General features: G+C 45.4%; 3 protein-coding genes across 5 annotated transcripts; 1 reads left to right on the plus strand and 2 right to left on the minus strand.

Moving 5' to 3' along the window:
- Positions 1-2,287: 2,287 nt before the first annotated feature.
- On the minus strand, positions 2,288-5,595 carry SOX12 (SRY-box transcription factor 12). Its single transcript, XM_090286183.1, has one exon. The coding sequence runs from the start codon at positions 5,107-5,109 to the stop codon at positions 4,168-4,170; it is 942 nt and encodes a 313-aa protein (XP_090142309.1). The 5' UTR covers positions 5,110-5,595; the 3' UTR covers positions 2,288-4,167.
- Positions 5,596-5,746: 151 nt separating this feature from the next.
- CUNH20orf96 (chromosome unknown C20orf96 homolog) lies at positions 5,747-49,833 on the plus strand. 3 transcript variants are annotated; one of them, XM_090286184.1, is made up of 11 exons: positions 5,747-5,871; positions 10,892-11,056; positions 27,895-28,673; positions 37,503-37,606; positions 44,133-44,291; positions 46,496-46,595; positions 47,466-47,623; positions 47,712-47,813; positions 47,993-48,079; positions 48,780-48,898; positions 49,533-49,833. In XM_090286184.1, exons 3-11 carry the CDS (start codon positions 28,646-28,648, stop codon positions 49,591-49,593), a joined length of 918 nt encoding a protein of 305 aa, XP_090142310.1. In that variant the 5' UTR covers positions 5,747-5,871; positions 10,892-11,056; positions 27,895-28,645; the 3' UTR covers positions 49,594-49,833. The 3 variants fall into 3 exon arrangements, with proteins under 3 accessions (XP_090142310.1, XP_090142311.1, XP_090142312.1); XM_090286185.1 differs by lacking the exons at positions 5,747-5,871; positions 10,892-11,056 and adding an exon at positions 27,109-27,692; XM_090286186.1 differs by lacking the exons at positions 5,747-5,871; positions 10,892-11,056; positions 37,503-37,606 and having other exon boundaries at positions 28,608-28,673.
- ZCCHC3 (zinc finger CCHC-type containing 3) lies at positions 21,883-23,696 on the minus strand. The gene has a single exon (XM_090285253.1). The coding sequence runs from the start codon at positions 23,604-23,606 to the stop codon at positions 22,389-22,391; it is 1,218 nt and encodes a 405-aa protein (XP_090141379.1). The 5' UTR covers positions 23,607-23,696; the 3' UTR covers positions 21,883-22,388.
- Positions 49,834-71,261: the final 21,428 nt, after the last annotated feature.

Consider the following 71,261-nt stretch of genomic DNA (forward strand, 5'->3'; position numbering starts at 1 on the left):
TTCAACCACTAGGTGTCCCCAGAGTCCACATAAGCAGATCTCCCTGCAGATACAGTATTACCCACCTTTTTCAGGTCAGAATCCATTTCCTTCTGAAATGGAAGGAATCAAAGAGTAAATGGTGTCTCCTTTATTACTATTCCACCTTCTCCACTTCACATATACGGAAACTAAGGTCTGCAAAGGAGAAAAGACTGGCCCAAGATCCCCCAGCGCTCTTGCACTGTCAACAGCCAGACATTTTACCTTCCCCCTCCCTGGCCTGTCCCCACCCTGGGGATTCTGAAGGGCAAACACAGACTGATGACCTCCCTGAAGCTTTGACCAGGGAAGGGCTGCTAATGAGGATATCAGCAGAGGGCTCCGGAGCACCTTGTGGGATGAAGCTGTAGTGTCTACGTGATGCTGATTGGAAAGGGGTGAGTGTTGGTGGTGAATGGAAGAGAGTCCTCCTGACACCAACTCCTGGTGGGGGCTGGGCATCAGAGGTGCCCCACTATAGTGGCTGAGCCAGTGAGCCATGCCCTTTGTCCAGCCCCTTGCACCCTCCACTACATACTGGGTTCTCCTGAAGCAGACACAGAGACTGAATTTGGGATGCCAAATATTTATTAGGGAAAAACACCTGTGGAAAAAAAAAGGGAGAAGGAAGCAGGATTGGGTACAGGAAGTCAAACTGTGATGCAGGCCTGGCAAAGCCTCCCCCACTCTGGAGGGGCACTGGGTGAGTATTGGGGGAGGGTAGTGCAAGTGCTGCCTGCCAGTGTCTGTCCCACACTGAAGGGAAATGGCCAGGCGGTCACACCCACTCTCACTGGCACCAGACACAGGCTGCTCTGGGTGAGGGGCTCTCTGTGGCTGGAGCAGACAGACCGTCGGAGCTAGAGATCTCCACTGACCATACCTCCCTCAGGTGGAGAAGTCCTTCCTCAAAGGGGGTGACATATGTCTTCCACACCTCAACTCTTTCTTATAAGATTTTGCGGGGGGGCGATGGTCATCTTGCTTCCAATCAGCAGAGACTGAGAAGCCGCACTGTAATTTCTACACTGCCCCAGGTCACCTTTCTGTACTAACCAACCCTCCCAAACCTGCTATAGTCCCCCTTTGAGACATCTGTGGGTACTCCAGTCCCCAAATACCCTCTCTGAATGAGGTCTGCACACTCAACCTTGGTTCTTACTGGCAAAACTGGCTTCGCCCAACCTTAGAAATCCACAGGATCTGGTAGAGGAAAAATTAGGGTGGGGGGCCCCAAGGGGACAAAAGAATTTTGAAAAGCCTTGGTCTTGGTTTCCAAAACACACTGGTGAGAATCTCAAGGGCAGGGATCATTGTGGCTTTTCTTTACTCATTCAATAAATCTATACTTTGGGCCAATTATGTGCCAGGCACTGGGACCAACCCCACCACTCCAGGCTCTGAGCCAAGTCTTACACCATCTACAGTTTCAAGTAGAGAGAGGTAGCACCCTTAATACAGAGACAGCACCAAGATTTGGAGCCCTGCCTCTGACCATGGCTGCTTGCAGGCCCTCTTGCAAGTTGCTTCACCTCTCTGACCCTGTTTCCTCCTCTCAACCAAGCAGTACGTAATACAATTTATGGAGCACCACGTTAAATGCTTCTCACCTCAAACTTCATCTCACCCTAAGCAGCAGGCACTACTTATCAATTCCCATATTACACATGTGGAAGGAGTCAGGGTGAAATGAACTTGCTCAAGGTCACGCAGGCAGGTAATGGTGGAGTTAGGCTTTGAGCCAGACAGTGTGGCCCAACCCTGCTTTTTAATACTCATTAAAATAAGGGTGAAATTGGCCCTCCTGGATCAGGTATGCCTCATACATTTTATTTGGTCCACAAAGATTCAAAAATGAGTCAGCTTTCATTTTGAAATTGAGATGTTCAGAAATACCCAAATTCCATTTTCTCTTGAAAAATTTAGCCACCTGGCCACTGTGGGCTGTAATCCCACAGCGTCACAACTGGTAGGAGGTGAGCAGTTGCCCCCACCTTGAAGTGGGTCATGAAGCCAGTGTCCACCCAGACTCGCATTCATTTATGTCACCTGCCTGGCCCCTGCAAGAATGATCTTGCCATCCTTAATGAAAACCAGGGAGTCCTGAGATAGGAGAGAGAGGCCTGGAGGAGCCAAGTGGCTTGCCCTGGAACCCGCCCCCCACCCCAGCTCTTTCTGTACAGTGCTAAATCAAAAGACTTGAATCTGAAGAACTGTTTGGGAAGGGTTGAGGAAAGGCACAGACATGTAGAACCACAAGGGCGAGGTAGGGGCAAATACACTTTATTCAGTCCTGGCATCAGACTGGCGGAAGTCCTGCACTGGGTGCCAGTGCCCCAGATGGGAGGGATCCCTCCTCCCTTCAGCTACTAGACTAGTTCTCCAAGACCACAGACAATGACATCTTTTCACTCACATGACGTTTTCTGGGTTTTTTCATTGTCTTTTTGTTGTTGTTTTACTTAAAAAAGAGAGAAAGAGAGAGAGAGAAAAAAAGAGAGAGCGCAAGAAAGGCCCAGAGCCGGAGCACCAAGCGTAAAGGAGGCAGCTGGTGGCTTTGTCAGCGACGGGAACGCGTGGGGCAGAGACCAGCAGAGACCCTGGGCAGGGGTCCCGGAGGACTCTGGGACCGTTTGTTCCTGAGATTTGTGTGTGTGAATGAGTGTGTGTGCACACCCGGAGGGTGAACACACGCCGGTGAGATACAGGTAGTGAGGGCAAGGGGGGTGAGGGGAGGCCGGAGGGGCGGGGCCTGAGCGGGGAATTGGGAGTAAGAGGGCTAACATCAGGGGCAGGGTCCCTAAGGCACCCCGAACTAGACAGCTTCCTCCTACAGCATCGCTATCCCTATTTTTCACATGGAAAAACAGGCGCACAGGGCACACCTCCACTGCTCTGACTGCCCATCAGTCTCACTGGTCCAGTCGATGTCTCAAGTGAGCTGCTTAAAAACAAGGCTATTCTTAAAAATGAGGCTCTTCTTACCACTCCATCTGCTATCATGCCTCAGTCTTAAGCCCCTAGGAGCAACGTGCCTCAGTTTCTCCAACTGAATACTATCACTGTGGGCACAGAGGGGCTTGAGTGATAGGAAGAGGCTGTGGGCTACAGGAGATGCCCAGGCTTGGGAGTGTGACAGGGCACTTCCAGGGGAGGGGGAAGCAGCAGGGACCCTGTCCCCAAACAGACGGTTAAGTGTCTTGGTTCTGAGTTTTCTTGGGCAGCCCCTTCCTCTTGTGGTAGATTTCCAGAGAAAGACTCTACCCCCAATTCCCAGGTGGGGAATGAAAGAGGTTTTCTGGGGACCAAGATAGGCTGTAGAGGCATTCAAGTAGGAGGTGCGTGTGTATGTGTGGGGGGGTGCACGTGGGTTTGGGCGACCCCATAAGCGAAAGGGGGTTATGCCACTTGGGACATTTCCAAGCTCCAAACAACCCTTCCAGGCCAGCTAGTCCCTTTCTCCCCCTTCTGAGTGCTCCTCCCATTAAGGCAGCGACGCCCCGTCGGGGTGAAAGGAAGCCGCAGCTCCCGGATCAAAATATATCTCAGGATAGTTCTTTACCCACCCCGCTTCTCTTGGGTGCTGGCCAGAGGGACCAGCCCCCTCCTCCCAAGGAGCATTAAGCATGCGCGAGAAGGGGGCGGGTCCCAGCGCTCCCAGAGTAAAAGAAGCGCGCCCCTCCCCCCGTTTTGGAGGGGAGGGGCTTGGGAGGAGCGCGCGGGGCCTCTGGGCCCCAGCGCCCCCTTAGACAGGAGGCGGCTAGGAGAAGGCGGAGGGATTCCGGAGCAAGGGCAGGGGCGTGTCCTCCGGCCTCGAGGAGGGGCAAGTGCGTAGTGGGGGAGGGGCACAGGTCTGTAGGAAAGGATGGGAGGTGTACCGGAGCGGGGCTGGCTGCTGGTGGCTGTGCAGGAGGGGGCAGGACGGGGAGGAGCTTGGATGTCAGGGAAAGGGTGGGGGTTGGGATGCCTTGGGGTGTGTCCGCGGGGGAGGGGTATGTATGGATTCAAGGGGGGATGGGCACGTCTAGGAGGGGGGAGGCTGCGTGAGAGATGGGGTGCCAGCCTCGGCCTCCGAGGGGCCCCAATACCTGATTCCTGTATGTAAACAGCTGGTTTGGGGGCTTGCGCGCCCCGCTGACGGTGGGCTCAGTAGGTGAAAACCAGGTCGGCGATGCTAGACGGGCGCCAGTCCCCCGCGATCATCTCGGTAACCTCGGGGGTGCAGTAGTCCGGGAACTCGAAGTGCGACGTGCCTGAGGGAGGCTGCAGGTCAGGGTCGCGGTCCAGGGCGCTGCAGTCCAAGCCGGCTGGGCCCGGGGGCACTCTGGACAGGAAGCCCAGAGGCTCATCTCCCGACGCCACCGTCTCCTCTTCGCCTTCCTCCACCGCCGCCGCCTCCTCTTCTTCCTCAGGCTCCTCGTCCTCCGACGGAGTCGGGGAGGCGGCGGTGACAGCCGCTCCCTCGCCCGACGGCCCCTGGGCGCGCTCCGCTGGTCCTCGGGCAGCCCGCCCAGCCGGGACCATCTTCCACAGCTCCCGCCCGGGGGTCTCGACCAAGCGCACTTCCAGCAGCTCCTCGTCGTCCTCATCGTCGTCCTCGGGCGCCGCCGCGCCGCCCCCCAAAGGCCCTCCTGCCGCTCGGCGGCCCCCGCGACCAGGCAGTTGCGGCCCGGGCTTGAGCCGGCTGCTACCACCGCCGCCACCGCCGGGGGGGCGGGGCCGCGCCTTGGCTGGCGCCCCCTTGCTCTTTTTGCGCGGCCGGTACTTGTAGTCCGGGTAATCCGCCATGTGCTTGAGGCGCAGCCGCTCCGCCTCCCGCACGAACGGGATCTTCTCCGAGTCCTGCAGCAGCTGCCAGCGGCGGCCCAGGCGCTTGGAGATCTCCGCGTTGTGCATGTCGGGCCACTGGTCCATGATCTTCCTCCGTTCGTGCTGTGACCACACCATGAACGCATTCATCGGTCTCTTAATGTGGCCGCTCGGGGTCTTGCACCAGCCGGGCTCACGCGCCCCCTCCTCGGCCGGCCCCGGCCCCGGGGGCGGTGGCCCGCCGTCCCGCTTGGCCCGCGTGCCCCGCTGCTGCACCATCGCGCCTGGGCCCGGGGCCGCTAGACGCCGCCGGGGGCCGTCCGCATCCTCCGCGGCTGAGGGTGGGGGAGGAGGCAGCAGCGACGGAGGGGCGGCTCCGCCCCGCAGCTCGGCCCGGCCCCCGAGATCTGGGGCGCAAGGAGCTGGGCGCTCGGGCCCAACGGACGGCGGGGGGAGGTCAGCGGCTCGGTCTCAGGCGGGCTCGGCGCGTCCCCGCCGCCTCCCGCAAGTTGCGTCCCGCTGCGAGCTACACATTGTTTTGCGGGGGCGGAGGAATCGCACCGCCCGGCCCCCGCGGGCTCTCCTAGCAGCCTCCTGCTCAGCCGCGGCCCGCGCGCGCTGCTCCCCGCCCCGTTGCCTTCCAGTGTCTTTCTCCCCACGCGGCCCCGCCGGCGCGCGCACCACCCCTCCCCCTCACCGTCTGCGGGCTGCTGCGGCGCGCGCGGGGCCGCCCCGTGTAAACACCGAGGTGCCCGCTTGGGCTGCGGCCCGGCCACGCCTCGCGCTCGAGTGGCGCGTCACCCGTTGCTGGGCAGAGAACCCAGTATTTGCATCTCCCAATCGCTGGCTGCCAGGCCGGGGCGGGGCTGCGCGGTCTCGCGACTAGGATTGGGGGTGTTGGATGAGATCTGTTTCTTTTCTTAGGTTGGGGACTGGAGAGGGGTGGGGGTGCCGATCGTGCCTCCCATCTGGTGCCGAAAGCTTGTTCCCGCCCCACGCTGTCTTTGAAATTTTAGATTATTCGGTGACAGCTGCCATCAGGTAAGACCTCTGTCCCCTCCGCTTTTGGGGCGTCTTTTTGGACCGTCCCGGAACAGAATGTGGGGGACCCAGGCTCAGGAAAGCTCCTTAAGGGGACAGACTCATTCGTGTCATTGATGTAGTTCCTACCTACTACAGACGGGGTCCAGCCACATAGGGGATCAACAGTGCTTTTGGACCCAATGAACCTTTTCATATTTATCTCGGTCAAGGCGCCAGTAGAATCCTGAGAAAGGACACTGCGCTCACACCCAATGTATGAAACACCGAGGACTTGTCGACTAGGGCTTGAATCATAGGCTTGAAGTCCCAGCTCTCTCATCCCTGTTCAGCGCACAGGGGGCTGGGGCACCTTGTCTACCAAATCCTGAGCAAGGCAGACTTTCCGCTTTTCACAGTCCTCAGGCGAGAATGTGTGAATGCCCCAAACCAGGTCCCATCACACACTGCAGCTGGTCTGCTGCGGGACTAGGGCGCGACGCCCGGCAGCGGTAGCGAGAAGCTGCGTGGGCATGGGGGCGGAGCCGGATCAAGAGGCGTGTCGGCGACGCATGCTCAAGGCGCGTGGCGGGGAGGGGCTGCGCGCTCCCTGCTCACCACGTGTCACCCTGCACGGGCACTGCGGGGCGTGTGCTAACCCCGGGAGAAGTCACCTTCACGGCGACCGAGACCTTGGCGATGAGAGGGGGCCTTGAGGCTTAGCCCCTCTTACTTGCTGGAAGGGGTCGGAATGAGGGGCTCCAAAGTGGCATTCTGCTGGGGAGTAGTGGGTGGGCACCGTCCGAGGCGGAGGGAACTTGTCTCTGGCGGTAAACCTCACCATCCACTTGGCGGGTGGGAGCTGAGATCCCAATCGGAGGGTGTGGGGAGTGGGGGAGGGGTTGAGGTGAGGCTCCGCAGAAGCGGGGGCGGTGGGGGTGGGGTGATGCTCCGGTGCCCTGGAGGGAAATTGGAGCATCTTGGGCGGGAGGGGATGACTCTTAAAGGCACAGGACACCCTGAAGAAGGGCCTGCTCACTATCAAATGCTTCCTCCGCCGACTTACTAGACGCTATCCCCGAGTTTGAACATTAACGACGACAGCCTGGTCGTCTTAGTGCTCGATGGAGTCAGAATTACTGTAGTCATATCCCTGTACCTCCTTTGCTTATCTTAAAATGGGGGAAATCAGTTTCTGTCTCATACAGTTGTTTTACAAATTAAATGGGATAATGGATGTAAACACATCCCTGACACCTAGTAAAGATATCAAAGAGTTATCCTGGGGAAAATAAAAGCTTAAAAAACTTTTTTAACACTCTTCCAGTTTTACATTTCATACTTGTTTTACTTGAAATCCCAAGGACGCTGCCATCTTTTAAATGTTCAGGGCCTCTCACCCTTACTCTAGCCCTGTAACTGCTGCTGCTGCTATTATTACTGTTTTTTACATATTGTCCTCCTGGAAGTTCCTCAAAGATAGAAGACTTGGCCCACCTCATGGCCTTTGCACACACTGTCCCCTCTGCCTGGGAAGCTCTTCACCCCCATCTCCACAGGGCTGGCCCGTCTCATTCTAGCCTCGGCTCAGATGGGACTGTCCAGAGAGGCCTGCCCTGACCACTGCTGTTGCTTACCTGTGGCTGTATTATTCAGGTGCACAGAATTACTTGTCTGTGACATTTTTATCATTGTCCTTGACTGGCTCACTTTATGTTTGTATGTTTTTATTTATGAGTAATATAAGAAAAGCCAGTGAAATCAACCCTAACACAAGAACTAGGAAATTGATAACCTACCTTCCCTATGAACTTTCCCATCCCATCCCCTGCCTTCCTACACCTGATGTAATGTGTATCCTAAATCTTACCTTAAATTTAAAAAGTACAGCAGCTTTATTGAGATATAATTCACATGCCATACTATTCACCCATTTAAAGAGTACAAATCAATGGTATATTCAGAGCTGTGCAGCCATCACTGCAATCACTTTTAGAATATTTTCATTATTCCCCAAAGAAACTGTACTCATCTTTGTTCTAACCTTCATCCCTAAGTAATCATTAGTCTGTCTTGATGGATTTTCTGCACCATTTTACATTCCTACCAGCAGTGTATGAGGTTTCCAATTTCTCCTTTCTCTTCGTTTTAAAATTTCTCTTAAAAATATATTCTCTTTAGGTTTATCAAAGTATGATGCTGTATGCAATATTGTATTTACTTTCTCACTCAATATTATAGTGCAAAAAATTCATTAAATTATTGCACCTGTGTGAGGTACTACCATTCATTTTCTACTGTGGGTCTACTGTGGAAGATAAACAATTTTCTTTCCCGTCTGTTCTCTTGTCCTTGGAAATTTGGATTATTGCCGGGATTTTGCTCTTATGGAGAGTGTTACTGTTAACAATTGTAGATGTGTCCCTGGTGCTCAAGGGCAGGAAGGCCTCCCATGTATCTCATGGCAAGTGCGATTGCACATCTGAGGACATGTGGCTGCTAACTTTTATAAGGTAATGGCAAACTTTCAAGTTGTACCAATTTACTTTTCCACCACCAACATACCAGTGATCCTGTTTATTCACATTCTGTCCCAAGTTTGGTATTATTAGATGTCTTTTTTAAAAAATTATTTATTTCCTTTTAAAGAGAGGGGAAGGGGGGGAGAAAGAAAAGGAGAGAAATATCAATGTGAGAGAGAAACTTGGACCAGTTGCCTCTCGAATACCCCACTGGGGCCCTTACCTGTAACCCAGGCACGTGCCCCAACTGGGAATAGAACTAGCTACCTTTTGGTTCACAGGCTGGCATTCAATCCACTGAGCCACGCCAGCCAGGGCAGATGTCTTCATTTTGGTTGCATTATTTTCTTTCATCACCTTTCCTATCTTCTTCATAGCACCTACCACATCTGCAGTTATTTTATTTGTTCACTTGTTTTTCGATGTCTCATCTATACTAGAATGTCAGGTCCAAGAGGCAGATATGTTTGTCTTTGTTTATTTACTGCTTTATCCCTAGGAGATTGCCTGGCTTACACAGTAGGTGCTCAGTAAATATTTATTGAATGAGTCAGAGTCAGTGTTTTATGATGAGTGCATTCAAATTCCTATGGAAGCCCAGAGAAGAAAGTAAATTTTGGAAAACAAAACCCCTAACTCCAGTCTGCCGCTGAGATGTGGTAGTTATTATACACATAGACTACCCTAAGTCCTTTCAAATGGGAGCCCCAGAATCTAAACCTTACAAGCCATAGAAGTTCAAGGCTCAGCTCACCATAGAGCTGTTCTGTCCAGACTGCAGTAGGTAGGCAGTGAGGTTCTTGGAGAGAAGCTGACTACCAGTACATCAGTCCAGGCCACCATCATCTCTCATCTGGGTACCTGCCCAGCCTGCTTTCTGGTCCCTGCACCTACTAGGTCCCCTTCCAGTCCACTCTTCTCCTTGAAGACAGAGTGATGGGATTTCCCAGTCATAGATCTGATTGTGTCTCTTCCCTTCTCAACACTCTTCAGTGGTTTCCCTATTACTCTCAACATAAACAACAGACTCACCTGGCTCACCAGGCTAAGCTTGATGTGACCCCTACTCACCCAGCTGACTTCCTCTCCCGCTTTCTCTGTTTTGATCCAGTTTCCAGTCAATCAGGCCCGCTGAGTCCTTTCTCTCACTCTTCCTAGCACTTTTCACCTGCCTGCCTCCTTAGAGACCTCCTAACTCCACGTTTCTTTTCTTCAGTGCACCAGCGGCCTACCTAGCTCGTCTGTCACTTGGAACAGATAATTTTTAAATACCCACCTCCTCTAAATGACATTATTTTCAATAATAGTCATGAAATATAATGAATAATACTAATGATAATGGTAAGAAAAGAAATGCAGACAGTGAAAATATTCTTCTATTGAACTCTGTAGGTGTAATCAGTAAAAATAGTACAATACAAAAAAGGAAAAGAGTATTGAATCAATTTTCAATTACATTAATATATTCCTTTGAAAAAACATACCTATATAGCAGTCTGTTGCAATAATTACGTTACATTAATTACATTACAGTTTAAAAACAAAAACACTTTAAAAATAATGATCTGTAAAACAACTTTACTAAGTAATAATAGTTTTATTAAATAATAAATTTTGCAGTTGCCACACTTTACAGTTTGTTCTTTGTTTTACTGTTTTAAAATTTCAGTGCAAAAGCTCTAAGTGGTCACATGAAATGAGAGAATTGAAGCAACTCAAGTTCTGGTTCTTCAGCTTCATAATACTGTGCTATCATTGTTTATTTTGAATCTATTGTTTAAACACAGACATATGTTATGCCAAAGGGGCTGGAGACACAAGTGCTCAGGAAACAAGCTTGAACAATTCCAGACTGTTATGGACTTATTCTCAAAATGAATGTGTGTAGCTATGTCTGGCTTGGCATGCATTACGGGCTGACTGTATAACTGGGGGTGCTCTTAATTAACTTCCTTGTGGAATATGTATAATGTTTATTAGTGTAAAAGTAATAAAAATATGCTGATTTGAGGCTTACAAATATATTATTTAGACTCAAGTTGGACCAACAACTTGATCTTCAGGGATGGAAATTTTATTGGCGACATGGTTTAGAATTATGGGCACATGGTGATAATAAAATGTAGAATGACTCTCAGTTTTATTATTGTTTTAAGTTATCTGTGGACACAGCCCCACTTTGTACATCATGGTAGGCACAAGCTCCGTGAAATCAGAAGACCCACCTAATTTCCACTCTCACCTTTGTATCCCCAACACCCTGCAGTTTGGCACAAGGTAGACAGTATCTATTTGAGGAAGGGAAGAAGAATCCACTCAGGTGGGCGTGGCTGTCCCAGGCACTATCAAGCAACTCCACCCACTCCAACTGTCTAGCTCCAAAACTGCAGTCTGCAAACTGGCATGGTCTTTAAAGACATTTCATAATGAACAGCAAAAACAATAACAGCAAGGTAAGTCATTAAAAAAAAAAAAAAAAAAAAAGCCCTCACCCGAGGATATGTTTTTATTAATTTTAGAGAGAAAGGAAGAGAGAAAAACATGAATTGGCTGCCTCCTCTCTGCACCCTAACCAGGGATCAGACCCGCAACCTAGTTATGTGCCCTGACCAGGAATCCAACCCATGACCTTCTGGTGCATAGGACAATGCACCAATTGGCTAAGCCACACAGTCAAGGCAAGGGTGAGTCCTTTTTTGATTCATCTAAATCTCTTTAAAAACTCAGAGATTATGATCGTGTGTGTGTGTTTATGATTGTGCGCGTGTGTGTGTATTTCCGGGCTCTTTCTTTTACTGAATAATAGTATAGAACTGTACATGTGGCCCTTAAGCACTTAAATATGGCTAATGCAAACTGAAATGTGCAAAATTCTCACCACTTTCAAAGACAGCATAAAAATGTAAAATAATCACGTTAATGTTTTTTTCTATTGATTACACGTTGAGATTATACTGTTTGGACCTATTGGGTTAAATAAAATATATTAAAGCTAATTTCACTTGTTTTCTTTCTTTTTTACCTTTTTAAATGTGGCTTCTGGAAAATTCAAAATTTCACATATGGTTTGCGTTATATTTCCTTTTTTTAAAATTTTTAATTGTATTATTTTCCAGCTTGCTTTATATCCAATATTTCTAATAGACAGTGCTAATATAGAAGTGGAGGTTTTTCTGGTCTTTACCTGGCAAAATAAAAAAGTTGGTGATCTTTTTGCCCATTCCCAAACTTTAAAAATTGTTGGGGTTTTTTGGTTGGGGTGGGGGGATTATTGTTTTAACTTCTCTGTGAAATCCCCAAGTCTTAAAAACCCTGATGGAATACTCAGTTGTCAGTCCATGAGATGTAGTCTGAAACTCAGAGAAGCACAAGACAGAGAGGAGAGCGCAGACTGGGGACACGTTCACAGTGAGAGGAGGACAGTGTCAGAGTCATTTTAGCAGCAGCACAGTTGGTGGAATTGGGGAATAATCAGGTTGGGAGAAGGAATGGGAAGGTGAGTAGATGGGAGAGAGGATTTTATCTGGATAGTGGGTCCCATCTGGTGATTCTGAAAATCACACGCCATTGGTCCATCTCTACATCTCCTGGAGTAAAATGCTTATTCTAGCTGACTCTGAAATTCAGTAGAATTTTCTCTTTGGCAGTGACTATATAATGTCTCATAAAAGGGGACACTATTGATGATTATGCTGGACCAACAAAAATAAACTGAGACTGCCTGGGTAAACTGAGATGTAAGTCGTCCTCATCTTACTGGCTAAACGATAGTGGATTCCCATTATTCTCAGAAGTCAAAACACGGAAATACTGGGGCTTTAACCAATCACAGCACCCAAGATATTAAGTCAAACTTTGTTCAATGTTGACTCTTTAGTGAGTTATTTTATCTCATTTGCCTCAGTTTCATCATTTTCAAAATTGGAAGTGTGTAATACTTCAGGACATGGAACATGGTAAAGATTCAATGAGTGGTAGCTATAACAAGAGCAATAACAAAAATACTCTGTGGTGTGTCTTCTCTTTTTTAAAAAGAAGGGGCAAAAAGGCAAAACTGTAGAAACAGTATAAAGATCTGTGGTTGCCAGGGTTTGGTGAGGAGAGGGCTGAACAGGTGCACTAAAGAGCAGTGAAACTTTTCTGTATGCTACTGTCATAGTGGACACAGGACATTCATTATACATAAGTCAAAACCCATAGAACTGTACAACACAAAGAACTTTAATGCGTGAAAAATTTTAAAAACTCATTTAGGACATCTGGAGAATCCTAAGATATAATGTAGCATGTGACAAAACTATGAGCTGCATTACAAATGTATGAAACAACCTTGCTGAAGGGGATGGGGGAAAGGGTGCTGACTTAAGTAACTTGAGAAATGAGTGGAGTCTGTAAAACTAAAAGCATGAGAAAGTGTACCGAAGTACTACACTCTAGTTGATAAAGTTTCCTCCGTGTATGGGTTAGCCATGCTGAAACTGCAATACATGTATACTGGAACTGAATGATTAATTACGGATGGTGGGTAGTGGGAGCTGGGTTTCTCACTGTTGGACTAAGAATTTACAGATAAGCAAGAGCAGGAGGGTAGAACGATTCATGTAATAAAGGATGAGAGCTGGAAATATAAATATGAACTCATGGTTAGCTTAATATAGATACAGAAATATGTACAGGTATGTGATAAATGCAAGTTATTATATACACATATATTTCTTTGTTCTGTGAGTTGAGAAGGCTTCAAAGAAAGAATACCTGGGCAGTGAGCACACTTAGTGCCCAGATCTTGGTTTCTAATATCATTCTCCAATAGGAGGAATCAGGGCTGAATTCCATTGAGAAATGGCTGATTCTAGGACTGGGACAGGAAGCATAGAAGATGGCATCATACAGTGTCAGAAAGTAAGGGAGTGCTCAAGAACAACAATGAGAAGACAAGACATACAAAGATGGGGGCATGTCAGAGGGACACAGGAGCCAAGTAAAAGAGTCACAAAGGCCAGAGCTGGAACAATTTGAGTAACAAAATTAAATACTATTAGATTATAACCTAAAGTATGAAATAAATATCTATGAGTCCATAGTGATATAAATAAATGACTGAATAAAAAAACAGGTAAAGAGACAAATCTTCAGTGCAGAAAAATTCCAAATAATTTATGTAGAAACTCCACCCCCGAGGGGGTGGGGCATAACTCCCCACTTCTTAAGTGTGGGCTAAGCATAGTCAGTCACTTCCAAAGAGAACAGCACGGAAAGGGGTAAGAGAAAAGTAACTTCACAGTGGAAAAACCTGACAAACACTATTTCAGCCAACTGATCAAGGTCAGCGCCAACAGGGATAAGTCTTGTTGGTGTCTGAGAAACTGCCATAGCCAGAAGGGACCTAAGGAGACACAATGTGGAATCTGGGTGGCATCCTGGGATAGAAAAAGGACATTAAGTAAAAACTAAGGAAATCTCACTAAACTATTAACTTTTGTTAATAACAATTTATCAATTTTGATTTACTGACTGTACAGGTGTGCCATAGAAATATAAGATGTTAATAATGGAGGAAATTGGATAGATGGGAGATTAAAAACTGCATTTTCAATGTTTCTGTAAGTCAAAAATATTATAAAAATATTTATTTAAAAAAATGGCACTGGGTTTTAAAAAGTCATTTAGTTTATGTAGACTCTAGAGAATCAAAGCTGCCTTAACAATGGAACTTCTTCAATGGATTAAGAGAAATATTTATTTATCCTACAGTTTTAATATGCTTTGAATCCAGGAGTTAAATTGTCTAATAGAACTCAGCTACCAATTACTTAGGTCAATATTTCATGAACTATAAAAACTCAGCGTCTTTAATTTGTATGTATTATATTTTAAATATAAACAAGGAAAGATGACTGGTTCCTTGATCACTTTAAATTAAATGAAAATACCTGTAATGAAAGAAATCCACATAGAGGTGATATCAACCCCATTGCCTAAATTTTCATTGCCTGAAATTTATTAGAGAATGACATATATTGTGTAATGAAAGTTTGTTCTCCTTAAATAAAATACCAGCCAAAGATTACTCAAGGTACAACTGACAGAGGCCTTATTGTTAATTCCTTCTAATTTGGAGAATTCCTTTTTTTTTTTTAAATCGAGTCTGTTGCTACTTTGAAGCTAGAGGGAAAGCAGAGTCGAAGTTCATTGGTAGGGTCCCTGGGCCGGGGGCGGGCTCTAAGCTAAGGGACCTGTCCATTGGTGGGCTGCCGGGCCGCTGAAGGGCGGGGGTGCCTGGGATGGAGCTCGGAGTCCAGGATGCAGCTCGGAGCCCATTGGCTGTATCGCTGGAGGATGGTGTAATGGACCGCCAAAGCCTGTGCAGTCCGTTTCTACGGCAACAAAGGCTTAAAAGAACCACTCAGATTTCGGCGTTCGCCCCCAACTCCCCCTTCCGGAGGGGGCAGGGCGGCCTGGATTTGAGGGCCAGTGAAGGAGGCGTGGGGGCTGGGAGTTAAGGAGACAGAGCCTTCTTCCGACCATCCTAGTCAAGCAACATTTGAACTGGGTTCAAAGGACCTGGCCTGCCTGGTCACTGGGAAAAAAAAAAAAAATCAGCCAACTAGAAGGGCATAAAGAAGAAAGAGGAAAATGACATATAATTCCATCCTCCACTGACTTACGCACTGCTAACATTTTGCATGTGAACGAACACAAAGCCTGACAGAGTAGAGACTCCGTACTCAATGGGAGGAAGAAAGGGAGAGGGGGAGAGAGGGAGGGAGGATCGAGGACGTGGGCAACGTGGCGTGAGACAAAAGTGCCCGCCCTCTTGGGCGGAAGGTCCATAGACCCCTAGAGCTGACGGAGCGTGACAGTTTTGGCTGTGGGAGCTTGAAGGATAGAGGGGTCGCCAGCGCACTGCAAGAAGGGAGGCAACGGCCAAAATAATCCTGACTCTGCAGTAAGACACCCTGAGTTCACATTCCCGCTGGCTCTGCCACTTACCAGCTGCCAGTGCTTCCGCTCTTCAGATCCCAGTAACTGTGTTTGGGGAGAAATAAACAGTACCTACTTCATTGAGTTGGTGTCAGAACTGAACTGACATGTCAAGTTCTCAATATGATGCCTGAAACAGTAAACTGCCCTCACCAGTAGCTATTATCATAATTGAAGAAGGGGTAGAATTTGACTAGGTGGAGAGAATAGGGAGGTTATCATTACTGGTGTGGGTAAGGAGGGAGGAACAGTGTGGAAATCCTACAAAAGAGACCAGTTTGGATGTGTATAGAAAAACATGGAAGATGGTAGCCAGAGGGCAAAAAGGAAAAAATAGCAATGATAATTACTGTTTACTGAGGGCCTGGCCCTCTGCCAAACCCTCCACATAAATTGTTTCATTTTTTTCACCAGCCCAGATGAGGCAGTTGCCATTAAACCCGTTTTTCTGGTAAGGAAACAGACCTGGAAAGGTTATGTAGTTAAGAAATGATACAACCAAATAGGCATTTGTAGAGCCCAGGACAAGTTATACATCAATCTACAGTAATGTGTTAAATGAAGTATATTCTATTCTCCTCCTTGACAAATATACCTTCATAACAACCTGGAAGGCCAGGTTCAAATTAGAATTCCAAGAGCCTTGGAGTTCTGGGCCAGAATGTGTTGACCCAAAGAGAGTTACCCTCTGGATCCTGCATGGAGCCTTTGTACAGCTACCTCCCATCCTATCAGTGAGGGACACCACATCCAAGCTGTCTTGCAAAGAGCTACTTGAGACCTTAGCCTCAAGTCTATAAAGTGTGCATTAGATGTTGCAACCTGCCCTCAGCTGAGATGGACCCAGGGATGAGGCCCAGGAAGGCCCTGTAAACAAGCTTAGGGATATTTTGGAAGAGAATTCTGGGAGCTCAGAGAATGTTCTAGAAAGGGAGGGCAGTGCCATAAACGGGAAGTTTGCGATTCCATTCCCAGTTAGGGCACATACCTAGGTTGCAGGTTTGGTTCATGGTTGGGGTGGGTATGGAAGGCAACTGATCGATGTTTTTTTCTCTCTCTGTCTTTTTCTCTCTCTCTCTCCCCTCTCCCTTCCTCTCCCTCTCTAAAAGCAATGAAAATATGTCCTCAGGTGAGGATTAAAATAAAAAATAAAAAAGGGAGGGCAAAGACTGTGGGCAGACAGTTCCTCTTGTGGCCACACAATCCTCGCCCTGTCCCCTGAGGAAAGGTAGTGGGGGCTTAGGGCAGGGGCTGCTCTTGCTAGGGGTAAGGGAGTGTTGAAGCCAGGCATTGGGATCCAGGAGCCTAGTGGTCTCCTCTGTGCCTCTTAGTGCCAGGCGACTTGCAGGCTTAAGTTTCAGTGAGATTGCCTCAGGGAAATAGGGAGGATGGGCCTGGCCTCTCAGGTCAAGGAAAGCCTCACCACATGTGAGAAGACCGAAGGAGTGAATTAACTTTTTAAAGATGAAGGGATATGCTTAAGGGTATCATTAAATAAGGACAAGTAGACACATGTCCTGATCTTTAACCTCAGCCAAGTAATTTCTAGATCATTCATACCATAAGTATTTACTGGGCTTTTACTATGTTCCAGGCACAGTGCTAAATGCTGGAGCTGCAGACAACAGTAAAAGAGCCATGGTCACTGTCCCGTCGGAGCTCAAAATTGAGAGACAGAGGCAGATAGCAATCAAACCATGGCATAAACAAACATGTCCACTGTACTGCAGTAACTGTTGGAAGGAGAGGAGAATGGAAGAGAGGGTGTCTGGTCTAGAAGGTTAGGGAAGGTTGCAATTAGGAAGGGGCATCAGAGCTGAGTGCTGGGGAAGGTAAGGGTTAACCTTGTCCGGGGAGGGTGAATTCCTGGAATGACTAGCAGGAGCCCCAGCCAGGGTTAAGGGTTGAGGCCCAGAGGAGGCAGGGCTGTGGGCCCCAGGGAGAACACAAAGTCTTTGAAGGTCTTTAAGCTGCAGAGTAACCTGATCAAATTTCATTTTGAGGACTTTTTTGGATTGCAGGAGACCAAGCTTGGAAGCAGGGAGGCCAGAGCTGGTTGCTGTAGCATGTCAAACTCTCCCATTAAAGCTTCTTATTTTTAAACATAGAGGAAATGGGCTCCTGTCTTTGCAGTCTACAGGAATTTCTTTGAAGTCTTCTCTTTTGCACTGATTTTTATTATTAGTTTTTGGCCAGAGATAATACATGAAACAGTTAAAACAAAAACAAAATAAAAAAACAAAAGCACAGGGAAAAGTTAGTTTTCCTTCTATCCCAAACCTAATATCTAGTTCTTCTCAGAAACTACAAGTTACCAATTTCATTAATATCCTTTCAGTTATTCTGTACATAGATAAGCATATATATTTAATCCATTATTTAAAAATTGTAATACATATATAAATCACATTGAACACTTCACATCTTACGATTTTGTCACTTATACCTCAATAGAGCTGAAAAAATTAAAATGTAAACAGTAGCATACCATATCTTGCTTTGTTCACTTTAAAATGTTTTTTAGAGATTGTTCCACAGTAATATATATAGAACTGTTCCTTTTAACAGCTGCATAGTGTTCTGTTATTTGGATGTGCCACAGACTATCTAACTAGTTCCCTATTGACAGACAATCAGTTTGTTTTCAGTCCTTGGTACCCCAAGTAATGCTTTAATGAACATTCTGGTACATTCATATTTGTGATCATCTCCAAGTTTAGTTATAGATTCATTTCCTATAAATGATTGCTGTGTTAAAGGGTATGTGAATTTTAAATATTAATAGACAGTGCCAAACAAATTGCTTCCAAGGATGTTAGTCTGTGTTTTATTTTAAAACTATGCAAAGTTTCCATTCTTTCCTACAATATATCTGTATTTTTATGAAACCTGTCCTCTCCAAATATTCTTAGTCACATTGACAAGCCAGCAAGTGGTGCTCTATGTATCCATTGGTTTTGCACGTGTCTGGTACACTCTCAGGGAACTCCACTTTCAACTTAGTCTGACCTCTGCTCACCTTTACAGTAGTTTCCTCTTGTACCACTCCGCACTCCACCATACTGAGCTCCTCGTCGGCACCATACCTAAGTTGACCAGAAGAGAAGGAATGGGCATCCTGGCTCAGTGTGAAGTCCCAAAGGAGCCCAGGAGCCTCCTGGGAAAGGAGTTGGGTTGGCATTTTAAGATTATTTTTTCTTAGTCTGACTCCTGCCCCCATTAGTCTACTCTAAAAGCTCCCCCCCATAACCTCCACATTACTCAATCCAGTAAGTACTCTTCAGTCCCTTACTTGACATTTCTTCAAGTCAATTTTACTTGATTTTTTGCAGCACTCAATAACAATTGGTAATCTCTGTCACTTGCAACTCTCCTCCCCTAGTTTATATGTCTCTACACTCTTGTTTTCCTACTCTCTTTCTGGCTGTCCCTTATTAATTTGTCATGATTCACTTTTCCATCAGGGAAAACTCTCACAGAGTTGCTCAAGGTATGATCCAAGTTCTTGTAGTCTTTCTCCCCTCTGCTTTCTTTCATGACTCATTAGGAGATTGTAAAATCAATTTAATGGGTCATATAAACATTTATAAAACAATGAAGCAATAGAATAAAAAAATATAAGGGCACCACCCACAGGGTTAATATTACCTGTATATTTCATCTATTTGTTTTTTATATATAAATACACATGTGCATACATGTCTGATGGCTGCAATGTAAAATGTACATCTTATGTGGGGTGTGGATAGTGTGAAAGCTATTGCTATAGGACTCGTATGTTTATTTCTCAAGCCCAGAACTCCCCTTAGAATTTAAGGCTGTACATATTGAATCCCCTATTCCACACCTTCTCTTCCACATCCTTTATGGAGAGAAAAAGAGGAGAGGAACATTGACATGAGAGAGAAACACTGATCGGTTGCCTCTTGCACACTCCCCGACTGGGGACCAAACCTGCAACCCAGGCATGTGCCCTGCCTGCAATGGAACCCGCAATGCTATTGAAGCTGCGGTGCTTTGCAGGACCGCGCCCAGCCAACTGAGCCACACTGTCCAGGGCTGCACAGGCTGTTTCTGCTGTGCTTGGATATCTCTTCCCTCTTCACCTGGCGTTTATTCATCCTGCTGGTTTCAGACGAGACATTATCTCTTCTAGGAAACCTGTACTTCAGACAATTCTGAACTCTTTGTATTTTTTTCAGAGTATTTAAAAATACTTATTAAAAATTGCATGCTTCTTATCTGTATCTCCCTCTGCAAGCGCACTGTCTTGTTCATGGGAGTACGCAGAGAGCCTGGCAGCTAGTCTGCGAGCCTCGGTCTGGGGATCTCTGCACACTCCCCTGGAGCCCATGAACAGTGAGGGATTGTAATTTGGGGGCTGCTAGATTGGGAGAGGAAGCTGGGGGAGGTTTGTTCCACTCCAACCCGTGGCTCAGTCCCCAGATCACCAGGCAGGAGGCCCTGGAGCGGATTCTGTGGGGGATGGGCAAGGAAAGTTTCTTCCTCTGCTCCCTCCAGGAGTTGCAGGGGAGGGGCGGAGAGAGGGAAGCTCCTTCCTAGGAGGCTTCTTGGCCCTAAGCCGGCTAGGAAGAAGGGGGAGGGGAGTGTAATGAATGCAAGCTTTCTCCTGGCCGCTGGTCCCCAAGCCCTGCGCGGGAGGAAAACCGAGGCAGAAAAGGAAGAGATGACTGTGAGGGAGAGGACAGGAGGGAGGAATCGAGGAGGGAAAGGTCTGTTTGCTTTGGGAGATGGGGTGGAGAGGGGCTGAGCTAGCTGTGAAAGGCAGGGTTCCCAAGAGCGAACCAGGCCCCAATTACACCAGATCACCTCTGGAAATATCCTGAAATCACTGACTCAGAGAATCAATACACTGGGAATTTCCTTAGGACCAGATCAACTTAACATCTCAGAGCTGTAAAGTTCTTCAGAGGGGTAGGTCTTGGGGGGAGGGGAGGGAAATCTCCATAAATAGTTTGGAGGAGTCAGCTCTCCAGGAGAGTCCTGGGTTCTTTTTCTCGGCCTCTCTTATATAGCTCAAGAGACGGCATTTCTAAAGAGCCCATGAATACTTTTGCACCCAATTCCTGGCACTTACAGTTACTAAGAATGATGGAATTGACATCTTCCTTCTGTCCTTTGCACCGGTTTGTAATTTCCCAAGGGCAGAGTCCCTCTCACCATCTTAGTACTATCTCAGTACTATTCAGAACAGTGGTCTCAAACGGGGCAGCCCATCAGAATTGCCTGGGGAAGCTTGCTAACAAATGTTGTTCTTTGCTCCAGTGATTTCCATTCCTTGGAGCTGAGTTAGGGACTCGAAACTTGAGTTTTAACAGTGTGCTAAGTGATTAGCACACTGGGTGTGGGGGTGGGGAGCAACTCTAAAGGGCCTGGCACAACAAAGTAGGTGCTAAGTGTTGCCTGAAGGGGCTGGAACTTGCAGGGTAAACAAATGGTGTGTAGAAGTATGGATAGAAGTAGGGTCTCTGTATCCATGCTTCTTAACATTTTGAAAGGAAATAACACAGCAATGTTAGCAATACAAAAGATAAATATTTATTCAGAACAAAATTTTAACAATGGATTTTACATTCTAAGCCACAAGGAAAGAGCAAAACATAATGCAAAGGGAAGACAAAAACTAAAAGTAGTGTATTGTCTTTTCTCCTTTAACTTGATAACAGTTAACGCAACACCCTCTCTCTTGACCTATCCTATCCGCAACTACATTTTGGAGTTAACAACTCACTTATAATTCCTGTTTAAAACAGTCTTTCTCCTGGGAGTCGAGGTTGCAGATGAACTCCATTAGCTGCTTCTCTGGGGTTTCTAACTATTGAAGCTGAGGTGCAAATGTAAACCTTTGGTAGGTTTCCTTCCACAGGAGCACCCCCATTTCTTACTGGTGGCAATGAATGGGGAAGGGGAAGGCCCCAAAAGATCAGGCACACTTCAATCCAGATGTGGTATCCCAGGGAGCAACGAGTGCACCCTGGATTATGTTCTTTTGTCCCTTCCCTATCTACAGGTATTCAAAAGAAGCCCCTGCTAAATCTCGTTTTTCTGCTTCCTCCCCCAGATGATTTCTTAGCATTCCTCTGGGCAAACTATTCTGCAGAGATCAGACTTTCTGGGCCCTCAAGTGTTGAGGAAAATGTTGTGAAGTGTGAGAGGTAGTGGAATGAGCACCGGGTTTGGGGTCAGGGGACTACTCTAGGCTAGCTTGGGCACCAGACAGCTATGTGATTTTGACCCAGTTATTTAACCTCTAGGGGCCTGTTTCACTGTTAGAAAACCATGGAACTGGCGTAAACCAATTTCTAGGTCCTTTCCCACAGGAAAATTCTAGATTCCATGATTCTGTGAAAAATGGCTTCTAAGCCACCTAAAGAGCTGTCACAAAGTCCATGCATTTTAATGCCATAAGAGAGGCCCTTGGCCACCATTCAGAGCTTATTGAATCAGATGACACATACACGTCTTACAACACTGGTTTCACAAATTCTCAGACCACACAGATTAGAAGCAGCAACTTAAAAGGGAGGGAAAGAGCTGCAAAAGCTAGACACCCTGACAGAAGCCACAGTCAACAATGTTTTCAAGTCAACAAACACTGAGTGCCTACCATGTGCTGGGCTCTGTAGCTAGTGCTAGGGCATAAAGGTGAGGCAGGCAGCCCACAGGGTAGAAATCTGGGGAGAAGACAGGGCATAGGGAGTAACAAGTACAACGCCCCCCCTCCAAAAAAAACAAAAAATCCAAATACAAAAACGTAAACAACAACAACAAAAAAGCGGAACTGACACATATCTGCACACTACAGTTCTCGGTACTCAGTACTGGTGACAAGATCACCAATTCAGAAAAGGCTGCAATGGAGTAAACTCGATTTAAGAAGGCAGAAAGAGATGTCTTTTGTAGGTTTAAAAAGATCTCCTTCAAACACGATAAAAAATGGTCTGAAAAAAAGTTTTGGCACTTCAGAGGGGTAAGCTGGCTCTGTATTCACCGTGGCAAGCAGGTGCGCGTTCAGTGCCCCGCCACGCCGGTCAGCTGAGCTGCCACGGAGTTGTGAACAGCTTTGGGACACTGGGCAAAGGCGTGTCCTCGCTTGCCACAGAGGTTGCACACGATGCCCTTCCGGCAGTAAGGGCTCAGGTGCCCCTCCTCTCCACACCTGAAGCACCTGTCCTGCGTGCAGCTGCCGCTCAAGTGGGTCCGGGAACCACATTTAAAGCACGTCTTGGGCTGCCCCTTGTACCAGCTGTAGCCCCGCTCGGCCCCAAGGAAGAAGGCCCCCGGAAGGTGCCGGACTCCACCCTCCCCCTGGCGCAGCTCGATCTCGCACTTGTACTCCCCAGTCCAGATCCCAAACCTGTCAGTCACTTTCACGGGCACGGCCAGCACTTCGCAGTGGCGCTTGAGCCAGGTCACGATGTCCTCCACGTCCACGGTCTCGTTCCGGAAGAGGATGAAGAGCGTTTTCAGGCTCGACTTGCTCCGCCCCAGCACCACAAAGTTCTCCCAGCAGTCCTCCTGTTCGCGCTTCTCCTCGTAGACGCGTAAGAACAGAGCCAGCTTCTCCGCTGAGCGGAAGCTCACGTCGAACTCGCGGCTGCCCGGGATCTGGATGACCGCGTAGATGTCGCTGGGGTCCATGCCGATGGAGCGCAGGATGAGCGCGCCCACCACGAAGTCCCGGGTTGGGCAGGCGCCCTCGTCTCCCTGGAAACAGATGCGCACAAGGAAGCGGCCCTTGCTCGGGCCTGCCGCAGGGCTCGTCGCTGCTGTCCCCGGCTCATCCTGGGGGGGCCTCTCGGCCGTATCCTCGGCCGCGCCGGGCCTGTTTGGGGTCGCCATGGCCGCCCCCTCGGCCTTCTTCCTCCGGCCTGCCTCGGCTGCGCCATTCTTCTTCCGGGGGTCCGCCGCCTCGCCGGCCGGGTCTCTCCGACGACCCTTCAGGTCCCCGCGGCCGGCCGGGGGGAAGTCGCCAAGACCCGGCGCTGCCAGGCCTGCGGGGGCGCCAAGCCCGCCGCCCACACCGCTGCTGCTTTCGTCCTCTCGCCGCGGTGGCCGCGACTCGCGGAACTCACCCTTCTTTTCAGCCAAATTCTTTACGACCTGGGCCCAGCCCATCTTCTCGCGGCCGCTCTCGTTCTCCTCGGCCCGGACTGCTGGGCGCGAGGGGGGCAGAAGCTGCGACCGCCCCCTCTTCCTCTCCTCGTCCAGGCCGCTGCCGGTGGCCATTTTACCTCCTTCCCAGCATCCTCCACTCGTTCCCGCAGCCAAAAGGCGCCCATCGCGCGCGGTGCTGTGGGGTTTTGGGTGCCTTTTTTTTTTTTTTTTGAAATTTGATGCTTCTTTTCCCCGCCCCGCCAAAAATACTTACATGCGGCGCGAGGCGGCCAGCGCCAGCCCGGAACCCCCTGGTAATGGCCGAGCTGCGTTTCCGCTGGGGCTCGCCAGCCCCACCTCCTGGGCATCGACGCGGAATGGGGATCTTGGAGCGCGTCCCTGTCCCTTGCGAGGGCTTGGCAGCCTTTGGCCTCGCTCTCGAGGATTTGGTATTTCGCAAGCGGTCCTCGATGATTTCATTCAAGCAGCATTACCAACGGCCCACAGCCCAAAGGCGGGACAGAGTTGAAGATCTCGCCCATTTTTTTTTTTTTGTATACCTTTTCTATTAAGACAAAACAAAACTTAGCTCTCCCTCTTTCCAAAGCTGACCACAGAGCGATTTTTTAAAATGTTGGGTTATGAACATTTTCAAACTTAAAGTTGAAAGACTTTTACAGTGAACATTTTACCTTTAACTTTTTACTATTTTAATTTTACTATACTTGTATCGCACTACACCTCTATCCATCAGTCCTTGTTTTTGACACATTTTCAAGTAAATTATATTCTATTTTTAAAAAGATATCCAGCATACTCATGGTAACAATTATAATACATTGAATGCTTAAGAGCCCAGTACTGTTCCAAGCACATTGCAAGCCTTATCACATGGAGTCTTCCAAAACAATGCTGTAAATTACCCATTTTACAGGACTTGGGGCTTGCAGATAGGGTTAAATCATTTGGCCAAATGGCAGAGTTAATAGAGGGCCTCTACTTATAAATCAATGGCTTATATTTATTTATTAAACCTCTTTGCTTCTTCAGGGTGCTTCAGTGATTTTCCAACCTCAGTGAAAGAAAAGATGGATTGCGGAGTCAGGGAGACCCTAGTTTGAATCTGAGTGCTTCAATTCTCAGCCTGTCCCATGGGGCCAATGACTTCATTTTCATAACTCCAATTTTCTCATCCATTACAAAGGGATATTAATATCTACTGTCAGCGGATGAATGTGGGGGTTCAAGGAGATAACCTGTGTTAAAGACTTTGGTGCACAGTAGGTTTTCTAGATAGATAACAAGATTGGTTAATCTAATGGCTTGAAAATGCTATCAAGGAACAGGTACCCCCACTTTGCTTTCTTCCATTCCGTTTGGTTAACTCCCCTCACAGTTCCACAGTTCTGGGAATGCCACACAAATATGACAGTATCCAGAAGCAGATGAGGGAATGCTTTTTCTTTTTTTCTTAAGTGTGATGAAAAATTTTCCCAAAAGTCTCCGAGTAGACTTCTCACTCTACTCTTTGGCCAGACGTTTTATCACGTGCCTTAGACTAAGCCTATAACTGGCAAGGAAAATGGGCCCACCAAGCCTAGCTTAGATCAATCATGACTACTGGAGGACTAGGGAGCTGGGACTCGGGCTGGGGCGTACTTACTTTATAGACAGTGCATATCTGAATATGACCGGGGCTGTTAGCTGAGGTGGATGGGAAGAAATGGGTGTTGGGTAGGCAACCACTTGGGTTTGCCACATATTGCTACCTCCTACTTTTAAACTGTTTCACGGTACAGTGGGCTCTGCAAATGGGGATGCCTGACATAGTGATTTCTTTAGCTCTAGGGGCAAGCCAAGAGGGTACTGGATGGCCAGAGCACCCAGCTGATCACTTACCACGGCAGTCTCTTCTGTTTATCATAGTATGCAATACAATTTAAAATATTTTCCTATGATTTTAAAGAGGAGGGTAAGGTTGGGCACTCTGGCCTAGCATACTCCTTCAAAAAAAAAAAAAAGATTTTATGTACTTATTTTTAGAGAGCAGGGAAGGGAGGGAGAAAGAAAGGGAGAGAAACATTAACATGAGAGAAACATTGATCCGCTGCATCCAGCATATGTCCCAACCAGGGACTGAACCTGCAACCTAGGCGTGTATCCTGACCTGGAATCCTTTCAGTAACCTTTCGCTTTATGGGACAACCCACTGAGCCACACCAGTTAGGGCTGGCTTGGGATTCTTTAGTAACATTCCCTGAATCGAGTTTAGATGAGTTCAAATTACTGTGGTACCTCGATACTCATTGGCTTCAGAACTCATCAAACCTAGTACTTGTCACATTTTGACGAGAAAAAATGTTTCAGCATTTAGGCACTTGCTTTCCACTCGTAGCACTTGGATGAGTCACGACGCCACCCCACAGGAGAAAATGTGTCATCCATAGTCGCTTGCTCACCACTTGTCTGAATGAATTAATGACAAGTACCGAGGTACCACTATATTTGTTCCCCCAAATTATTTTTTAAACGGGAATGCAAGTTTAAATTTATGCTCTATCTAGCAAATCTGGGGTGTGGAGAGAGAATTGGAGTACGGCAAGAGTGGGAGCTGATACTATAGTCCAGGCATGAGAGGAAAGCAGAGTATTTTTGGGTGGTGGCAGTAAGTGGTTTGATTCCAGATAAGCTTTGAAGGTATTGCTGACAGATTTGGATGACTCCTGGAAGAGAGTTGTCATTTTGAGTTGGGTGAACATGTTTCTGGGGGAAAATCGCATGTTAGTTGCCTATTGGGTGTCCAAATGGAGATACAGAGTAGACAATTGGATGTATGTGGCTGGAATTCAGGAGAGAGGCTGAAGATGTGAGTCTGGGAAGCATATGGGTAGAGGTGACATCTGAAGTCATAAGACTGGAAGGGAGCACATGGAGTAAAAGCAGATAGAGAAAAAGAGAGAACTAGATATGAGTCCTGGGGGAATCAGATAATAAATGGAGACGAAGAGGACCAGCAAAAGAGAAGAAAAGGAGGTAGGAAGCCACTCAAGAGAGTGGTTTCCTGGATGCCAAGTTTAGAAAGTGTGTCAAGGAGGGAGTGACCCATTGTGCCAAATGGTGCAGAGAGGCCAAGTAAGATGAGAACTGAGATGTGACTGTGAGGTTTAGCAAAGTGGAGGTCACTGGTGGCAATGACAAGGGCAATTTCAGTGGAGAGGTGGAGAGTGGAAGCCTGACTGAAGAAGGAGAAAGGAATGGGAAGCAGAGTAGGCAAACCTCTGTAATAGTTTTGCTGTGAAGCAGAAATGGGGTGGAGCTGGATGGAAGTGGTCACTTTTATTGTTTATCGTCACCTGAGGACATTGTTTCATTGCTTTTAGAGAGAGAGAGAGAAAGGGAGAGAGGAATGGAGAGAGAGAAACATTGATTCAAGAGAGAAGCATCCATTGGTTGCCTCCTGCAGGTGCCCAGACTCTGGGACTGAAGTGCAACCTAGGTATGTGCCTAGACTGGGAATCGAAATTGCAACCTTTTGGTTACGGGATGATGCTCCAACCAGCTGAGCCACACCAGCCAGGGATCACTTTTTTCTTTAAACAGAAAGAATTAAAATGTGTTGGTATGCCAATGGGAATAATACAGAGGTGAGGGTAATGGGAGAAAACCAGGTGAACTGCTGGGGAAGTATCTTAGAGAGAGTGAGAACAGGATTCAGTGCATAATTGTAGGAATAGGTGTTAGTAAGCAATCTAAATAGTCAAAGGAGGGAGGCGAGTAGGTGGGTAAATGAAGTGACCCGAACTTTTTGAGTTTACTGATCCAACGACTTTCTTGGTGAAATAGGAAGCAACATCAAGAATAAGGATGGGGAAGGAAGCGATGTAGAAAAGATGAAAAGAGAAATATGACATAATTCTTTAGGATGTTGGGCGGGGTCAGCTGAGGGATATTTGAAACCAAGTTGAGAAGAGTGTGTAGAGAGCTACAATTTGCCCTGCGAGATTAGTCCCTCTAGGCACTCGGTAGTCTGCGTCCGTTTCCTTGGAGACGCAGACCGAGAGGAAGCGTCGGGTCTCCAAGGGAAGTTCGAGTGGCCTGAGTTACCACGCTGAGACAAGGAAGATGGAGAAGCTGAAAAGGTAGGCATCCCAAGAGATCAGTGCCTCACGGACTCACGACGCCTATTCCTTTTTCTCCAATGGCGCGTGTCTTTCCGAAGTAGGTAAAAGGAGCACCACGAGATGGTGAAATGCGCATGCGTGCCCTTCCGCCTGGCCCAGCCCGCGAAGCTCCCGCCGTCTGTAGCCGCGCCCCTCACTGCTGCTCTCCCGGTTCTGGCTTGGCTCGTGTCCCTGGAAAACTGAGGTTTTGGGTTTGAGACTCCACGCCTTTTTCACATTTGCTGCCTGCATCCCCATAGGTTGGGAATGATGGAAATACTTTCCCGCCCCAACTCTTTTCAGACCTGACTGCTCTGGGAGTCGCTCCACAATCCCGAAGATTCAGATTCTGGTGAGTATGGGATGGTCAGGGCCGGGGTGAGGGGCTCGCTGACCCTGAGTCTGCAGTCCTCCTGCCCGCCACCCCCCGACACCCCCGGAAGCGACTGTCCTAGGTGGTAGAATCCGGAGACCTGAATTCCAGGACCTGTTGTGTCACACATTGGCTGGGGAAGTATCTTAGAGAAAGTGAGAATAAGATTCGGTGCCTCTGAACCTCAGTTTTCTCACCACCTTATCAGAATGTAAGTGTATATTATGCTGCTCTCTTATTTAACTCTGATTGCTACTCCGGTTCCCTTCTGTTTCTCACAGTTCTTAGCCCTTCATGGTCTGGATATGCTTAGTAAATTCTGACTGGCTGATAAAAAAAAGTGGAACACTTACCATTCTTTATAAATACCTCTCAGAATTCTCGCACCAACCTATGGAGGTAGGTTTATAGTTAGATCCAGTTTAAAGATGAGAAAATTGAGGCCCAGAGAGGTAAAGTCACTTGCTCAAAGTCACAGATCTCTGTAAGGGGTGAAGCTGGAATTTGAACCCACCAGACTGTGTGACTGATTCTGTTATGTCTGGCAGGATTATGGTCCATGGCAGCAGTCTAAGCAGAAAATCAAGCCATCCACTGTGCTTCCAGTCCTACAGACCAGTGACCATAAGAAAAGCGAAATGAAGACTTGGATTACCATCCAGCCAGGTGGGCAGAGGCACTTGGAGGCTGATGTGTGAGTTGGGGATAGGATAGAGTGGGTGCTCTTTGCCCTTGGTGACACCATTTACGAGGGGGGACCCAAAAAACCTGGAATTATCTTCTAGAGGGCGGGCCACTTGTAGTATAGGCTTCCCCCATTAGGTGAATGAATGTTCTAGGAACCCATCTGTATCAGTGTACCAGCTGGCGTTGTTGTGAGAGGCTGCATTCAGCCTCAGTAAAATTTTTTTGAAGACTCTTTCAACGCATTTGCCCATTTCACGTTGGGTGGTTTAGGAGCGTACCTGCCCACACTGTGCTGAGTGTTCAGCAGTTTTTGACCAAAAACAGCATGAACCCTGTGCCCCACCCTCCCTATTCACCCAATCTCACCTCGAGAGACTTTTTTTTCTGTTTCTCTGGATGAAAAAAGTCCTCAAAGGGAAATGTTTTGCCCATGTGGAAGAGGTGAAACAAAAAATGGCAGAAGCACTATAGGCATAAAAATCGACAAGTTCAAAAACTGTTTTGAGCAGTGGGAAAAAATATCTTGATAGGTGTATTGCATCAAATGGAGAGTACTTTGAAGGTAACTCAAATTTAAACATGTAAGAATGAATACACAGTTTTTATAAATAAATTGTTTTTTAGGGGTGCTCCCTTGTATATTAGGATAGGCTAATTGCTTTAATCAATAATCCCCAGATTTTAAATATTAAGACAGAAGCTTATATCTCATATATACCAAAGCATGTTTGTGGTTCTGGGTAGGAGGAGGTAATCTTTTCTACATGATTATTCAGGGACCTACGCTTCTTTGACCTTGTGGCTATGACATTTTGTAAGGGCTTAAAGTCCTCTGCTGGATACTTTTGCATCCAGCTAGCAGAGAGAGAACACAGAGAGCGCAAGAATATGGATGATTTTGTGGGCAGTTGCGTTTCAGGGCCCAGATATGAAGTGGTACAGTATCACTCCCACTCATATTCCAGGGGCCACAGCCCAGTCATCTGACCACTCCTAACCACAAAGGAAGATGGGAAATGTAGCCCAGCTGTGTGCCTAGGAGGAAAAGAAAACAGGGCTTGGTGAATTCAGGATAACCTCTGCCACATCATTGTCATTTCTTCCAGGGGCGTTTTGAGCCCTTGGCTCAGGCAGACATGGCTTCATATCTTGGCCCTGACATTTAGTCTCTTGGGAAAGTCATCTATCTTTCTGAGCTTTGGTTGTCTCATTTGTAAAATGAGGCCACTAATACTTACTTGATAGGATTGTTTTGAGAGTTAAATGAGATCTCTTGAGAGCATCATTTCTCGACCTTACCAGATCCAACACTCCTTTTAATAACAAATATTTTGTGACATTCCTTTAGTATCCTGGAATAAACTTCATAGATAATGTAACCTACCTACATATATAATAAAAAATTAATATAATGCCCCTAAATGTAAAGTAAAAGGAAGGCTGTGTATAATTAAGTAACACATAATTCAGTATGTAAATGCTCAGGTTGGATTCCACTAGAAGATATGATAAAGTAGTCAGAAGCTTATTCATAGAAGGAGAGTCCTGGTAAATGTAACAGTTTCAGAGGCAGACTGACAAGTGGTGTGATACTGAGACTCCAGTACCAGGGGGATTTTTCATTGCTGCCACGATTTACAAAGCAGTACCCACATCATGGTAAAGTTTTAAATAAAATAAAAGTATAATCTTTCTCTTGATTGTAGCTGCTTTCTTGGAAAATTCATCATTACAGTAAAACTCTGCAAAATATTATTTGTGTTTATATGGGAAACACAGGGGGTTCTGGGATCAGATCATTATAAATAGAGTTTTCACTTACATTAATATCTGGTAGGACTTTGGAAATGCAGGCAGGACATAGTAGAATTTTGTGTTCTCTGGGTCCATTCTGTTCTGGGGGATGTCTAGCATCTCTGGTGCCCACTCACAGATGCCGGTTGGGCCCCCTGATATCTGTGAAAACCCTGCCAAGTTACCTAAAATAGCCCTGTTGAGAGTCATTGATGTGAAGTGATGAGCACAAAGCCTAATGTGTATTCAAAAGATAGATCAGTCATTTCTACCAAGATGAAGTAGCCAATTCCTCCCTAGTCCTCCCTTTTACAACTAAAAAGCATTGGATACAATACAACAAGCAGAAAGACTCTGAAAACTGGAAAGATGGTGGGCTGAGGGTGGTGAACATACACAGTCATCCGGCCTACCAATGAGTACGTGGAAACCAAAGTTTAAAACAACACATTTACAAGCACTCCAAAGAAAATCATTTTTAGGTATAAAATTAACAAAGTATGTTTAGGATCTATATGCTGAAAGTTACATAATGCTGGTGAAAGAAATCAAAGAAGACTTAAATTAATAGACATACCATGTTCATGGATCTAAAGAATCATTATAGTAAAGATGTCAATTTTCTCCAAGTAAAGAGTTCTTAAACTTCACAGCTTGATCCATAAAAGAAAAATGAATAAATGGATAAGTTGGACTTCATAAAAAAACAAACAAACTTTTCTCTGAAAGATTCTGCTAAGAGGATGAAAAGACAAGTTACAGACTTGGGGAAAATACTTGCAAACCCACATATCTGACAAAGGACTGCTATGTAGAATATATCAAGAATTCTCAAAACTCAACAGAAAAACAATTCAGTTAGAAAATGGGCAAAAGACATAACGAGACATTTCACCAAAGAGGACATACAGATGGTCAATAAGCACATGAAGAGATGTTCAACATCATTATCCATTAGGAATATGCAAATTAAACTACAGTGGGATGTCACTGCACACCTATCAGAACGGCTAAAATAAAAAATAGTGATAACACCAAATGCTGGCAAAGAGGAGAAACTGTATCATGCATTCATTGCTAGTGGGAATGTAAAATGGTGCAGCCATTCTGGAAAAGAATATGGCAGTTTTTAATGAAACTAAACATGCAATTCCCATAATGATCCAACAATTGCACTTTTGTGCATTTATACCAGAGAAATGAAAACTTACTGTTACACAAAAACCAGTGCATGAATATTTCATAGCAGCATTATTTCTAATACCCCCAAACTAGAAACAATCCAGATGTCTTTCAGTGGGTGAATGGTTAAACAATCTATGGTACATCCATACCATGGCATACTAGTCAGCAATAAAAAGGAAAGAGCTATTGATACACACAATGACTTGGAATGAATCTGCCGAGGATTTTGCTGAGTTAAAAAAAAAAAAGCCAGTTCCAGAAGTTAAGTACTGTATGATTCCATTTGTATGACATTCTGGGAATGACAAAATTATAGAAATGGAGAGCAGATTAGTGATCATTGGGGGTTAGAGACAGAGGTGGGGAGAAGAAGGTCAAGGGAGGGGGCTGGGTGTGGTTATAAAAGGCAACATAAGTGATCTTGTGGTTATGGAACTGTTCTGTATCTTGCCTGTGTTAATTCCAGTATCCTGGTTGTGATATTGTCATTAGTTTTGCAAGATACTACTATTGGGAGAAACTGAGTTAAGGGTACATAAGGTTTATTATTTCTTAAAGATTTTATTTATTTATTTTTAGAGAGAGGGGAAAGGAGGGAAAGAGGGAGAGAAACATCAATGTGTGGTTGGTTGCCTCTTGCATGCCTCCAACTGGGGATCTTGTCCACAACCCAGGCATATGCCCTGACTGGGAATTGAACCAGTGACCTTTTGGTTTGCAGGCTGGCACTTAATCTACTGAGCCGTACCAGCCAGGGCTGTGCTATTTCTTAAAACTGCATGTAACCTGCACTTATCTTAAAATAAAAAGTTTAATTAAAAAAGATGAGTGGGAAGATGGGCAGGCAGGGGAGAGCAATAGGGGAAAAATGGGACAATTGTATCAGAACAACAATAGATCAATTAAAAAAAAAGATAAATCAGAACTACTACCATTAATGAAAAGAAAAACTCATTTTTTAAAATGTTTTATTGATTATACTGTTACAGTTGTCCCAATTTCTTTTCCCTCTGCTCCCCTCCACCCAGTGACCCCCCCCAGTTGTCCCCTCCTTTTAGTCCATGTCCATTGGTTGTGCATATAGTTCTTCTCAACATCTTCCTGTCTACTCCACTCTCTCCTACTATGCTTCTTAATTCCTGCACCATCTCCTTCCTTTCCTCCTTCCCCCTCCCTGCTGACCTCCCCCCAATATGTTCCCCATACCTATAATTCTTTTTCCACTCTCCTTGCCTACTTAGTTTGTCTTTGTTTCGATTCCCTAGCTTCTGTTGTTGGTTGTTGTGATACAGTTTTCACTTTAATGTTCATAATTTTGATCGTCCTTCTAAACCAGTCCCTTTAACATCTCATATAACAGTGGTTTGGATCTAAAGAACTCCTTCAGTTTTACTTTGTCCTGGAAGCACTTTCTCTGCCCTTCTATTCTGAATGAAGTTTCGCTGGATAGAGTATTTGTGGCTGTAGGTTTTTGCTTTTCATTACTTTGAATATTTCTTGCCAGTCCCTTCTTGCCTGCAGGGTCTCCTTTGAGAAATCAGCTGATAGTCTAATTGGGACCCCTTTGTACATAATTCTTTTCTTCTCTCTTGCTGCTTTTAAGATTCTCTCTTTATCTTTAATTTTTGACAATTTGATTATAATGTGTCTTGGAGTGGTTCTCCCTGGGTCCAGTTTTTGTGGAACTCTGTGCTTCCTGGACCTGTAAGTCTATTTCCTTTCCCAAGTTTGGGAAGTTCTGCTTCATTATTTTTTCACATAATTTTTCAATTTCTAGTTCTTCTTTGCCCTCTGGCAATCCTATAATTTGAATGTTCGTTTGCTGATAGCTGTCCCAGAGGTTTCTGAGCCTCTCCTCGTATTCCTCACTTTTTGTTTCCTCTCTCTGCACTGGTTGACTGTTCCTCTCCTATGTTCCAATTTGTTGATTTGATCTCTGGTTTTCATTTCCTCACCACTTGTCTCGTATGTGTTTTCGTTCGTTTCAGTGTGACTAGCTTTCATTCCTTCCCCGTCTTGTTCCAAATCTTTTGTTAATTCTGTAAGCCACCTTATAACTATAGCTCTGAACTGAGCCTCTGAAAGGTTTTCTATTTGCTCATCCGTTAGGTCCCTCATCTGCTGCCTGGTGAGCTGCGTCACCGGGATTTCAATCATGGTCTCATGGTCTGCTTCATTCTGACAGTTTTTTGTTTGCCTTTGCTTCCTGTGAGGGCTGTAGGGGGCAGAGCCCCGTGCACTCGTCACTACCCAGCAACCCGCGACCTTTTTCACTGCTCTGTGGCGCTTTGTGCAGGGGCAGGGGTCCAAGATGGATTCCTGCCGTTACTCTCCGCTGAGAGACCAGGAGTCTTCTCCTCTGTCCCCTCGCCCTCTGGGCCTCACAGTTGGGTGCAATGGGAGTCAGCCTTCCCCAGCGTTGGAATCTGGAATCTGGAGCTGAGGGGTCTCGACTGCAGCCGGGATCGCTCCCCTGGCGTTTCTCGCAGTCCCGCGCCATCCCCGCTGCCAGCACAGAGGGCACCGCCCTACTTTCCCGCTCCGGTCGCCCCTCCTACCCGTCCTGACGAGCACCGCTGGCTTATAACTTCATATGTTGGGCTTCCATGGAGTTTTATTTTCTGGAATTTCTGGTTATTTTTGGTTTTGAGGTAGTTGTATTCCTACTCAGTTGTGGAGGGAGACAGAGCGTGTCAGTCTAAGCCTCCATCTTTGTCGGAAGTCTGAAATACTCCTTATTAAAGCTATATATTTTCCTAAGTACTTGAGTTCATTTTACAAATATTATTTTTATAAATATTTGTAAGGGAGGTTTTGGAACTTGGTTAATTAAATGCCCCCAAGTCTTTTTTTTTTTTTTTTTTTTTTTTTTTTGTCAAGGGGAAAGGAGAAAGGGGAAAGGGGTGAGGGGAAGGGGGGAGTGCGGAAGGGGGAAGTGGGAAAGGGGGAAAGGGAGAAAAGGGAGTGGAGACTCCCAGCAGCCCAGAAGGGCCCGTAGGAATTGCCTCCTTTCCAAATCTTTTAAGGCTCATTTAAAAATTAACATTTATTTTCATTTAAATAGTTCACTTATCTGATTAAGAAAAACTATTGGGTATTTAAATAACTCTTGTAAATATAATAAATGAATTACTAAATACAGGTAATCTTCTTTTTTAAGTATATTTTATTGATTTTGTTGTTATAGTAGTTACAGTTTTTTTCCCTTTGCTCCCCTCTGCCCAGTACTCCCCCTTCATTCTGGCATAAATACAGGTAATCTTATGTTCTTTTAAAGGTTTTGGGATTTAGCCCTAGCTGGTGTGGCTCAGTGGATGGAGCGCAGGCCTGAGGACAAAAGATTGTTGGTTCGATTGATTCCCAGTCAGGGCACATGTCTGGGTTGCAGGCCAGGTGCCTAGTTGGGGGCGTGCGAGAGGCAACCAATTGTTGTTTCTCTCCCTCTCTCCCTCCCCTCTCTCTAAAAATAAATACATAAAATTCTTTAAAAAATAAAAAAAACTACTACTATTAAAGTAGAACAATCAATGAGAGGCAGCTGTTGCCTGGAGAGGCCGCCACTGTTGCAACAAGCAGCCACTATAGGAAGAGGCAGCTGCCATCAGGACAGGCAGCTACACGACCGTTTCGTTTCTGTGATAGGTAATAATAATAAGAAGCGGAAAATACAGTACGGTGTCCTGACAGGTGGGCACCGGGCCTGCATGGGAGCTGCAGTGGGAATGGGAGCCTGCCACCCATCGGTGCTTCCCCTCACTGGCGCAGCCCACTCTGGGTGTAGACAGCCCTGCTACTAGAAGGATCTTTATTTTATTGAAACCAAAACGTCATTCCCTATAATTATGACCTTTGGCTTATGACTTGCTTTCACACATATATATTTAATCTTAAACATATATACTTAGCCAAAAATAAGCCCCTGAGAGACCTGAAAACTAGATTAGTTGACTTGCCTGATAAACACATAGAACGACTGCTATGAAGAAAGAAAAAAAATTAGAACAATCATAACAATATACTATATTAAAAGTTACGTGAACGTGGCCCCCTCTCTCAAAGTCTGTTGTACTGTGCTGACCCTTCTCGTGGTGATGTGAGATGATACAATACCTATGTGATGGGGGGCAGTGAGGTAAATGAAGTAGTTACTGTGACAGCATTAGGCTACTACTGTATGGCAGAAGGGGGGTCATTGAGCCATGATGATGTCATGCTTTCCACCCACAACTTAATGCCTTTTCCTTCTTGACTAAGCAATTACCATGCACTGTGGCTGTAACTTGTGCATTTGTGGTGTGACATCAAAAACTAGCACACATTTAGTTTTTCTTCTTCACAATTTCATGGATAGAAGATTTGTTCTTACTGTAGACCTTAGCAAGCTCGGCATGTGAGTTTTATTCTTGTTGACAACTTTCACCTTTTCACTTAAAGGATATGCTTTAGGGCTTCTCTTTGGCACATCTGAACCGCCAGTGGCACCACTCTAGTGCTTTTGGGCCATTGTTAAGTAAAGTAAGGATGCCTTGTGCACAGGCACCGTGATACCTCCACAGTGGATCTGATAACCCAGGTGGCTGCTGAGTGACTAACAGGCAGGGAACACATACAGCGTGGAGATGCTGGACAAAGGGGTGATTCACGCCCTGGGTGGGGTGGGCTGGCTGGCTGGCACGAAATTTCATCACGCTTTTCAGAATGATGGACAGTTTAAAAATTATGAGTTGTTTATTTCTGGAATTTGCCGTTGTATATTTTTGGATCGTGGTTGACTGTGAGTAACTGAAACTGCAAAAAGTGAAACTGGATAAGGGGGTGGGGTGGGGAACCACTGTACAGGTATAATTCATATGTTCACACCAAATTGTTTTGACTTACTTTGTCACTTCAGATTTTTCCAGTGCTAAGGGTGTTGGTTCATTAAGGAAATAATGTTTTTCTGACATGGACTGGTGGCACCTGAGGCAGGGACTCTGGGGGCGGGGGCTGAGAGTGCAGCTGTGCTCTTTGTGATGATTTTGGTGACTTGCCTCATGCCAATGCAGGACACACTGAGAGGAAGCAGGGATTCTAAGAACATGCCCTTTAAATGCCTTATTCTGATCTGAATTATTTTCCTATACTCCTTTTCTGGCAGTACCACAGCTTTTATATGTATTTCAGAGAGAGCCAGTGGAGTTTTGCATCAGCCTTCGAGTGATGGGGTGGTCCTGACCCCAGTTCTCAGGTCATTAGTAATAACAGTGACAACTAATAATGTGTATTCAGCACTCAATATATGTTAGCTGCTATTCCAAACACTTTAGAATATAGTCACTTCTTATTTAATTTTCATGATAACCCTATCAGCTAGGCATGATGCTAATTTCTATTTTACAGATGGGGTGACTGAGAGACAGAGAGATCATGAGACCTATGCAAGGTCCCACAGCTGATAGAAAGCAATAGATTCAAACCCAGGCTGTCTGGCTCATTAGTTCTTGCTCTCAATCCCCACCCTGTTTGACCTTGCTACTGGCCAGGCTGGTGGGAGAGATCAGGGGCACCTTGCCATTTCCTGTTCTCCTCCCCCTCTCTGTCCCTACTGCAGTCACTGGGTATGTGGAAGTTCCCTGGGCTCCTCCATCCCTTATGTCAAGGCCCAGGATGGGGGCTGGGAGCTTACTGATAGACTTGAATTTCATCCTTTGTCTCACTGTCACACATTATAAAGTTGTGAGTGGGCAGGGCTGGAGCCTGGGCCATCTCTCATGGATAGTGCAGTCCTCAGGACCCGATCCCAGGCCTGCCTGAACCACCTCACTGTCTCTGCCCTGTCCCATGCCCTAGGGTATTCCAAGTCCACTATGTCAATGACAGGCCAGCTGAGGAATCCACAGGAACCGCGCAGAGGGAGGTTGGACTCTGGAAAGGCCAAATTCCGGCTGGCGAAGGTATTCAGAGCATCCTCCCCTGGGCACTGGGGACCAGGGCAGGGGTATGGGGATGGTGGTAGCAAGCATGCACAGAGCACTCTGTGAGTCTGACTTGACTCATTTCCTCCTCACAGCAACCCTGGGGGCACACTTATTGTCCCTATTCTACAGATGAGGAAACTGAGGTGCAGGGAGATAATGACTTGCATGAGGTCACACAGCTAGAAAATGGCAGTACCAGGGGTCAAAGCCAGTAAAGCAAAGTGCTGTTCTGTTGAAGACTCAAGAAAACAACCAGAATCCCTTTTCATTTCTCTCCATTAGGAATGCAGTCTGTAGCTTGTTCATTTTCAGTAAATTCCTTTCAAGGAATACAGTGCATCTTGAAACAAGGCTTAAAAGTGTACTGTTAAATTTTTTACTTCAACTGATACAATTTTGGGTAATTATTTTTTCTCAACATCCATTGTTTTTTATGGCTTCTGAACAATGTTTCAAAGTATTTGAAATAACTAAAAGAAGGAGGGGAATTCCATGTTGATAGCAAAAAGTAAAATACTAAATACTATAAATACTACAAAATACTGTGGAAGAATTCTTCTCCAAGAAAGTGTTCAATAGCTCAATGAGCAATGATTACTATATAAAGAAATAGGGAAAAATGTATTTGCTTTGAAACCTTTTTTCCCTTTAACCTTCAATTTTGCAGAGTGATTTAGAGGCAGCCCAGCATTCTTAAAGGAGGAACTCATATTTCTGATGTTATCTTTATCCTGACTTTAGAAGGGTTTGTGTGCTTTTGTCTGATAAAAAACGTGAACTTAGACAACTTGGCTCTAAAACCTGAGCTCCTACCCGTTTCTAATACTGTCTCTTGTAATCATTCATTTGTTTACTTAGTCAGCAAGTGTTTACTGAACACTTACTATGTGCCAGGCCCTGTGCTAAGTGTGGGGATTCACCAGTCGTGTGGCCTCTGACATTCGGTAGCTCACATTCTACTGGGGGAGACAGACAATAAACAGGACAAGTGTATAATATGTGTGGTGATGCTAACAGCTTATGAAGAGGCAGAGGATAAGGTTAGGGGGCTTAAGAGGCACAGAGGAGAGAGCAGCTGGGACTGCTTGAGACAGGGTGGTCCGGGAAGGCTGCTAAGGTGGTAACATCTGAGGGAGGAATGCTCCAGGCAGAGGCCCTGATGTTGCCGTGAGCTTGGTTTGTCTGGAGCGATTAATGCGGAGGAAAGGTGTTGGGATGTGAGAATAAGCGGGGTAGCTTTTATACGGGCCCGTAGTCCATGATTACACTTGGTGTTTTTACGCTGAGTGAGACAGGAAGACCCTGGAGGGTTCCACGTAGAGCAGGGACACTATCTGACTTATATTTTCACAGGAGTCCTTGGGGTGCTGCTGCTGTGTGGAGAATGGACTTGTGGAGACAAGGGGGAAACAGAGAAAGGCAGTAGAAACTACCCTCTTGGTTCTTGGAGATGGAGTAGGATCCTTACTCCGCCTCTCAGCCTCAGGACAGTTATTTGTTCAACCTACTACTCTCAAGAGAGGGCTTACTATGTGCCAGGCACCCCGCTGGATGTTGGGGACATAGCCATGAACATGGCACTCAGAATTTGTGCTAGTCTGAAGCTTACACTTTAGTGGGAGAGACATAAATAAATTTAAAAAACCAAGAGAATAGGAACTCATCAGCTTCTTCAGCCCATACTTACGATGCTCTGGGCACTGTCCTATGTGCTGGAGATAGAGTTGTGACAAAACAAACAATGCCCCTGCCCTCTTGGCTGTGACATTCTAGTGGGGGACACAGACAGGAAACAAGATAATAAGAAAAATATCTATTATGTTGGGTGGTGATAAGTCCTAGGAGAAAAATAAATTGGGGAAGGGGGAGACATAATTACAAACTATAGTTAGTAATTACAAATTGGGGGGGGTCAGGAAGGAAGCAAAGAAGGGTTTCTACATTAGATCTGGTGGTCAGAGAAGACCCATTTCTAGAGCAGAGGTCATTAACCCTATAGTTTATCTGAATCACTGGGTGTGGGATGTGTTAAAAGTACAGATCCTGAGAAACAAGATGGCGGAGGAGTAAGTGGAAGCTACACTAACCTCCTCCCAGAACTAGTGTGGATTTACAACTTAATTTTGGAGAAATCATCTGGACTAACCAACCGAACACTAGCTGGAGAGAAGTCTTATAACCATGGAGAGACAGGAAAGGCCGCTACATCACAACGTGACCGGTAGGGAGTGCGGAGACGCGGAAGGGCTGGCTGGGCTCACACGGGTGGCAGCTGAAGGGACTGAGAAACAGCTCAGCGGCCGGGGGTTCCCCCTGAGAAGGGCAGGGTCTAAACCCCCAGCTGGGCTTCCCAGCCTACAGCAACAGAGTGGAAAGTAAAATAGTATCCAGCTGAGAAAAGCGAAAAGCCACAGGGTTTCTTGCTAGCCAGAGAGAAACAGCTGGAGGAAAAGAGCTCTTAACAGATCACATACGAAAATATTTTCGCCCCCACTTACCCTGGACTCGAGCAGAGAGAGGGCAGAGAGGACTGGAGACGCTTGGGGAGAGTTTGGTGTGGTGGCTTTTAGGGGAGAACTGGGGGGGCGGCCGACCGGATCCCAGTGCTGGCTCATGCCCAGTGCTGCAGGCAGACCATTCCCCCCCCTCCAAGTGGCGTCAGCCTGAGGGGAAGCAAAAGCCCTGCCTACAGGAATTAAGCTGCCACACCCACGGTCCTTAAGCCTGACGGCTAATCACAGATTGAATAGATTAACAACTAAAGGAGACAGACAACGGCAGTAGATCCCTAGAAATCTGCAACAGGCTGCCTAGGGTCAGACTGGTACATGATCTGACGCCACCAGGGGCAGATCCAGGAAGTGCAGATCATTCTAAGAAGCACCAACAAACAATAGGAGTCACAAAAATGGGGAGACAGAGAAACAACCCCCCATCGAAAGGAAAGGTAGAATCCCCAGAAAGAGTGCTAAATGAAATAGAGGGGAGCAAACGATCAGATATGGAATTCAAAACATGGATTATGGAGAAGCTCAATGAGCTCAGCGGAAACTACAAGGAACTCCAGAAAAACTACAAGGAACTTACTGAGAATTACACCAGCATGAAAGAGGACATGGAAGCTATCAATAAGAGCCAGGAGGAAATGAAGAATACGATCTCTGAATTGAAGAACACAGTAGAAGGAATTAAAAGCAGGCTAGAGGAAGCAGAATATCAGATCAGCGAGCTGGAGGACAACGTAGACAAAAACTCACAGACAGTGCAACAAAATGAAAAAAGACTGAACAAGACTGAAGAGGTTCTAAGACAGCTGCAGGACAACATGAAACGTAATAATATCCGTATCATAGGAATTCCAGAAGGAGAAGAAGAGCAAGGGATAGAAAACCTCTTTGAAAAACTAATGACAGAAAACTTCCCTAACATGAGGAGAGAAAGAGTCACGCAAGTCCAGGAAGCACAGAGGGTCCCAATGAAGATGAACCCCAACAGGCCCACTTGAAGACACATAATAATTAAAATGGCAACATTCAAAGACAAAGAGAGAATCCTAAAAGCAGCAAGAGAGAAAGAACTAATAACACACAAGGGAGCTCCAATAAGGCTATCAGATTTCTCAGCAGAAACACTACAAGCCAGAAGGGAATGGCAAAAAATATTCCAAGCAATGAAAAACAAAGGCCTACAACCAAGAATACTCTACCCAGCAAGGCTCTCATTCAAAATGGAAGGTGAAATAAGGAGTTTCTAAGACAAAAGAAGGCTAAAAGAATACATCTCCACCAAACCAGCATTGCAAGAGATGCTAACGGGTCTGCTTTAAGAAGATGAAGAAACAGAGAGGAACACGAGTACAAAGGGGGGAAATGACAATGAATAAGTACCAAAAGAAAGAAGGAACTTCTACCATTTGCAACAACATGGTTGGAACTAGAGAGAATTATGCTTAGCGAAATAAGCCAGGCAACGAAAGAAAAATACCTTATGCTGTCACCTATTACGGGAAACTAATGAACAACACAAACAAATGAGCAAAATTGAACCAGAGGGCATAAGCCTACGATCTCATTGCCTGAGTGATTGTCTGTACATATAGGCCTCACTTAATCCTGTCTGCAGTGCTGCCTCCTGAGACTCAATGGTTTGACTGAACTAAGTGGCTGGGTTGGTGAAGAATGGGGTGATCTGTGGGCTTCACTTTAAAACTGGTTTCTCTTTTTTGTCCTAAAGGCTTGGACAGAAAGAGCCCAGAGGCCTGAGCGGGGGGAAACCTAAAATATTTCCCTCAGTCAAAACTAAGTATAATGGGCAAAAGGGTTTTTGACAGGTGAGATGTACCTGGCACACCTTCCTCCAAAGAAGCCCTTCTTTTCCCTAATGTGGGACATTGAAAAATTAATACCTGTCTTTTATCATCTAGTGGTTACGAATTGAATGATGCCTTTTAACCCTGTTGCCAAATCTGTTGCCTCCAGAATACAGCAAGGATGCCAGCCTGGTAAATCAAGCACGCCGTTGTCCGGGGACAGCCAACTGACCTGGAGTCTGCACGATCCTTCCCCATGTGGGAAGGCCACCCTCCCCTCCACACCCCCACTCTTATTAGGGATTTCTGGACCCAAGGGCACGTAGGACGATGACCATGTCCAGCTTGAAGCAGCTAGAGGAGCTTGAGACCTTCGCCCATTGTCCTTTATAAGATTATAAAGGGTCTTAAGTCCGAGAGGGAGGGATTGTTATTTTTTATTGTTAAAATAATTAATTAATCATTTATTTAAAAAAAAAAGAATATATGAAAGGGTGAGGCAGGAGAGCTTGTATGTACGACCCATGGGCATGGACTAGCGGGGGGATTGTTGGGGGGGTGCTGGGCAGAGAGGAGCAAAGGGGAAAAAATTGGAACTATTGTAACAATATAATCAATAAAATATACTTAAAAAAAAAAAAGTACAGATCCCTGGTGGTAACCCCAGCAATGCTGGCTCAGTGGGCCTGAGATGAGCATTTTCCACAAAATACCTCTAGTTCCTGTGGGCCATATTTGGAGATATTTTGGTGTGGAGATGTGGAAGCAAGATAAGTGGAGTGACCTCAGGTAACTTGCTGAATCCCTCTGACCCTCAGTTTCTGCTTCTATAAGGTGGGGCTAATAATAGTGCCAAGTGACGCAGTGTGTGTAACGTGCTCAAGACAGCTTCAGGCACATAATAAGTACTCCATAGGTTTGCCCTATTACTCTTATTATATGAGAAATATGGGAGCTGAGGGATAGTTAGGTGGGAGGGTTCTAGCAAAGGACAGAGAAATAAGGACAAAGAGAAGGAATAAAGAAGAGAGCACACAGGCATGGCAGAGGTGGAGAGTTGGAGCTGGTGAGAGCAGTATCAGCTCCTGTTCACTGGTGCACACCGAGTGTGCGAGGCATTGCCACTAAGTGGCTTGATTTTGACTATGATCGCAATAATTTTTTTTTTTTTAACAGCAGCTCTCTGAAGTGAATATTAGTTATCCGTGTTTGAAATGAGTACAGTGGGGCTCTGAGAGCTTAACTTGCCCAGTTTCCTTTAGGTGACAAGTGACAGAGCTGAGATTTGAAACATAGCATGTCTTGGCCTGACATCCAAGTCTTAATCACTTTGAGGTTCAGCCATGCCTTGCAGCTTTAAGCCCACTCAGCTCCTTGTCTTAGTGTAGGGAAAAGACAGACACACTGGGAGTAAGAAGTCTGCCTTTCCAGTTCCTGTGCCCCTGCTTCCTGGCTGTGTGACTTGGGGCAAGTCACTTAACCTGTCTGAACTTAGATCTATCAGTACAACTGAGTTAGTAAACAGGGTTGTTAGAGGATGAACTGATACCGTGTTCCATGTGCTGAATGAGGCACGGTGTGAAGACACACAGTAGGTCCTCAACAGTTGTTGTTGGTGTTACTGCAGATTTTGTGTACCTGCTGGATGTGACTTATGCCCCTAGACCCTCACTATTTCCACAGGGGCGTTATATAAAAGGGATGAGTGCTCAGTTCAGCTGCCTGATGAGAAATGTTTGGGATTATCATTCAGTCTGCCTCCCTGCTTCTCCTCCAGACATGGCCATCACCTCTGCCACCTTTTTTACCTATCTGGGGCGTTTTCTATTATTATGAATTTTACTACTATATTTCACCGATTCTATAGGGAGCCATTAATAATAAAGCGTACCTTTATTTTATTTACCCACTGATAAAATATGTCGATTAGATTGTGACACGCACCAACTGTAAGCTGCATCCCCACATCAGAGGTGTAAAATTATAGGAAAATGGGCATTTCAGAATGGATGAAATAGTTGGAGGTGCTCTGATCCGGAGACAATGGGGAGCCGCCTCCCAGCACGGGTCGCAGTTACCAGTCGAGGCCACTAGGAGGCGTGTGTGCGACGGGAGGGAAGTGGTCCTCAGGCTCCGGGAAGCTCCGGCCGCCTGGCGCAATACCGCCTCCCATCCTCTTCCCTCCCCTCACAGATGCTGCTGAGGACCCAGCAGACCTCACTCCAGGAGCTCCGCGACCAGGAGGCCTTCCTCACCAAGTTCAATCAGGAGCTGATCAAGACCATCCAGGACATGGAGGACAGCTCAGCCCTAAAAATGCGCGGGATGCTGCAGAAGCAGGACATCTTTGGGGTGAGGCCTCATGCGTGGCCCTGCAGCCCCTTCCCCTGCCCTCTGCGCCTCGGACCTGCCCACCGTGCCTCACTCCTGAGCGCTCTGGCGCCCTCTCCTGGCGTCTCCCGGCCGGTTGCACAGCTACCAGGACTTTGAAATCAGACCGGGATTGGCGGGGCTCATCCTAACGTCAGTACCTATTAGCTTAGAGGCTTTGAGTTAACCTCGGAGCTCTGTGAAATAGGGCTCAATAGTACCCATTTTAAAGGGGTGGGTTTGTACTTGGTACTCAGTAGGTATACAAGAGAAAGTAGCTGCCATCACCACCAGAAGCAGCAAATACTTATACAGTATAATACTAAGTGCTTTGTATATATACTCAAGTATCCTCACAACAGGTGATGGGGTGGGCATTATTATTGTCTCTATTTTACATATGAAGAAATGGAAACACAGGCTAGGTGACTTGCTCACGGTTACTTTCAAGGTCACCCAGCTAGCAAGGGTTGGAGTTGGGATTTGAGCCCATGCAGTCTGGCACCAGGATCTGTGTTCCTTGTACCAGCTGTGATTACCCCCCTCATCCAGTGGTGGCACTTCCGATCCCTGCAGAGAGCCCGGGGAATGTCCTCAGCCTCCCCTAGGAGAGGCTAGGTGAAGCTGTGGTGAGAGACTGAAGGTTCACAGGGGACCCAGGGTCTTGGCCTGAGGAAGAGTCAGAGAAAGTGGTTTAATAGAGAAGTGATTCCCCTCTCTGACTGCAGTTTGCCCAGGAAGAAGAGAGACTGAGCTCACTGGAGCCTGTGAGATGAAGAGAAAATTAAGTTTTAGGAAGTTGGTTGGTCTTCTTGGGCTGCCATAACAAAATACCACAGAAATATTGGCTTAAACTACCTCAATTTATTTCTCATAGTTCTAGAGGCTGGAAGTCTAAGGTCAAGATGCCAGCAGGGGTGATGTCTGGTGAGGTCTCTCCTGGAGTGTAGACACTATCTTCTTGCTGTGTCCTCACACGGCCTTTTCTCTGTGCTCACATGGAGGGGGAGATCTCTGGCTTCTCTTCCTCTTCTTATAAGGACACCAGTCCTATTAGATTAGGGCCCTACCCTTTTGACTCATTTATCCTTAATTACCTTCCTAAAGGCCTTATCTCCAAATACAGTCACATTTGGGGTTAGGGCTTCAATAGATGAATTTGGGGTGGGGTGGGGGAACATACAGTTATTCAACCCAAGGAAAGTTAGAATGTTCTCCATACCTAGACAAAGTCATTATCTGATTTTCTGTCATTGATCCATTCATTTTTTAATCCTGAGTATTTCCTGTAGGTCTCTGGGGAACACTGATCAGTGGAACACCTTGTCCACATCTAGCTCTCATTCTAGGGGGTCACAGGCAGTTAGAAAGACATTTGGGTGTACTCTGTTAGGGATGAACTTGGAGCTTAGCCGGGCTCTCTAACCCAGATATGGGAGGATCAGGAAGGCTTCCTGGAGAAAGTGATGCTTGGGTTGAAACATGCAGCCATAGGTACTAACTGGTAGAGAGCAGGTGAGTGTCCCAGGCAGTGGAAATGGGTACTAAGGGCCTGGGGTGAGAAGGAGCATAGCCGGGGAGCCACCTGCTGCTTAGTGTGGCTAGACAATAGGTATGAGGAAGGGACCAGAGAGAGAGAAGATTGACTCAGGTCACATGGAGGAGGGCCTTGTTTATAGGGCAGAGGGGAGTCATTGGAGTGTTTCAAATAGGAGAGGGACAAGGTTGCTGTTTTTTAAAGCAACATAATCTGACTGCTGTGGGGAGAATTAGTCAAAGGAGAGGACCACTGAGGGGTAGCTATTGTCATATTTCAGACAGGAGATGAAGAAAGCTTGAGTAAGAGAGTGGCAGTGGGGAGAGAAGAAAGGCATGGCTCTGAGAGCAGTTGGGGGTATAAAATCCATACCACGTGGTAACGTTCTGGGTGACAGAGGAGAGTAGACACTGTTGCCTGGGTTTGGGCCTGTGTGCCTGGGTGTGTGGTGGGGTCACTGGCTGGAGTGGGTGGTAGTAAAGGGGAACTTAGGGAGGGGGGTAGGAGAGTAGGTGACTGCTTTCTGACCTCTGGAAAGGTTCCTGGGCCTGGGAGTGGGTTTGGGTTTGGGGACTTCTCTAGGGCAGTGCTGAGTCCTTCAAGCGGCCATGTGCTCGGTGGGGCTAGCTGACACTTACCACTCCCACAGACCATCGTCCACATCTTGGGGTACTCCAACAAGAAGAAGCTGCAGCAGATGATGCGTGAGCTGCAGGAGTGGAAGGAGAAGGAGGAATCCAAGATGAGCTGTAAGCATCCATGTGAAAAGCTTCTTGACCTTTACCTGGCCCTCTGATGGTCATCTGCAGGTCATTCACCTTCTACCTACTGTCCTGGAACCATCAGACCTATCAGCTCCCTTCTTAGGCAAAAAGATCCAGAGCTAATGGCTTGCTTATGGAGCATTTAGCATTTCCAGGCCCCATGTGTCTTCATTTTTATGGGCACACGCTCAGTCATTACAACTACCTGTGAGGCAGGGAATATTCTTCCATTTTACAGATGAGGAAACTGAGACTAAGAGAAGTGAAGTAGCTTGCCAAAGGTTGTACAGCTAGGAGCCAGAGTTCAGTCTAAGCCTGTCTCTGCTTCCTGCCAAGGTCGTTCTGTGGGTCAGTGCCTGGGCCAGGTCTCTAGGCATTTATCTAGCTGAGCCTGTGGCTTCTTTACCCTGAGCAGAGGGACAGTGTGTCAGACAGCTCCAGATACTGGGGATTCACTCTGAGGAAGATGGCAGGATAGACTTTGTCTTAATCCTGCTGTGGTTGTGTCTTGGGAGCCAGTGTCATCCCTTGTTGTGTTGAGGGGTGGGTGTATGAGGAGACTGAAGTCCAGGGAGGGATGGTCTTGGTGAGGGTCACAGAGCAAGTCAGTGGTAGAGCTGGGACTGTCTCAGGATCTTGCAACCAGCTTAGTTTCTCTTTCCTACCCTGTATTGATTCTTCTGCGAGAGTAAAAGACTCTCTCGGGCCTTAACTTTTGACCACCTCCCAGCCTTGTGTGAACTTGCTTCAGCCCAGAACCCAATTTGTTGGCCAGGGAGAGCTTTGCCTCCTGGATCTCCTGGGACGGGGTCCTTGAGGGAGGATCCTGCCTCCTGTTCCTCCTGATTTCTCCAGCCCTGAAGCAGCAGGTGGAGCAGCTAAATGCCAAGATCAAGAAGACTCAGGAGAAAGTGAACTTCCTGAGCACTTACATGGACCATGAGTATCCTGTCAAGTCTGTCCGTATTGCCAACCTTGTGTGCCAGTTGCAGCAGGTGAAGGCCAACCAGCAGGTAGGTGAGCCTCTGGCTTTGCCCTGTCGTACCGGTGGTGGTGGTGGGGGGCAGGGCTTGTGGCCATCTTGCTCCTGATGGCCCCCAGGATGAGGTGGATGACTTCAATGAGATGCGCAAAATGGCCCTGGAGTCTCTGTCTAATCAGATTCAAATGAAGAGAAAAAAGCTTCTGAGCTCTCTGGTGGTGGTGAGTAGCCAGCTGCCGTGGTGAGTAGCCAGCTGCCGTGGTGGGTATCCAGGTCCTCCATCCGGTCCCGCTTTCTTCCCCATCCTCTGCCTCTAGGCCCCCTGCACCTCCAACAGCCTCTATCATGCACTGCTGCCCAGGGAGAGGCACGGGGGAGCCAGACACTCCTTCATTTACAGAAAACCCAGCAACCCCATCAGAAGGTTCTTCTGCAGAAGACATGGGAAAACTGTAACACGGTGAAACACACGGACAAATTCAGAGAAGTGAGTGGGCAAGGACATTATGGTCCCTCTGTGAGGGAGCAGAGGGTGGGCTGTCCTTAGGGCCTGTGGGTGTCAAGCTTGTCCTGATCTGGTGCCCTCAGGAGGTCTTGGGAGCCTGGTGTTGGCCTTTCTCCTTGCTGGTGCCATGACTGTCACCTGTCATTCATCTGAGAAGCGGATTTGTGGTGGCCTGGGCCTTTCCTTATAAACTGTCATCACTGGGCATGACCCATTAGTGATACCACCAAGCATCGCCCACTCAACCATCACTTTACTGTCACTAGCCACCCCCTAGCTTCACCCCTTAGTTCTTGTCTTGAGTGTCACTCATTACCTTTGTTAATGAACTTCACCATCATCACCTCTTAATTTTCATTATCTTGCACCATCATCAGTTACCTGGATGAGTGGCCTTCACCATCTCCGCCAGCCCTCATTAATCTTCATTATCAAGCACTTCCCCCCTGCTTTGCAATGTCTCCACCATCCCTTCACTTTTCTTAGGACCATCGAACATTGTCACTAACTTGTGAGCCAGCCCTGCCCTGCCAGAGAGGCCCCTCTCTGGAGTCCCAGGAATCCCGGGGACAAAGCCCAGGCCATTTCTCTAAGTGTCTTTACTCCTTGTTTATTTTTGCCCTTTCCTCCCTTTGGTTGGGGGCATTTGGCTTCTCAGTTTCCCCTGCTGTTCCTCTCTCAGTTTGCCAACCAGTTTGAGCAGGAAATACCCAAGTTAAGGGCCGAGGTGGAAGAGCTCCAAGGCCAGATCCAGGAACCCCGAGAGATTGTGTTTGCAGATGTTCTGCTTCGGAGACCCAAGTACGTGATCATTTTGCAGCTGTCTCAGCCTAGCGGGGACCCATTCCTCTTGCTACTTGTATGGAAAGAATAATGCCTGTCACTTATTGAGCACTTAAAATAGGCCAGCATGATCTCATTTAATCCTCCTACCCGTGACTGAGGTTGGATTATTACCCCCCTTTGGCAGATGAGGAAACTGAGGCCCACCTGGGATCTGTCACATAGTGAGTTGCATAGGTGCCAACTGGAGGAGTGAGGTTCTGAGAGGGAAAATAAGATGCTCATGGTGACACGGAGCCAGGTTTCCAAACGAGTCATCCGACTCCAGAGTGTTTGACCTATGGGGCCCCAGCTTTTTAGAACTGAGTTCCTGCTCTCTCTTGACCTTAGGCCTCAGTAGGGGAACATCAGTCCTGCGAAACCCATTTCTTTTTCATTTTTGAGTGTGCAGGGGTGCGTGCATGCGTGCGTATGTGTGGGCGCGCCCTTACACAGCTGGGTTGTGAGGTTGCCGATGTGTTTTCAGATGGGGCTCCCCAAATAAGTACCTGTCTTCTAAAGAACAGGGCTACCCTGAGGATGTGCTCCCCCACCCTGCAACTCTGGCACCCCTACTTGGCCTCTCACACCCCTCTTTGCTTTTTCCTACCAGGTGCACCCCAGACATGGATGTCACACTCAACATCCCTGTGGAAGAGCTGCTACCCTTCTAGATGGCGGGGCCATGGCCGCCCTTCCTTCTCTGCTCCCTTCCATATACATGGAGCCTTGAGTCTTCTCCTTCAAAGACCACATCCCCATTTAGATCCTCCTCATCTGCCTCCCCCAACCCCTTCACTCCCTCCCTCCCTTCTGCCCTCCTCCTCCTTTTGGTTTGGTGCTACTGCTTGGGCCAACTGGGAACTTCCAGTCAAGTCTGCCATTTCTTTTACCAATAAAGCTGGTTTGCATTTGCTCTTTGCCAGTGCCTGGGGGTTCCCTTGTAAGAAGGTGTGGTAGCAATGGCCTTTGAATTAACATAAGAGCAGCTGTGCTGACTGCACCCGGGGCTCAGAACTTCTCAAGAAATGCCACACTGACCCCCTGCCTGAATCTCCATCGTTCTGTGACTCCGGCCATCCCATCCCTGGTGCAATGGAAGCCCAGGTTACCTCCCAGTTTGTGCCCAGACCTGTTAAGACCGGGGCCAGTGTAGAGGGGAGACTCCTTGAGTTTGATGCACTTGGGAACTTGCTTGGCCTTCGTTGCAGATGTCCGTCTCTCTTCTAGTCTAGCTGTCTGTCCACTGCCTCACTGCGGCTATGTATGGACATCACACAACCTGATACTCAGTGAGGCAGTTCCCCACTACATGCTCTTCTGTGGTGGACCTGGAGATGTGCCATCCAGATCCCCCTTCAAGCAAGGACATGCTGCTCCAGTTACTGGTGGTGCTGTGGCGGGTGGCCTTCAGCTGTCAGGCCCTTTAGGGTTTGCCTTGGCTGCAGAAAGCTACCATTTTACTTTCCCACGAGGGTTCCAATTTCTCCATATCCTTATTCACACTGTTCACTTTTTTAAAATAACAATCCTAATAGGTATGAAGTATCTCATTGTAGTTTTGATTTGCATTTCCCTAATGACTAAAGATGTTGAACATCTTGTCATGGGCTTATTTCAAAGAGCCTTTTGTGTGACTGAGTACTTAGAACTTTTGATCTGAGATATTTATTTGTGAAAGTTTATACAGCCACACTCAGCATTCTCTCCAGTATGTTTTCCTAACAGTGAATCTCTTAATGTTAGCCCCCAAAGTGGAGAATTTAATAAAGGCTGTGAGCTAGCATAACGCATGCACTTTAATTAGACGACCAGGCATTATTTCTAAACTTTAGTAGGGGATGTTTGAAAAGTCCATTCTGGCACTCATAGCTAATCCAGTAAATGTACATTTCTTGTTCTAAGGCCCATCTCTGTGTATCTTGTGAAGTTCCCTGATCTAAATCTAGTTTAGCACACCAGTAGGAATTAGGAGGGTTTTGGTTAGGCTCTGGGCACTGAGTCACGGTCCAGTAGATGCCTGCGTTAAGCCATTGTGTCGACTTGGCGTGAGCATGCCGAGTATAACCAGAAGATGGCGGTAAAGGGCAAATAAAATTAACCTGTGAATGACTTTAAAAAGTCCGGCTCCTGGGGAATGGAATGGATCCCCAGTTTGCAAATCCCCAGTGGCGTGTCTAATCGTAGAATTCACAGTTGGTGATTATTTTGGCTATCGGTGTGCAAGTGAGAGGTCTTTGTTTTGCACGCATTGCTATTCCTTGCTCCCTGTCCACCTGAACCGGCCTCCAGCCTCATCTCACTGTTCTTCTGTCCCCATTTCTTAGACCCATTAGCTTCCTTACTCCCGCCACACAAGCTTCTTCCTGCTCAGTCTTTGCAGTGGCTGGTCCACTGATCTGAATACTTCTCTCTAGGTCTTCATGCAGTTGAGTCGCCTCCATACCCTCTTAGTCCAAGTTTCCTTCCTCAGGGAGGTCTTGCCTGACTACCATGTCTCGGGTAGTTCTCCCTGTTTTACTTTCTTTAGAGCGGTGTTGACTATCTGATATTACACATTTGTTTTGCCCAGTTGTGTTTGTTATCTGATTCCCTCAACCATAATGTAAGTTGCATGAGCGTAAGCAATTTGTCTTCCTTGTTTATTGCTACCCGTACGATAGAGAACAGGACCTGGCACACAGGTGGTGCTCAATAATTATTTCTTAAATTACTGAATGGGTGAAGTGGCTCTATCTATTGGAAAGCTAGGTTTCAGCAGTGACACTTGCATTGCTATGGAAAAAACGCCCCCATTTTAGGAAAATGACCCAATGACGGGGCACAATAGAGCACATGGCTGACGTCCTACATTATGAGACTTGCCAGTCTGTGAGCTTGTGATGACAGGTCCTGGGTGCTCGGCCATTCTCTCTCATCCTGCTGAGGCAATAAACAGGACACTGGGAACCCGAGTTGTCTCTCATCTTTTTCTTTGAATATATTTAAACTTTTTATTGAATTAATTGGGGTGACATGGATTAATAAAATTACATAGATTTCAAGTGTACAGTTCTATACTACATCATCAGTATATTGTAATAGGTACTCACCACGCAAAGTCAAGTCTCCTATCACCATTTCTTGCCCTTTACCCTCTTCTACCTACACCCACCCCCCTTTCTCTCTGGTAATCACCACACTGTTGTCTGTGTCTATGAGTTTTGTTTTTGCTTAATCCCTTTATCTTTACACCCAGATCTGCAGTCTCAGGCTCCTTCTATCCAGTCCTCCTTCTGTCCTCTCTCCTTGTGCAAGTATCAGACCAGCATGGCAGCCTGAAGGCTCCACTTGCCTACTCTTCCCTCTCACCTTTGTCCATCACAGTGTTTCTCCTCAGGGAATCTTTTCACGTCTAATTCTGTCTTGGTATTGCTCTTGGAGGACCCAAACTGACATATACCCTGTGGATGAATCCACATGGCAGTAATTCATATAGGACAGATACTCCAAATTAATTTTTAAGTAAATGGCAAACTGATGTAGAAGACAGGAGCTTTGAAGTTGGTCATAAGAAGACCCAGGAGGAGGAAGCCTCAATTTTTGGAGAGGTGATAGAGTTCTGAGTTCTTGGAGATGATAGTGTTTTTGGTGTTGTAGGCACTCCTGGCTTCTTGCTTTGGCCTTTGGGGGCTTTTCTGCATGGGTGCTTAGATTTATGGTCAGATGGTGGCAAGATGGGCTCTGGCATCACTTGGTTCTTGACACAACATTGTTTGTACCTGTCACACATGAACATAGGTCTTTCCAGGGAGCCACAGTGCAGCCTGCAGTGTCCGGGGAGCTTACGCCCACAGCTTGTCCCGCCCCCGCTGGCTGCAAGGAGAGGAAAGGACCAGAGAAATCAAGTTAGAAGCAGTGTAGGAACCACCAAGGGGTTGGGGCCAGATAGGGGCATTTGACTTTATTCTGAGATGTATGCTTGAGATATCTGATGAATGAGACTTGGGAAGGGCTGTGAAGAGCAGACACAGTCTCCCTTGATCGACATCATCTGGGAACTCTGAGGAGCTCTTTCTCTTTGCCAGTATCTGCATTTTTGCAGCTCGTGAAGGCCTGTAATTTTGCTATGGGTGAGAATGAAGGAGTGAGGAGAGCCAGGTCTTTATTGTCAGGGAGGCACATGAACACAAAAAATGAGGAACTGGGGCTATTCTAACTCATCTCACAGCCTCCCCTTTTATGGTGTTTCTGCTTCATTTGTTCTTAGGGAATATAAAGCTGTAATATCAGTCAATTCAGGGCAAAAAAAAAAAAAATCACAACATTCCCAAGAGCATTAAAGGGTGACTAATGGCTACTACCAACAGTTTATTTAAAAATATATGTATATATATATTTTTTTGCATTCAGACACTGCCTAGCACCAGAGACCACGTTCTGGTTAAATCTGGGGGCTTTATCTCAGCTGTGTCTGCCTTCGGCTCACAGCACTTGTATCTTCTGAAGACCCTCCTCCTCTGGCTGTCTTCACACCCAATGCCTGGCTCTCTGATTTCTTTCTCTCTTTGGTTCTTCATTCTCTCCTCATCCAGGGTTTGAGCTGAGCACTTTGTTTGGTATCCTGTGTGAACTTACCAATAGGTCTCATCTCCCTGCCTGCCAGGCCTCTGTTGGGCATTGGGGTGGGATCCCTAAATCTCTTCCTCCCAGGCTCATTCTCACCTCAGAGCGCTGATCTCAAAGGATGAAAATGGTGAAGAGAGATGCATCTCTCTTCAGCATCTTAGAAACTTATATATAGGGAGAGCACATAAAGTGAGGAGAGATATTTTGGGTCAGGTTGAGGTTGACTCTCATTTCAGAACAGGAAAAAGGTTTTGGGAACTGGTTTTATTTTGTACAAGGTTGTGTAGGGTGGTGGATGCGTATGGGGTATGAGACCAGTGGGATGTAGGGAGATCCCTACCTTAGTTAAGTTGGAACTCCGTGGGGTGAGCCCTGCCTCCTTCCAACCTGGCTTGTCTGTCACCAGAGCGACCACATCTGCTAGTGTTCCTGGGCCACAGGCTCTCCTCTTCCCTCCTCCACCCAGTTTACCTGGAGTCACCAGGAATCCAAGGGCTGCAAAGACCAGGAGCAGGAGCTTCATGGCTGAAGGAATGGCTTGGAGAGCAGGTGGAGATTTCAAGGAGCTGGGGTCCTTTGTATAATGTGCCTGGGGCTGTTGCCTTTATAGGATCCACATGATGCCAGGATACTTGGCAGTGAGCCAGAAGGAGAGGTCTTGGCCACTCAGATCGATCAGATTAGATCAGAACGTCTACTGGTCTGCAGCCTGGATTGATTTATTGGGCACCTGTATTCTAGGCTGTTAAGGGGAAGAGAGGCAGAACAAAGATGATATCAGTTCATTGTGCCCCATCTTTAAAACTGCTTTTCAGCCAGTGCTGGTGAGGATGTGGGGAAATTAGTGTTCTCTTGCATTGTTGATGGGAGTGTTAATTGGTAACACTTTTGCAGAGCAATTTGACAATATATGTCAGAAATCTTAAAAAGTGCCTACCTTTTGGTTCAGAAACTATTCCTTGGGCTTTTGTCCAATGTAAATAATTGAGCAAGTATACGAAGAGGTTTGTCTGAACAATGCTTTTAATAGCAGAAAACCGAAAGCAATCTAAATGATGGTAAAACATAGATACAATAGACTATAGGTTATAATAGGACACTATACAGTCATTAAAAATGATCAAAATGTAACAATACAGGCCACAAGGTATGCATCTAGTATGATTTAATCTTTGAAAAAGAAACATCTGTGCTTCTGGTCAAGACGGCAGAGGAGGTAAATGTGGTACTTTCATCCTCCCACAACCACACCAAAATTACAACTAAATTATTGAACAACCATCATTTAGAACCACCTGAAGTCTAGCTGAACAGAAGTCCTAAAACTAAGGATATAAAGAAGAAGCACACTGAAACTTATAAAAGAGAGAGAAACTTGGCATAGGCTGGTCCCATACCCACGTATAGCTGATAAAAGTCAAGATGGATATCTCAGCTGCAGAGTTGCCCCACTCTGAGGAGTGAGGAGTCCCACCTCCACACCAGGCCCCCCAGTCTGGGTTCTAGTGCTGGGAAGAGAGGTCCCTATTGCTACTGGAAGTTAAAACCAGTGGGGATTGTGGCTGAGTGAGACCAGGGCTTCTGGAGTCCCAGGCATTCATCTTAAAGGGCCCATACATGGACTTACTTGGACTCATTTGCTCTGAGATTCAGCACTGGGGCAGCAGCTCAAAAGACACCAGGGACATATAGAGAGGTACTGAATTGCCTGGCATCAGGGTGAGGGCTAAAGGGGCAGCTTTGTCCCAGGCAGAAATGCTGGCAGAGGCCATTATTCCTTTACTGAGACCTCTTGCAGAGCCAGCAGACGGGTGCCATACCTGAATCTCCAACAACCTGGCTAACACCATTCACTCTGCCCTGGTGATTCTCTGAGACTCCACCTCACCAAACTTATAGGCCCACCCAAGTCTTTCCAGTGGCTTTTCCATATAAGTGGCCTGTCTTGACTCAGGCTGTGGACTTTTCCTAAAAGTTTTCAAACAAGAAACATCTGGTCTCCGCATACCCTATACTTCTTGCTTTGTGACCCCAGGCCCAGCATGAGAGGCAGCCAGTCTTGCTTTGCAGCTTGGCCTCTCTGGGGCACCTCTAAGCCCTGCACAACTAACAGCCATCTTCAGATTGCTCTATAGCTTATGTTGGGTTGCCCCAGGCACAGCACAGGTGGCAGCTGACCTTTGCCTGCAGCTCCTGGGAGGCCCCGGAGCCAATGCACTCAGTGGACAGCCTCAGACCACCTGGAAGCACCACCCAACCACCTCCACAAATGACACACTCAAGGGGAAGATTCAGAGGGCACCAGAGTTCTATGTAACACATAGAAACAAACACAGGGAAGCAGCCAAAAAGAGGAGACAAAGAAACATGTCCCCAATTAAAAGAACAGGAGAAATATCCAGAGAAAGGACTAAATAAAATGGAGAAAGCAATCTATTAGATGCAGAGTTCAAAACACTGGTTATAAAGGTGCTTAATGAACTTAGGGGAGGGAGTAGATGAACTCAGTGAAAACTTCAACAGAGAGATAGGAAACAAAAAGCGGAGGCAGAAAACATAAACAAGAACCCATCAGGAATGAAGAGTACACTAACTGAAATGAAGACTACATTACAGGAATCGGTAGTACAGCAGATGAAGGAGGGGATCCAATCAGTGATTTGGAAGATAAGAAAGCAGAAAGCAACCAATCAGAACAGCAAAAAGAAAAAAGAGTTAAAAACAAAAACCAATGAAGATAATTTAAAGGACTGCTGGGACAATTTCAGGCTTACCAACATTCACATCATGGGGCTGCCAGGAGAAGAGAGAGAACAAGGAATTGAAAACCTATTTGAAAAAATAATAATGGAAAACTTTACTAACCTGGTGAAGAAAATAGACATACAAATATAGGAAGTGCAGAGAATCCCAAACAAGATGAACCCAAAGGTTCCTATAACAAGACATATCATAATTAAAGTTACAAAGGTTTTAAAAAATGGCAAGGGTTAAAGACAAAGAGAGAAACTTAAAAGCAGCAAAATGTAACAGTCTGGTAAAGTGGACACAACTATTTTACATAATACCTGCTTAAACATTCCAATTTTCACAATCCTATCAACGATTACATTTTCACATTCTAACTGAAGCCTAAATCAGGGCTTCACCAATGGATTTTTGGTACCACAGATTGTGGGACTTCTGTATCAAGGAGTCCTGGAAACTTCTCTTCTCCATCACTTGACCATTTTAACCACTCTTGTGCAAAACAAGAGGTGGAGTCAAGGGACCCTGTCCCCCCTTTTTAAATAGAAAAATTGCTATTGTGATTGTTTTTTTCTTTTTTTTTTTTTTTTTTGAGGATTTGGTATTATTTGTATTTTTAAATACTTTTTTATTTTTCTATGGCAGTTGGCATACAATATTATATTAGTTTCAGGTATACAGCATAGTGATTAGACATATATATAACTTATGAAGTGATCATCCTGATAAGTCTAGTACCTGACACTTTACATAGTTATTACAATATTATTGACTATATTCTCTATGTTGTACTTTATATCCCATGACTCTTTTTTTAACTGGCAATTTATACTTAATTCCTTTACCTTTTTCATTTATTCCCTCAACCCCTCCTCCCATCTGGTAACCATCAAAATGTTCTCTATATGAGTTTGTTTTTGTCTATTCATCTATTTTGCTTTTTAGATTCTACATATAAGTGAAACATATGGTATTTGTCTTTCTCTGATTGATTTCACTTAGCAAAATACCTTCGAGGTCCATCAGAGTTGTTGCAGATGGCAAGATTCATTGTTTTTTATGACTGAGTAATATTCCATTGTATATATGTACCACATCTCCTTTATCCATTTGTTCATCAATGGACACTTAGGTGCTTCCATATCTTGGCTGTTGTAAATAATGCTCCAATGAACATAGGGGTGCAGACCCTGACCCCCCTTTTTTCAATCTTTATTTTGATTTATCTGCCTAACCACTGCTCCAATGGATTGTGGGTCAGGTTTCTTATTGTAATCTCTGTCTTCCTGCTTTTTAACTTTCTTCAAACTAGAGTAAATAGAACAGACTTGTTTGGGAGTCCTTTAATGTTGGGGGATCATCAGGGGATCCTTTTGTCTCAGTCAACTTTTGGTAGTGCTGCATTAAAACCTTCATTTGAACCCCATTAATGCTTGTTTTGTTTATCCCATTTATTAACAACCATTTAAAGATTTCTATCCTGTTGGAACGAGTCATGTGAATCTCTCCTTTGTTTCCTCTTTGTGTGGATCTTATCAATATTTGCTTCATTCACTTTATTTCTTAATAGCCATTTAAAATTTTCAGCCCTGTTAGGAAGAGTTCCTGAGCTCCCTGCCCCCACCCCCACCAGCCTCTCCTCATTCTCTTGTTCATTAACCTAATGTTTTTATTAGCATCTGTAATACCCAGGAGGGAAAACTGTGACAGCAAATTTGATAAGGCCTCCCAATCTGTATTTTGGTTTTGCAGCAATGTTATATGGGTGTCCATGTGAAAGGAGCTCCCTTAACAGCATTTACCATGACCTGGATAAAGGGCATATTCAGCAGTGACTATTCTGGTCATCATAAAGCCAGTCCCACATGGGTTGCATATGAAGAATATCAGCTGCTTCATCTGGGTATTCCATTTGACATTCACAGCCGGAGAGGGACAGTCCACAATTTCAGGGCAAACACACCGTACTTCTCTCCAGTGCACTAGGCTGGCTGTTCCCTCAGGAATAACCTCCTGTGTGTTTGAAGCACATACAGCCATCTGTGCTTGCTCCATAGTGGACTGCGGGTCCTGTATAAACCCAACATGCTCTTCTACTCTGCGGCATTCAAAACCAAAGACAGCCCCCTAGTTGCTGTCACGATCTGTTTTAGGAAAGATTCTTCAGGAAGCTAATGATACTGATCCACAAAATAAAACAGCTCCCTCACATTAATACCCAGTTTATTTTTGCGCGTCCCCTATGTAGACCACCTTCTTGGTGACCAGAGCTGATAGAGCTACTTTCTGTTGTCCCGGCAGAATTTTCCCCTTGGGAGTCAGCTCTGTGGTTAGTGGTGGAAGCTCAGACTCACTGAAACCTGAGCTTGGTCCAGCATTAAGGTCAGACCCAACTTCTCTTTTACTTCTAGTTTAGTTTTACAGACAACAATAACTAAGGGACTGAATATTTTGCTTTTTTCTCAGTTCGCATTTCCTTATGCATCCAGTGGAACCAGCTTGCCAGGCGCTGGAATAATCTTTAACTTTTACCTTTAGTAACTGATGGCAGCCCAGCTGCTGCTCCATACCACGTGGCCACCCAGGAAGCAAAGGCTCCTCCTCCCACCCCCTTTCATCCTTTCTCTTCCAAAACCGCATGTTTTCATGAGCTAGGATAGTTCCGGCAAATTACAATTCTGACACTGATTTGAATGTGTGTTTTTCAACACCAACAAGCATTCAGGTCAATTCTGACACTGTCTACTTGGAGACAGCATCAGATACCACAGTGTAAGAGCTCAGTCCTCAAAGGCTTCCCCTCCCGCCCCCATCAGACACCAATCACAAGTCTAGGCTGTCACCAATGCTGCCGACCAACTGGCTGTGTGAGCACAGTAGAGGTTTCCACAACCCCCTCCTCTGGTTCAATTAATTTGCTAGAGTGGCTCACAGAACTCAGAGAAACATTTATTGTAAAAGATAAAACTCAGGAACAGCCAGATCAGAGAGATACATAGGGCAAGTTGTGGGGAGAAGGGTGTGGAGTTTCCCTGCCTTCCCCACTCTCTGCATCTCTTAAGTGTTCACCACCCACAAGCTCTCTTCCTAATATTCTCACAGTCCTGAGGCTGGCAATCCAGGATCAAGGTGCCAGCGGCGTCTGTTCAGAGTTCTCTTCCTGGCTTGTAAATAGTCGCCTTCTCACTGTGTCCTTCCATGGCCTTACTTGGCGTGCATGCATGGAGCCTGAGCGAGCCCTCTGGTGACTCTTCTTATGAGGACACTAATGCTATCAGATCAGGGACCTATACTGATGACCTCATTTACCCTTAGTTACTTCATAAGAGATCCCATTTCTAAATACACTCACATATGAATTTTTGGGGGGACATAAATATTTAGGCACCCAGTAAGACCTATTTCATTTGTCTTGTCTCTTTTTTTTTTTTGTCTTGTCTCTTAAACTTCTTTTAATTTGGAATATTTATACAGCATTTCTTCATCTTTTATAGCATTGTAATTTTTTGGAATAACGTAGTCCTTCCTATTTTGCTTTAATAGAATATTTCTCATTTTTGTCTGATGTTTCCTTGTGATTAGATTGAGCTTACGCATTTTCAGTCAGCATTTAGCATGGGTCATACTGTATCCTTCTCAGATATCACACCTGGAGGTGCACGAAGTCTGTCTGTCCCTGCTAGGTGATGTTAATTTTGATCAGCTGGTGAAGGTGTTGCCCAGTTTTCCCACCACTTTATATGTATAGTAAGTACTGTGATATTTCTCTCTTGCAACTACTAAGCAGTCAATGTGGACATAACTGTAAGACCATGCAAACCTCTGCTCATGATCAAAATTTCACCCTGAATTTAGTAACCATCAGAGACTCTTGCCTGATACAATCTTTACCCTGATGGTTTCAAAATCAACCAATCTACATTTGCATGTGCTCTGTCTTTATAACCTATGATCAGAATTTTCATTTCTTTAGATTTCTTTGCTTTCATGTGAATATTAAAAGTTCATTGTTTTTTGAAGCTATGTTTTGTGAAGAAACAATTTAAAAGTCAATTTGCCAGAGTTATAGTGTTTATGTCTCTAAGCAGAGAACACTAAAGCCACTATCAGCTGAGGGCATCAGCAGCTATCTGGGTTTCTCTTACACTGGTATCTTAAATATGCACCTCAGAAAAATGAATAAAAGCCCAAATTTCAGAGGCCTCCAGGGTTGCCCACAAATTATGGAAGGAAAATTTTAATGTATGAAAGCAAAGGGTAAACAGTCTCTGTACTTTTATGAATAAAACCTAAGGCCATTTCCTTTTCTACTGGCCACTCCTTGTCAATGAAAAACTAAGCATATGGACTACTGCTAGAATGCTCCTTTTCATCCTGTGGCTTATTTTTAGATCTAAGTCCAATGACATTTCAATTATTCTCTTCATTTTGTTGGGTTCACCCATTGCTAGAGTTTGTTGAGATTTCTGATTCTGTCTTCTCATGCATTTACTATTCTTTCCACATTGTCATCAAATTTTATAATCATGCTTATTCTTGCTTCTTCCATATGTATATACATATATGTATATGGCACTTATATACTGAGATCCCCAAAGAGTATTTCTTAGATTTTAAAACTAAGAAATTTAAAAAATTATCAACTGGGTTAAAATAATAACTAATTTAAATAATTGAGAGATTACAACGTGTACTAGCCATTTCTTCTAACATGCACATGGCACGGTGACTGTTTACTTACAAATCCAGGATAATACAGACTTGACCCTATATGTAGCCATTAAGTAGCAATTAAATGCTTATTGCACAAAATATTAGAATTTGAATTTAAGCAGGAAGTAGAATTTCTCATTTAAAGAAGAAACTTCTAAAGAAAGATTAAAACTGTCCAGAATGAAAGAAAATATGAGACCCATTACATATGCTACCACACAGTAAATTGGGGTCCCACTGCCCGCTGCCACCGTCTAGGCAAAATCTCAGAGGCAAAGGTTTGGTGATAAAGGAAGAGTCTATTCAAGTCTGTCAAGTCACAGTTTAATTACTGAAGCCTATCAATTAAGGCTAAACTCTAATGCCTGGGTTCTCTTATCATTCCCCCTGTTAGTTACTTTATTTCTATAGAGTTAGTTTACAAACTAAAACAACATACGATACAATAGCTACATGATTTTAGAAGAATGGCAGGTTTCTGCCTCAGAGGTCGTCCCCTCTAGAACACCTAAAGAAGAATAACCCTGCCGCTCTCTGTCAGGACAGGCCAGCCTGACCCTAGGCTGCACCCAGAGTTCCTTCCCATCCAAAATACCATCCATTGGGAAATGCAGGCAGCTGCAGCACAATCATCCAGGAGAGAAAGCCCAGGAGCCAGAGCCAGTCAGTCCAGGAGCCAGAGAGCCCAAGCCAGCCACCTGAGAGCCTTTCTTTTATTTAAAATCTTCTTGCCCATAATTCCATACACTCTGGAGGCATTCATCTTCTCAGCCAATCCCATCCTAGACTGCTTACCACTGCCTTGGCAAATGCCTCCTATGGCCCCTCCCTACTTCTCCCCCCTGATCTGATCAGTTTTCTCTGTGTCACATGGGTAACATAATTTTAATGAAAAATAAATGTTTTCCAAAACAAAATTTAGTGAGAATAGTGGCATTTTACATTTTCTCCAATACCTTTAAAAACCTACCTAAATAAAAGACATCTGGATTCTCATATCCACTTCTGCATTATAACTGGTTGTGACATCACATGCCATGAAGCCCCTGGAGAATGCACTGGGAGAGGATGACAGTGAAAATGGCAAATAATGTCTTAGTATTCTTAGAAGAAAAGTTTTGATTTCATGGACCCCTTGAAAGTGTTTTTGGAACTCCCAGGAATTTCCAAACTAGACTTAGAGAATTAAACCTCCCACACAAAACCCACAACTGATGTGGGAATGAAATAACCATGTTTTTTTTTAGAGAGAGAGGAAGGGGGAGAGAGAGAGAAACATTGATTTTTTAAAAAATTGTTGTTCTATTACAGTTGTCTCCTTTTTCCCTGAGAAACAGTGATTTGTTGTACCACCTATTTATGCACTCATTGGTTGCTTCTTGTATGCGTCCTGACCAGGGATTGAACCCACAACCATGGTATATCAGGGTGATGCTGTGATGCTGTAACCAACTGAGCTACCTGGCCAGGCTAGACTTAGAGAATAGATTTTATTTATTTATTTATTTATTTATTTATTTATATTTTACAGAGAAGGGAAGGAAAGGAGAAAGAGAGGGAGAGAAACATCGATGTGTCAGAGAAACATCCATCGGTTGCCTCTTGGCCGCATGCCAACTGGAGACCTGCCAGAAACCCAGTCATGTGGTCTGACTGGGAATCGAACTGGTGAACTTTCACTTTGCAGGAAGATGCCCAATCGAGCCACACTAGTCACAGCAAGAGTTAGAGAATTTTTGACTTATAAAGAAGAGAGGTCTTGTATCAGAACCCCTGGGCTCTCCGATTGAAACAGAACCCACAAGCTCTTTTGTTAGGGGCCCGATTGCCCGTCGTCAGAATTATAACTCTCAATACCAGAGTTTAGTGAAAAGAAAAAGAGTTGTTTATTTAATAGTTATATAAATTTAGATTATTTGCGGATTTCTGCCGTTAAGTCTTATGTTCCTTAAAACACCCACAAACACATATTTCTGCCTCCCCCTACCAAACCAGGCTAGTTTTAGAAAAGTTAGAGATACCATTTCCCTACTTCCTAGACACAGTCCAGCTTTACTGGTAGCTGCCAATCATTTGATTCTGATTGGGGAGGCCTTGTCTGTGTTATGGTGCCCTCCAGTTTTTAATCCAGAACCGCGTGGATTCCCAGCCTTTCTTTTCTAAAACCACAAAGGTATTCCCCCTTCTCCAAGCCACAAGGTGTTCTCAAAGCTGCATGGTGTTCCTTCCTTTTCAAAGCCGCATGGTGTACCCTTCTCAAAACCTCATGGTATATCCACTTAAAATGTCTGCCGCTTATTTTTAAATCCCTGACTGCATCCTCTGACGCAGTGGGCATGGGACCCAGTTCTGACCATTCACAGAACCTCACGCAGGCTCTGTGTGCCCTCTGTACCATCCCCCAGTTCAAGATCCCTCCCATCTTCTTGAGGCCTTGGAAGCATCAAAGCCATTTGTGTCACAAAGACACTAGCCACTAGCCCCAGGCATGTGAAGGTATTCTGAAAGCTGCTTCCTTTTCCCCATCCCCCAGCTGCAAGCTCTGGGGGTTTTTGGACACCCCCATTCTGTAACAGTCTGACTTGAAAGTATTATAGACATGTTTTTGGACCATGATGTCAGTGCTAGTCAGATCTATGCAATGTCCACCAAGTTGGGAAATGCAAGCAGCTGCAGCACAATAAAAAATAATTGTACAAACAAAAAACATCAACTAGGAGTAAAACAGACTTGAGACAGTTCAAAATTAAAAGATTCCTCTAGGACTTCAACAACCTACAGGCAAGAAGCAACATAAGTACCTGCACAGGCCATTTCTTATATCTCAGAGGGTGGAGCCAAGTGCCCAGAGGGTAAAGCGAAGAGCAGAAGTGAAAAAATGGATTAGAGAATCATTCCTAGGGCACAGAAATGTTTACTAATCAAAGAACATTTCCATCCCCAGAATACAGGGAACTGTCAATGTGTACCGATTGGATTTAAGGACTGTTTTGGACCAGTGACTGTTATGTATGTCTCGTCCTGTCCTCCTCCTTTTGAACAGGAGTGTTAATTGTAGCTATTCAGTCCTTGCCTCTCCATTATACTTCTGTAATAGGGCAGGACAGGAATCCCCAAATTCCTCACAGCCCATGGTTTGGGGGATGGGGAAAGGAAATAATATAGCTTTAAAGGTACTTTGCATATGTATGGAAGGCTGGTAGCTAAATAATAGCTGTGCTGAGGCCAGTGAAAGTCCAGATAAAAGGTCGATAAAAGGGCGGATGAAACGGTTTGAAATGTTTTGCATGTCAGTGACAAGGAGACAGTGGAGCCTTTCCTGAAGTGAAGAGCCAGAAGGAAAGGAGCCAGCCATAAGGACGGAGGGTCATGCTATTTGAAAGGATGTAGAAAGGCCTCATCCGCCATGAGAAGAAGCATGATGCAAGGAGCATGTTAGCGGAGCATGATGGGGCAGGTTGTAGCAGCCCTGTGAGAAGCAGCAAGCAGCTACGCAGTTTGCAGTCGGGGTTCGGCCATGCGGACTGGGCTAGTAAGGAAGCCGACACGCTCCAGCTGACTCCAAAGCCACTAAGGACTCTGCCTTGCAGACTTGGATTCTATTTGGACTCTGGGAAGTTGACACATATGGAGAGGACACTCTCTTAGGACTTGTGCCTTCCCTGGACTACACCATGATCCAGTGTAACACGGCACATGCTTTCCGGGACTATAATACAGAGGCTGAAGACAACGTACCCCAGATCCTGAAGGAGAGAGCTGATAGATAAGGGATGGGGAACTATTGGGCTTGATTTTGGCTTATAGCCTTTTGGGGAGCAAGTGCTGGGTCTTGTGGGAAAGCAGGGCTCCAAGCTGAAGTGTTCACTGCCCTCCCCAAGCTGGAATACTGTAAATAAAGACCTGTTTTTCTCAACACTAATTGTTGAGTCTTACACCAAGGCACCGCGTGAACGAGCTTCATTTTGCTTGGTAACACTTTGGGTGAGATGTGTGTGTGGGGGGGGGGGGGGTTAGGAGATAAACACTTCTTTATTTCCTAAGTCTCTGGATCAAGAGGATCAAGTTGAAGGAGTTTCATCTATATTTGGACTCAATTTAGAGTTGGGAGTCTTGGGAGGGAGTGAGTATACGAGTATTTTGAATGTGGGAAGGATATGAATTATTAGGGGCTAGAAGAAAGATAGTAGACTATCACATGGATAGTCTCCACTGTGAGAAACGCTCATAATAAAAACTGGGACACAGGACTTGAGCAGTAAAGCAAGGCCTTTATTCATGAGTCTGCAGAGCCGGGCGCACCCTCACAGCCAGGAGAATGTGCGTGCCAAGTAGACAAAGGAAACTGGTTTTATAGTCTTAGCTTCCCCACCCTGAAATTGCCACCCTAAAGTGATTATCTTTTCCACCCTAAAATTTCCACCCTAAAGTGATTATCTTCTCCACCCTAAAATTGCCACCCTAAAGTGATTATCTTCTCCACCCTAAAATTGCCACCCTAAAGTGGTTATCCTCCTTGCCCTAAAGTGAGAGCGATTAGCTTCCCCGCCCTAACGCAATTAGCTCCCCCTCCCCTCTCCTTCTTCCCCGTTTCTCCATTACTGGTTACTCCGGAGTTACAATCTAACACGGTTATCTAAATGCCCCTTCTGTGGTTTGTAGATATGCCAGTGCTGTCAACTCCCTTCTCAGAGACCCTCTAATTACATTTGCCCTTAAGACCCTTTAATTACATTTGCCCTTTGTTACTAATGACTTTTTGCTGGTTTGGGAGTCACGATGTCCTTGTTTCTAACACCACTGACCCATGTCTCCCAGTGTTTCCATCCTTGCGTTGTTACTCCAACATTGAGAGCAAGTTCTGGCCCTGGTGCTACAGACTCCCACAATCTTACTGGGATGTAGTAGATATTTTTCTTCCCTTTTTTAAAATCCTCACTCAAGGATATTTTTACTGATTTTTTAGAGAGAGAGAGAGAGAAAGAGAGAAACATTGACATGAGAAACATGGATCGGTTGCCTCCCATGTATGTACACCTCAACTGGTGATCAAACCTGCAATGTAGGTATGTGCTCTGTTACGGAACGGGTCCCCAAGGAGATGGGAGGGGCTTTGACCATAGAATGGTGATGAAAAGCTTATGGGGCCAGCACAAAATTCTACAAGGGGCCACATAACCATACCCACTGTGTCACAGGCCGCAGTCAGGCATTTAAAAATAAGGCAGCAGCCATTAAAGGAAGTCCAAGTGGTTTGCAAGGACGTAGAAGGGGAAAGCGATGAGGGTTGAAAGAGAACCACGTGGATCTGCATTAAGAACTGAAAAACACCATGACTATAGACAAAATCTCCCCAATCAGGCATAAATGATTGGGAGCTGCCAGCAAAGCTGAACCGTGTCTGGGAAATCCACAGACTTCTATTTTCCTAGAGGGAAACAGTACCTCTGACTTTTCTATTCTAAAACTAGCCTGGTTTGGCAAGGGGAGCCAGAACTATGTGTGAGTATTTTAAAGAAAGTAAAACTTAATGGCAGAAATCCACCATTAATCTAAATCTGTGTAATCTTTAAACAATTCCTTTTCTTTTCACCAAACTCTGGTATTGAGAGTTATGCTTTTGGCAGTGGGCCATTGAGCCCATCATAACTGAACAGCCCGGGGATTCCATTTAATGACTGAAGATTGAACCCACAACCTTCTGGTGTACAGGATGATGCTCCAACTGAGTCACCCGGCCAAGGCTGTAGTAGATTTAAAAATAAATAAATGCTTCTTGACTTGCTGTATATACTTAGGTCAATTCTCAGAGACTTTAAATGGTTGTTTTTAATTCTCCCCTCCTACAGATGTCCATTAAAAGATTTCCCTTCACTTAAAAATAGATGGAACTAATGCTTTTGTTTCTGTCTCTCCTCCACTCATCACTCTCTTCTCAGTATGAAGAATGACAAGTTACTTAAGGTCATTGAAGCCAGGAGGGAGACAGCTGCAAAGCCAGAGGCAAGAACTTCATGCCCGAAGGACAGGGACGTGCCTGCAGAGAGTGCAGTGGGGTGGATGGGACAGAGCTACCTGTGTCACTTGCCTGGAGCTCTAACCTTTATTGGACTTGAAAGGAGATCAAAAGGTAGGCAGTGAGCCAGTGAGAAAGCCGAAATCTCTGCCATCCGGGAAACAAATTTGGTCAAAGTGTATAAGTGGCTAACGCATAAATTTACTGAGTACTCGCAAAATACCTGGAAGTCCAGCACCCACTCTTTGAAAATAAGCTTTCTAGCTACTGTTGGCAAGGGTGAGGCAACCTGGGGACACCTGTGTACTGTTTCTGTGATTTTAATATATTGGTACAATATAGTTTGGAAAGCCGTTTGTCAATATATATTCGAAGTCTAAAACAAAATTAAACAAAACAAAACTGCTTGCCCTTTGACCCAGAACTAACACACACGGAATAAATGGATAAGTTCACAAGGCTATGAGTACTACGGTTCCTTCTTAGCATTATCTATAACAAGGATTTGAAAATCTTAATGTTCCTTGATAGAGAATTTGCTAACTTGTGGTACATAACACATTAGAATTTCATGCGTCTTTAAATGATAATAATTGAGAATTTATGACATAAAAAGCCATCAATGATATATTAAGTATGAAAGAAAAATTATGAGAAAGTATGCATTGTATGATCTAGACTTCGTTATATATATATGCACATGTATAAAATATTTTAAAAATTTGGTAGGATATATACCAAAAATTTTAAGGGTCTATCTTTGGGAAAGATTATTTGTGATTTTTATTTTATCTTTCATAATTTTATGTTTCATCTGAACATTATAAAATGTAACTTCATAATAAAAAATGTCAATTTAGCTATCAGGTAGGGAAAACGTCTTATTTGAAAGTTTTGAGTTGATTATATGCACCTATAAATATTTGCTTTCTTTTCCTGATTAACAAAAGATTGACTGAATTCAAATCAGATTCATAGGAATCAGATCTTTCCCATATTAGGCTTTAGGCATAATTTCAAGAATACAAGTAATTATGAAGCACAGGTAAAATGTGCAGAAGTCTGGGTGTCCACACCACTTCCTAGGTCCTTCCTTGCCTTGTAAGAATGAGCTGAGGGTTGGATTTAATATTAACTCTCTAAGTGATGTCTAAGTGATATGTGCAAGCACATCACTTACAAAAATGGGACTACGGTGAGAAACATCTCCATTTTATTCTCTGAAAATTACATAGCATGATGAATACATGACATTTTCAAAGAACCATGCCCTGGAAATCCAGAGTTTCCAGGTTTGTTTACCAGAAACATTCCAGAGGGAGCAGCAGATGAATTCTGCTACTGAATACCATTAGTGAATTCTTCAGGAAGTCTGTTCTTAGCATATTTACAAAGGACATCTGAGAGAGTCAACTATGTTCTTTCCTTTCAGGAGCAACCCTGGAAAAGGGAGAGAATTGAGCGTAGGGACTGTTGTTAACCCCTTCTTTCCCATTTCTTAAAATGAAAGCATTGAGAGATATCACCACTGAATTTATGACTTATAAAGAGTGTGCACTTCTTAATTGGAAATTTTTTAGTATTTTTCATCCTATAGTTCCTATTATGTACTTTAATTTCATATCTCCTAAATTACTTTTACAATGTGGTGGTCAGAAGTAAAGGCAATAATCCAAGTGTGAACTAACCAGGTCACTTAAACTTGGCAATTGCAGGAACTGTTGAAGTTCTTTGGTCCCTCCTTCTCCTCCTTATGTTAGGTCACCAGCAGATGCAATAATCAAGTCCTCTTGTTACAGAGCAAAAGGGGGTTCTTTCACATGGTGCCTTGGTGTAAAACCCAACATCGAGTGTTGAGGAGAACAGGTCTTTATTTACAATATTCCAACCTGGGTAGGACAGTGAGCACTTCAGCTCAGAGCCCTGTTCTCCCATGGGACCCAGCACTTCCCTTGCTCCCCAAAAAGCTGGAAGCCAAAAACATGCCCAGAAGTTCCCCATCCCTTATCTGTCAGCAGTCTTCTTCAGGATCTGGGGTATGATGTCATCAGCCTCCGTATAACAGTGCAAGAAAACATGTGTCATGTTGCACTGGATCACGCATGGTTCTCCCTTTGCCCTTTCAAAGCTGCACGGTATTCTCCCTTCTCAAAACTGCATGAATAACCTCGATAAAATGTCTGCATCTGCTTTTTAAATCCCTGATTGCGTCCTGCGTCCTCTGATGCAGTGGGCGCGAAAACCAGTTCTGACCATTTACAGAACCCTTCGTAGGCTCTGTGTGCTCTCTGCACCATCCCATGGTCCAAAAACTCCTCCCGTCTTCTTGGGGCCTTGGAAGTATCAAAGCCATTTGTGTAACAAAGACACTAGCCACTAGCCACAGGCATGTGAAGGCATCATAAAAGCTGTTTTCTTTTCCCTATCCTCCAACCGGCAGGCTCTGGGAAATTTTGGACACCCCCCCTCTGTAACACTCTGAAGCTTCTCCTAAGCCATTGCTAAAAGTACGAGATTAGATTATCCATGTAGGTGGCCTTATTTTATAATTGGCACTGGGCACATGCTCCAAAGCTGTTGTCACTGGGAGTCAAGGTAGTATCATGGCTCTGATGTTAGATTCAAATCCTGGTTCAACTACTTATCTGTGACCTCCAGCAGTTCAACTTAAACTTCAGTTGTATTACTTACATAATATATACAGGGTTGTTGTAAGGACTAAATGAGATAATACATTCAGAGCCTTCGGTTTTGTACCTGACATTTAAAAAATACTCTATCACTCTTAAATTTTTGCATTATTAATATTGCTTTTCTAAAGATCTTCCTCCAGGTTGCTATTCTTTCTTTAATACACTTCGGTATTGTCATGGATCACTTATTAATTCATTGGGTTGCTTTTGAATTGAACTTTTATTTACTGATCTTGTTCATCAGGATCAATTTTCAGTTCTCAGGTTCTCAGAGAGTCAAAATGTACCAGTGATAATAAGCCTTGGATATGTGAAATCCTGAGTTACAAGAGGTTCTTTGTCATAGACACATAGAATCTCTAGAGCCAAAGTCATTTTCCCATTAGCATCAAATGGTACTTTCATTATAATTATTTGTTAAGTTTCTGGGATTGTGCTCAAAAGCTGAAATCTGAGATGGTGGACAGAGGGCAGGAAGCACAGTGAGTCCTGTTTCCTTGCCCAGACTCACTCAAGAGAGAAAGCAGCAGCCAACAGTATCGAATTACCCATCATGTAGTTCTTGAGCAGCTTGTTTCCATCAGTGGACACTGCAGTATACTCTCACCATCTGGCCTAATATTTTTTTCCATAATTTAGATCCACAGGAAGCTTGATAATCTTATCAGCCCACAGAATATCACACAGGTCCACAGTGAAGCCCTGGTGAAGAGAAAGTTGTTGGTACCCTAGTTGCCTGCTAGATATAAACCTGATTATGTAGCAAAAACTTAAGGAAATTGTGGAGCTTCCCATTTCAGCAGGGTTGCTGTAGATCCATAGTTTAGGGTCCAAAGAGAAAGACAATTTCCTCTTCCTGTTCGCTTAGACACCAGCTGTGTCTTTTTGAATTTTTGAGGCATATGAGAGTGTTCTCTGGCCTGTGCCTTCAAGATTTTACTGGGGCCAAGAGCGGGCAAAAGCTTTTCAGCTGGTCTAGGCTACAGTCCAAGCTATTCTGTCACTCCCACTATTTTTTTTTTATCTTAGCTATTGAATTGATCACTCTCCTCTGTTCATGAACAGAATCATTATTGGTCTGTGCAGGGCCATCCCATTTCACCCATTCATTTCTCTTTAACTGTATCCCCGATTTTGTCTCCTCTCCCTTTTGTTCTAATGAGTTTAATGAGTATCTTTTACATGTTCTTTTAAATGTGTATTTTCTGCGTATATCTTTAGTATCATATAAATGGTATTGTATGTTTGCTTTTGTTTTTTCACTCAGAACTAGAATAGTAAAGATCCACTCCCATATCTACATGTATCTTGAATCTGTTGCTCCTAAGTTATGTGTGATATTCTCGTAACAGAACCCACAGGCTGCCCTGACTGAAACAGAACTCACAGGCTGTTCAGTTATGAGGGGCCCAATTGCCCACTGCCAGAAACATAACTCTCAATACCAGAGTTTGGTGAAAAGAAAAAAGAGTTGTATATTTAAAGGTTATGTAGATGTAGATTATTTATGGATTTCTGCTTTTAAGTCTTATTTTCTTTAAAACACCCACAAACACATAGTTCT

This window comes from Furipterus horrens, unplaced genomic scaffold (genome assembly GCF_987537825.1).
Source record: "Furipterus horrens unplaced genomic scaffold, mFurHor1.1.pri manual_scaffold_8, whole genome shotgun sequence".
Classification (NCBI taxonomy): Eukaryota; Metazoa; Chordata; class Mammalia; order Chiroptera; family Furipteridae; genus Furipterus; species Furipterus horrens.

Bases quoted from the DNA above. Each gene is read 5' to 3' on its own strand.
- SOX12 (XM_090286183.1), bottom strand. From the start codon at position 5,109: ATGGTGCAGCAGCGGGGCACGCGGGCCAAGCGGGACGGCGGGCCACCG.
- ZCCHC3 (XM_090285253.1), bottom strand. From the start codon at position 23,606: ATGGCCACCGGCAGCGGCCTGGACGAGGAGAGGAAGAGGGGGCGGTCG.
- CUNH20orf96 (XM_090286184.1), top strand. From the start codon at position 28,646: ATGAAGACTTGGATTACCATCCAGCCAG. The intron at 47,624-47,711 runs GTAGGTGAGCCT...GATGGCCCCCAG, and splicing joins AGGTGAAGGCCAACCAGCAG to GATGAGGTGGATGACTTCAA. The intron at 48,080-48,779 runs GTGAGTGGGCAA...TTCCTCTCTCAG, and splicing joins ACACGGACAAATTCAGAGAA to TTTGCCAACCAGTTTGAGCA.